The following is a 72089-nucleotide window of genomic DNA, read 5'->3' on the forward strand; positions in this document are numbered from 1 at the left end:
TAGGGCTACCTGTACAAGCTATGCCTTCTTCTCAGTTTCTTCACAAATTGTTCCATTGGAAATGATAGGTTTTGCTATTATCTGTGGTTTCACATATCCACAGAAAGTCTGGGAACATATCTCCTATGGATACAATGGTCGTGCTGTTGTTGCCAAAATAACATGTTAAAAATGAGTTCTGCCTGTCAGCAGACATGAAGCAAAATATTCAAGGGGAAGTCAAGGGCTGCACTCAACAGACTGAGCAAGGGGACCTTCGAATGCAGAGGCTGACTTATGCATGGCTGTACAAATGACTGTCCTTAATTGGAATGAGTACTCTGGCCAAGGATCTGAAGAGTCACTTATTGGACTCTTCTATGCTTTCAATAGATCACATGAGATTGTGATCTTGGCAGCAAATGTTGAGATAAACTACACAAGAGGAGCTGGTCTCACAAGGAACTACTCATATGCAGAAAATAAAACATAGTCTGTCAGCCAGAATCAGAGTTGTCAGACTGGTTATTGGGTGATTAAGTTCTTTTACCCTCATGTTTGAGTGTTAATACATCAAAAATATTTAGGTTAAAAGCCTTTCTCACTATTTCCAGCATATAAGGTTCTACATGACCACACACGGTATCTTAAAAAATAAATTATTGCAACTGGTTGTGCCAGATAAACGCAGATGCTCTCCAGAACAAACAAAGTCCTAATTAGCTACCATAAGTTCCCAAACAAATGGAGAAAATACATTTGTGATACATTTTGCACATTATCAAAATAACCTTTTGGAATTAAGTTTAAGTTAAAGAAAATCTATGAGGGAAGGAAAAATTAATGTTTGCTATGATACCAAACATCACAGATAAGTGCTTGAGGTGAAATTTTCATTTATTATGGAATGGGTAAAATGGTTGACTGTGAAAATTGTTCCAACTTTTCTCTACTGTGCCCTGTTATTTTATATACACAGATTTTTTTTCCTTCTTCCTCATAATCTCAGAGGCTTTTTGATGATGAACATTTCTGATGAAATCAGTGTCCAAAATTTATGGAATGCAAAGGTTTCCTACATCTGTTTCTTTACTGCCGATGTTTATAATTTAGGAAGCTTAGGGCATCTGGCCAGCTCCCCCACATTCCTAGGATTTACTACTCACTGTAATATTACTTCTTGTTGCTGGGACACACTGTGAAAAAAAATTCTCAACTCTGTTTTAATACACACTATTTTTAGAACAGAGCAATAGACATACCTTCTTCTTGGTAGTTTATTTTGCTTACATATCCATTTGGAGGACATTCATTCTGCTTAGGTTTCCACAGTTGCCATGTTTCTTCATTCAACAGTCTGAAGTAGACCAAATATGGCCAGGACTAAAGGATCCCAAATGAAATGCATGCTAATCTCACCAGGGCAGAAATAAGCTTTCTAATTTTCTGGTAATCATTCTGACCCACGTGGACACTGCCTCACAGTGTGAAATCTTTTCCATTGCTTCCCTTAAACCTTTTAATGTATTGCTACTGTAATTTATTTTAAAAGACCACTCACATTAATAGAGCTGGATCTAGTTTTAGTTATTCTTAAAAGCCAACATTGAAATACATAGGGCATAATGGTGAAGCATTGGCACAATTCAAGAGATCCCATTGCAAATTTCCATAGTTGGGCTTTGAGAGCTGTAGAAGATGCCCCTCTCTACATCCCAACTTCAGATATTCATTTGGTGTAGGCATGACAGGCAGCCTTCTTGAGGTGCATCTACAATGCAGAATTAGTGCAGTTTGATACTACTTTAACGTCATTACTCAAAGCATGCAAAGAGAAGTGGCAGGCAAAAGTTACTAATGGACTGTGAACATAACACAAATCAGAATTCTTGCTGTGAGCAATTTCCAGTGGGTCATTCTTTAATATTAAATCATAAGTGACTAGAGATAATTCAGTCCATGTAGGAGAAGAAATCTTATTTGGGAAGTCAATGATCTCATCCCCCCCCCCTCCCATCCAAAAAATCCATGCACTTATAATTCCCCATGCTACTTGGTCAGAGGAAATAAAGGTAATCTGTTTCAGGTCTCTGTTACAACACGTTTTCACCAAAATGTAATCATAATTTCATACATGGAACAGTTGTCGCATTGAAGTTACTGGAACCAACCTCTCATAGACTGCAGCAAATACAAAAAACAGTGCTCGTATTATTTCAAGGGACCTCATCACCACTAAATATCTATGTACCTTTCTTCAGAATTTGAACTCAAGGCAGTTTATAAAAATTAAAAGATATGCACATAAAAATAGATAAAACATACAAGGTAAAGGTAAAGGTTTCCCCTGACGTTAAGTCCAGTCATGACCGACTCTGGGGGTTGGTGCTCATCTCCATTTCTAAGCCAAAGAGCTGGTGTCGTCCATAGACATCTCCAGGTCATGTGGCCAGCATGACTGCATGGACAAAGGGTATTGTAAAAATGGAAATAAAACCACATTCCAAAAGTATTTAAAAAATCAATAGATCAGCAACTGCTAAAAGCTCCTGCAGTCAGTTTTCCATAGACTGATGAGACAGAAAACTTTTTATCTGCTAAAGGAGAGTAAGGAGAAAGACACTATAACTTCCCTAAGAAAGTGGGGTCTGAAGCCAGGGAGCAGGTACTGAAAAGATCCTTTTATATATTTCTGCTAGATGCATTGGGACAGAGAGTTGTGGCAGGGAGAGAAGAACCTCCCGAGATTTCAAAACTTGGGAAAAGAGTAAACGAGAATATATATATTCTCTTATATATTCTCTTATATATTCTCTTATATATTCTCTTATTCTTTTATATAGAGCTTTATAAGTCATAATCACCACTTTGACAAGTGCCCAGCTCATTTCCAAACCCAGCTCCCTTGAAGCACACAACAAGCTCCTCTATGTCATCAAGTAAAGCTTTCCCTACCTCCACCTTAGACACACAGAAAAGGTCCCTAGATATGGTGTAGCCATGGCAAGGGGTGATAGGACTTATGATAAAATAACGGAAGTTTTTCATTTGAGTATATTGTAACTGAAGGGGAACATGGGATCCCATGTTCTACTGGAAATATATGATTGATAAAAGCACATGATATAGATTAGACATGGGCAAACTTTGGCCCTCCCGTTGAAGTCCGAAACATCTGGAGGGCTGAAGTTTGCCCATGCCTGATATAGATGAAACATATAAGAAATCCTCATGTAAGCTCCAATATCTTACAGGACTCTATCATTTAATCAGTAGTGGTATGTCAGTAACAAGAGTGCTCAGTCACTCACTGCATGCTGCCAAACTAACTGCCATCCCTAAAAGTGCAAATAGACATTTAACCCTCCAGCTCAATTTTTCCTGTTGGGAAGGGAAAGGGGAGAAATAAAGCACTATCCTTGGGCAATCTCAGACATCTGTTTGAGGCCTAGGGATTCTATTTGATTTCTGAAGATTTCAGATGGACCCTGTAGATCTGGCAACTTCAATAGTTTTTCTTACACTAACTATGGGGAGCTCTGCCGTCTTGCAGTCATGCTTCCTCTGATACTGCACAGAGAGACAATATGAATATCTTTTTAAAACCCAGTTATGTTTCTTTCCTTCATCAGAAAAGCTCTTACTGTTTTTGCATGTCTCACAGCTCCTAGCCCTCCCTCAGAGACTAACAAGCCACTCTATAAGGTCATTGCGGTTCATGGGTTCATGCAGTACTATTTTCCCAAAACTAGACAGTTGAACTGAGAGCTGCCTCAGGAAAGAACAGTTAAAAATGCAAAAACTATATAGCAAGTGAGTCACTAAGAGTAATTACTAACCAACCATGGTATAACTGGTATTACGTTGTTATGATATTTATTCTGCAGAATTACTTACTTGCTTGTGTACATATTTGGAACACACTGCTTCAGAGTGTGAAATTTGAAATGGTCCAGAATTGTCCACTTGAGTGGCTGAGATAGTGACACCTTTGCTTTTTTGATGGTTCAGCAGTGGCACCTTTACATTCTGACAGTACACAAATGTTGTGCTATGCACAAAAGTATTTTTAAAAGTTCTATACAATTATATTTGGGCTTCATGTATAAAGTGTATATGAAAAAACAAATTAATTTCATGTTTAGACTTGGGCTCCATCTTCAATATATCCCATTATGTATGCATATGTAAGTACTGGTATTCCAAAATTCAAATAAATCCAAAATTCGACTTCTGTTATTCCAAATTTCCACTTCTGGTCCCAATTTCGAATAAAAAAAAATACTCATATTGTGTATATAGTATGCACACAAATGCACTTATATTTGCATTATGATATATGCCATGAATCCTATTGGTGTACTATTTGATATTTTCCATATAGATAGTATACAGATGTGTTTGCAGATTATAAATACTAGGGTGTGCATTTGTACGGAATCACAATCTGTTTTGTTTTGTTTCATTTGTTTCAGCTCATTTTCGCTTTTGTCTCGGCTTCCGAAAACTGGGTGCCTATCTGAACAGGATTTTCATTTCGTGTCTGAAAAAACAAAAGATTTTGGACCATTGGGAGAAAATAATTATAGTTCTCCTAAGGGCCAGTTTTAGAGAGAGACTGAAGGTTTGATTAGAGACAGGAGCCCAAAAAATGTCTTTGCCTTCAAAATATATGTAATCTATAACAAATAATAAGACTATCCTATGGTATTTGTTCTCTATACAGCCCCAAGGAGAGGGAGGACCAAGCCACAGATAGGGAGAAATAAAATAGTTTTTTCCAAGGGTCAGTTATAGGGAGAGAGACAGGTTTGATTTCTAAACAGAGAAGGAAAGCCCAACAATTTATTTCCTTTGAAAAATATTTCTTTAAAAAAACAACAGGGAGAGGAAGAAGGGGGTTTTACACAAAAAATAAAGAAAGAAAGCCCCACTCATGCTCCCCAGCCAAACCCATCCCTAGGTAAAGGTAAAGGTAAAGGTTTCCCCTGACGTTAAGTCTAGTCATGTCTGACTATGGGGGTTGGTGCTCATCTCCATTTCTAAGCCAAAGAGACAGAGTTGTCCGTAGACACCTCCAAGGTCATGTGGCCGGCATGACTGCATGGAGTGCCATTACCTTCCCGCTGGAGCGGTACCTATTGATCTACTCACATTGGCATGTTTTCGAACTGCTAGGTTGGCAGAAGCTGGAGCTAATAGCGGGCGCTCACTCCGCTCCCGGGATTTGAACCTGCGACCATTCAGTCTGCAAATTCAGCAGCTCAGTGCTTTAACACACTTCACCACCAGGGCTCCTTTTAACCCATCCCTACCACTTCAAAAATCCCAGCCCTTCCTTCCAAATAATTTTTTTAATATGCCAAACAGCCAGGCAAAAAATAAAACCAAAATCTTTGCTCAGTGCTGAGTGCCCTCACTGGCAAGGAAGCAGCAAGGCAAGACAATCAGCAAGCCAAGCCAAACAAAGAGAGAGAGAGCAAGCCAGTCAGCCCACCAGCACCCAGCAGCAGCAACAGCAAAGGATGCAACTGCAATGACCGCTTTAGAGGCAGCCCCCTCCCCCCAAATATACCCTCCCTGTCCAGTACACATCACTGTTTCCTTGGCCTCCAATTGACCAATGATACCTCTTTTCACCTCCTCCTTTGACGCATGAAGAAGAAGTTTGCAGGAGTGGATGCCACATGGTCCAAAAAAGAAAGCAAAGCACGGTGTTTGTGCAGCTTTCTCTTTCATGTCATCTTTTGTTTCATCCGAAAATGGCATCTTTCATTTTGTGCATCCGAATGGACGGTACGAAACAAATACACAAGTGAAATAAACAAATATGGCATACAACACTGATAAATACTTCTCTCTCTCTCTCTCTCTCTCTCTCTCTATATATATATATATATATATATATATATAGTATTTATTTATTTATTTCCAACATTTATATCCCGCCCTTTTCACCCGAAGGGACTCAGGGCAGCGTACAAAATTGGCAACAATTCGATGCCTACACATAATTAAAACAGCAATGACAATCCAATTAAAACAATTAAAACAATATAAAAATATAAAACATATGATTAAAATCCATTCATCCAAAATCCTCATGCTGTAGCCGTAAATCAGTCCGGGTCGTCTTTATCATTTAATCTTCGAAAGCCTGGTCACATAGCCATGTTTTCAGGGCTTTTCTAAAACTCAAAAGGGTAGTAGAGTCTCACTTATCCAACATAAACGGGCTGGCAGAATGTTGGATAACCGAATATGTTGGATAATAAGGAGAGATTAAGAAAAAGCCTATTAAACATCAAAATAAGTTATGATTTTACAAATTAAGCACCAAAACATCATGTTATACAACAAATTTGACAGAAAAAGTAGTTCATTACACATTAATGCTATGTAGTAATTACTGTATTTACGAATTTAACACCAAAATATCACAATATATTGAAAACATTGACTACAAAAATGCATTGGATAATCCAGAACATTGGATAAGCGAGTGTTGGATAATTAAGACTCTACTGTATATACTGATGTTAATATTACTGAAATTTTGTGGTGATACTATGTTACAATAACAGTTCCTTACACCAGTTATTCCACTTTTCCTTGGGTCATATGCTAGCAATAAGAGAAGGCACACAAAGTCATTCATATCACGAGGGAAAATCTACAAGCTTTAAGAAGTCTTTCTTCAATGCTTAGTTTCAGCTTGATCCTGAAAACCAGGGTATATTCAGCAGGCAGGCTTGTTATGATCACTTGTAGCTATGTATTATTGTCGTCCAAGGAGAGAGTCTTGGTGGTGGGTCCGTTAGTCCGTTATAGATTTCCAGATGATGTGCCTTCCTCTTGGCACATTTCTCCCTCTATTCATACCTCTTCAAAATCCATAGCACTGTTGGTAACAGCTGACTTCCAGTTAGAACACTCGAGGGCCAGGGCTTCCCAGTTCTTGCTGCTTATTCCATATTTTTAAAGGTTATCTTTAAATCTCTTTTGCTCCTACTGACATTCCATTTTCCATTTTTGAGCTGTACTTACTAGAAGTAGAAATCCTCTTTGCAGATTCAACAGTTTATTGGAACTCTAGCTGGATGCTGCTACATCTCTCCCCTATCTTGACTGGGGTTTTCTGGTGTGAGCAGAATTCTGGGAAATGTAGTTTAGGGCAGGGCCTTTTAAATTCTCTGGTATAGGGCTCCTCGCCTTCTCAAACTACATTTCCCAGAATGTTGTGCTTACTCAGTCTCTTCCCCAGCAAACTCTGCTTTCTCCCTGCTGCTTCCCTCTCTTAATGGTGAGAGGCCATTAACTTAAAAAGGAAAGGCAGCCTTTTGTCTTTGCTTTGCTTCATTGAGCTGAAAATGAAACTGACTTTGGGAGGCTCCCAAGATTTACAAAATTAAAATGAAAAAGTATTGGGTAAGTTTTGAAGTTTAAGTTCATAGCATGGGCCATGCTCATGAGGCGGATATCATGACATAAATAAGAATTTAACTAATTTGATATGACTTACAAAAACGAAAAAATTGCACACCCCTAGTGCTTAGAGCCATCTTCCAACAATGAAGGCAGAAGCTTTCTCCAATAGGCCTCATTGATGCTTTAGCTGTAGTTTTTTCCTTCCTTTTGCCACAATACTACTGCCATCTGTATCACTTTTGCTGCTCTAGGTATTATATTGTATTACACACATGCATGCTAGGTTCTTACAGTCAGCTTTAACCTGAAGATTCCAAATTTTGGTGAGTTGTTTATTTAAAGCAAAATGTTAGTATATAAAATTTCAAAGAAAATATATGTGCTGTGGGAGCATGAGGTAGATTTCTTGATTGACAACCCTGTATAGCTATAATTTAGAAATTCCTAAATTTTCCAGCTTGTGCAACACAGTGGTGTTCAGATGCAGTAATTTCCATTACATCCAGCCAGATTGAGTAGGGCTTCCTAAATCACATTTTAGGTTAATTTTCAAAGATGACAATTAAAACACACACACACAAGCATAGATGTTGGTGAGAAAGTTGTAATAAGCACTAATGTTTGCAATTTGGCAAACGTTTCTTTCTCCTTGGAAAGTGTCTTGTTTTCACATTAGAAACTCAGCTAAAGAATGCCTTTCTAGTTGATCTATAGGATGAATAGATTTTCTTTATTTTGGTCAGCTAGTCTTTCTCTGTCTTAATTTTCTTAATTGTTGATTATGTCCTCTCAAGATTCTGATATTTTCTATCTGTAGAAATTGTAGTAGTAATAGTAGTAGTAGTAACAACTTTATAACTCATCTTTCAATACAATTTGAAACTGTATTATATGGTTGTTGTATGTCTTTCGGGCTGTGTGACCATATTCCAGAAGTATTCTCTCCTGACGTTTCGCCCTCAGAGGCTGATGCCTGCCATAGATGTGGGCGAAACGTCAGGAGAGAATACTTCTGGAACATGGCCACACAGCCCGAAAGACATACAACGGCCATGAAAGCCTTCGACAACACATTGTATTATATGGTCATTGTAGACTAAATTCTACAGTGTAGATGGGGCCTAAGACAACTCTTACAGAGCTTTCCTTAAAAGCCTTTAACTTAAAAACCTATCTGAATGGCCTTTTGAGTTGTGATCTCAGGGATGTTTTACACAGAACATTTTCTAAACATTACATCTCTCAGAATCTCCTGGCAATGCTGGCTGGAAGAATCTGTAGGTTGTAGTTTTGTTCAAAAGTAGGCTTGCCAAGCTCTTCTTCCACATACAAAGTATGTATCTGGCTAGCATTCTTTAAAATCTTGCTTGCATTCTTGAGAACAGATTATATTTTGTTCTGAACAGAATGTTCAGCGCGGCTGCTTTAAGCAGCAATAGCACCGTGGTTTCACCAGCGAACAGCTCCTCTTTGTGAATGTGGTAATGAAACCAAAGGTTGTAATTTGTCATTGTAATTATCATTTCTTTATTCCCTGAGCAACTTAGGGAGACATCTTGATGAGAACCTTGGCTCTGGCCAGTTAAAAACTTGAAATTTGAGTATTTTCTCGGTTACACAATATCTACAATCTCTGTAGTATTTTTCCCCAGTTGAAAATCTACTTTCTTGTTACAGGTAACCAGAACATATAGTTAGCCTTAATTAGGCTGGGGGATCTACAGATAAAGACACTTATTTGAACTGACTAATTAAAAAACAAAGGGCTATTATGGTGCCTTCTATGCTACTGAACTTGCAGTGAGTTGTGTTTGGTGGGTTTTTTTCGTATCAGGAGTGACTTGAGAGAATTGGCTGTCTGCAAGGACATTGCCCAAGGGATGCCCAGATGTTTTGATGTTTTACTATCGTTGTGGGAGGCTTCTCTTATGTCCCCGCATGGAGCTGGAGCTGATAGAAGGAGCTCATCCGCGTTCTCCCAGGGTTGGATTAGAACCGGCAACCTTCAGGTCAGCAACCCAACCTTCAAGTCAGTTGTCCTGCTGCCATAAGGGTTTAACCCACTGCATCAGTGGGGGCTCCTGTTTGATGGTGATAGGGCACAATTATGGTACTGTTTTCCCATTCTTAATCAGTTTCACTGAGGTATGAAAAATATTCCAATATACTCCACAACTGTTCTGATCTGACAGGGACAGTTCAGATTAATCCTTTGTCATTTCACTTTTTCAGTAGCTTCTAAAATGCCCCAGATTCTCTTTCTTCCTCTCACATTCAACTTTTCTCTTCAGCTTATTTCAATTGCTCCAAACTGAATTCACATGCAAAAATAATTTATAATCAGCAGGGAGGAGAGGTGAGATTGGGTAGAATTTTGCCCTTCCCTTTAGACATAGGCAAAAATCAAACTGCTAAGCCTCTCTTAGATGGTCTGCTCTTCTTTGTTAATAACTTTTGCCATCTTGACTACATGGTTATGTTGCTTGGCTATGTGTATCACAGCTTTCATCTGTGAAATGTTAGAGAGTATGTTCCAAAATCCCAACCACCTGCTCAAGAGACAATACACATAGATACTAACTCTATACCTTCAAACCGTTGTAGTGTCCATTAATGTCCTTGTATTTTGACTGTGTTTTTCTGCTTTGCATCCCATTATGGCAGTAATAAGAAGTATGTCCAGGAATTCTGATGATCTGTGATGTTGGGGGGGGGGCTCTTTATGTCAGCGTGATGGTCAGGGTGCGTGCCGGGTGGGTTTCTTCAAACTCCATCAATAATCTTCTCCAGCACCCTGATGAATTGGTTGCAATTGTCTGCCACACCAATTCCTCTGTTCAATGTCAGACTCAAACACATCCGTAGTCTGAAGTCCAAACATTTATTTCAATATCTATAATACATATTTACAAAGCATAGCAAAAGCCATCGCTCTGAGCTGGCATTTCTCTACTGCCTCTTTGCTCCGGCAAGCACAGCTCAACACACACAGAGATAAGAAAGCACATTCCTCAGTCCGAAGGAAGTTCTGACCTCCAAAGCCGGAAACCATGCCGGATAGGTCATAGCAATCACAACAGGCTGTCAGTGAAAACTAGCCTGCTGTTAACTGTTTCATTACTGAAACACACACACACTTGCCTAACAGCAGAAAACACTTGATTTACATTTCATACACATACAACCATAATCCAACACTTTACAGGGCATAAAATGTAGTCCCTGATGAGGGCTAGCCAAAACAGCAGCCACTTTTCTTGGGACTTCATAACACAACTAGTTTTTAGGATTGTAGGTTAAGCCACTGAGCCCCACGCTGCCCATCTGATGACATAGCCTCACTTCCAGCGGGGCTCCAGGGCTCAACAGGGGCAGCAGCATCCTATGACACTGTGCTGACAACACAAGAGCTTCTCTGTGCTCCATTAGGAACAACACAGATAGCACTGGGGGAAGTTGTGCGGTGACACTTGCCCATGTGTGGTGAGGAAGTGTCTCTGCCAGTAGGGTAGAGTGCAGTGCCCCGGGATTGCCCCACTGTCCCATCGATTTTCCACGAAGGCTGGAGAATCGATGCAGTGGACCTCATCAATGTGATGCAGCCCTCTATCCATGAGCCCTCACTTGGGGCCACTGGAGAAAGTTGGCAAGCCTGCAGAAGACCACCATAAGAAAGCCACTTTCCATTGCTAGGGATTTCTATCTTTCTTTAAGCAGGACCCAAGACAGCTTATTGTAAACTAAAACAAAGTACAGTACAGCTAAAAAATTATTACTACAATAGTTTGCAGTCTTTCATATAGTCTCTAGGCCCAAGCCATAAAGAGCTTTAAAGAGCATAAATAATACTTTTGATGGAGTATGTAAGCTGAAGGAGGTTTCTGAGGAGAAGAGAGAGAAAGATTAGTGTTGGCCACTAAACTATCCTCAGTATCCCATAGCATTTGTTTTCTGTGTGCTAGAATATGCTGGACAGAGAGTGCTAATAAAGGAATGGCTGTGAAGGGAGTTATCCTAAGTGGCTCCTTATTGGCTTTGAGTCTTTGGGCAGCACACCACACAATCTAGTATAGATTGCTTTGTGTTCCTCAAATAAGGAACATAAGTGCTCATTTAATTTAATTTCAAGATTTTTTGATTCAAACGTTGATTCTCACAGCAATGACCTCTCTACCGACCAAACCAGACTAGCTTTAATTGTTCAAAGAATCTCTATTACGCTCATATATTATCTTGGGAATCTGGGGTCCAAAGTCAGTCATAAGTGCAATGTGCTTCTTGGTTTAGCATCAACCGAGTACAAAGTATCTGTTTATTCATATCAGAAAAAACCGCAGGCTAACTTTAAACTTGACTGGTTTTGAAACAGCTCTCGGGAGGATGCTATCTCTGTGTTGTTGGTGGTCTGTGAGTGACATAGCAACCAAGGAATAAAGGCCTTTGTAACATTTTATGGAAAACAAATACTTTGGGATACCGAGATTAGTTTAGTGGGCACATAAAGCTAAGGACAACAGGCTAGTTCCTTCCCGTTGCTTTTAAAAAGGATTTTAAGCAAGCCACATTTGTATACCAGCCAGGATTTCATCCTCTTGACTGTTAGGAGGACACAAGAGGAAAACTAAGCTATGTTAAGACAAATTTTATTTTTATCTCTACTTTCTATAAGACTTTTTCCGCTTTTAAATCTAGCATGTCCCTTTCATCCTTAAGGCATATGCTTCTGGACTTCATGTGGATACACAATGTGCTATTGAAAAGAAGGACTTCTGGTTCAAAATACTGTAGAGAATGTTGGAGAGTTAGAAAATAAATAGAGAGGACATGGACAAAGGAAACCACAAATACAGATTTGTGGTTATGAGGGTCATGCTGCATTACCAATCAATCATTCTTTGCACAGTTACTGGGGTATCTTTTGTATTGCTCAAAGATTAGTTTTGACTGTGGGTGCATCTACACCAGGCATGGACAAACAACGGCCCTCCAGGTGTTTTGAACTTCAACTCCCACAATTCTTAAGAGGGTGTAAGCTGGCTGGGATTTCTAAGAATTGAAGCCCAAAACATCTGGAGGGCCAAGGTTTGCCCCTGCCTGCAGTTTGGCAATGGTTTAATTGCCATGACTCAATGTTATGAAATTGCAGGAGTTGTAATTTGGTGAGGCACCAATAGTATTTGGCAAAGAAGACTTTGAAAAAAAAATACACCATAATTCTATAGCATTCAGGCATAACACTTAAAGTGCTGCCAAATTGCAATAATACTCTTTGTCCCCTTGAAAAGAAGTATAATATTGCCATTGATTTTTCCCAACTTCAGTTTTATTGGGATGCACTTGGAAATGAAACTACATAGCAATGCAGCCTTAGTTGCAACTGCCCTTCTTACAAAATATTACCATGGTGTCTCAACTATGAACATTTCTACAGAAAAAAAGGCAAATTTTAATGTGTGTCTAAACTCTGTACCCCTAATATAAACCACTGGAATATTTGCTCTTTACATTAAAATTTATGTGATGCAATGGAAGGCCATCAGATTAGGACTGTGGTCAAAACACAGTTACATTCTTTTACATTTGGATAACATACATTATAATTATGAGCTGAAAGTCCAGTTTGGAACTTCTAGCTGGAAATATGCCACAGGGACAATGCCAATCATATAATGGATATTTTCTTGAAAGCAGTGCATCAATTTAAAAGATATTGTTAGATATTGGATTGATTCATTTTAAACAATCCAAGCAGGAGCACAATCAAAATGTTTGTGCCAATCTAAACTAAAAACGAACCAAAGTTAAACCCATGTTAACGGCACTTCACACATCTCCCTGGAGATGCCATTGCTACATATTTAGAAAGATATGAGTGGTTACGGATTTGAACATGCTCCAAATGGTGAAAACAATACATGTGGCAATGAGAGAACAAATTGAACAATAATTTGGTATTGACTATCAGCAGTCAAAGACCAGCATCAAGCTATGGGAGACCACCAACAAATACCAGGTACCAACTGCTATATTTCAGAGGAATGAATTAGCAAAATCATCTCTGAGTATATCCTGCCTAAGAAATCCTTATGAAATCATGGAGTTGATAGGCAAATTGAAGGCACTTACACACAAACATCTCAGGAAAGAAAACATTGATTTTCATATCATCTTCCATCCTTCCTGGAAGAACTGACTTCTGAAATTCAGAGAAGAAAATTACTTTTACATAACGGAACTGCCAGCATTTTGGGAACACTTCAGTAGTGTAGCAAATGTATTCCAGCTGACTTCCAAGATTAGTTTATAAAATAAACAGGTCAAGATTTTTTCATCTCATGGTATAGTAACACATATTATCAGCTTGGCAGCAATTTTAAAGCTAAAACAAGCAAGTCTGCCAAAAAATAAATGTGAGGAACACACAGAGAGACAGAAGGGAGTTCCTGGGGGTGAAGTAACCAACAGAGAATATTTCTACTGTAAATATCCTTGAGACAGAAAAGTTAGAAACACCATTAAATAAGGCTACTGTACATACATTTTTTGCATTTCCAAGACCAGCCCTGCCATTGATAGATCACATAACTATCTCAGGCAATAGATTTTTGGTGTCCAGTGGCACATATTTCTGGAACTAACAACTTCAAGGAGCAGCTGTAGAAGGCAGAAACTCAGTAATATCTAGATGAAGTTTTTGTTTGGTTTTGTTTTGAGTAGCAGAGGGATATGGCTGGTTCTCAACAATGGCATGTTTCCTAACTTCACTTCACACATAGTTGTTTGTGAAGAAGAAAGACATGAAGGCATTAAACTCAAAGGAAACAGTGTGCTTTCTGTGCAAAATGTCTTCACAAGGAGAATGAAGGGAAGGGCAGACAGCTGGAATTCAGAAGCCATCCAACATGTAATTATTTTTTAATGTTTTTAAATGGGGGTTAGGTTTACCTAGTGATTATAATTATCTTGTGGTCCTACGACTTCATCACATGGAGGCTAAGAAGTGTTTCCTACCCAATTCTTGGCACTGTCAGCATGCTGCCGTCATAGAGTCCGCTGAAGCCCATTACTTCCGGCAGGGCTCCATTGGACTCTCTGGCAGCACAGAGACAAGAAGCCCCGAAGAGTTGGGCATACACCTAACTCCTCATAGAAGAAGCTAGGGAGGATGTGGGAGGAAGCCGGGAACAGCGGGGAAATGTCGTGGGAAGGGATCCCACGATCAACCATGGTATGGGGCGAAGTGGTACGCTGCCCCATGGTCCCCCCCCCACTGACCCCCAGCTTCTCAGCCTCCATGTAATGAGGTCACTAGGCTGGCATCCAGTAGCAACACACAATTCATGCAAGTGTTTTATGTGAACAGTGCAGCTTCCTCATTATTTGCCCAGTGAGACTGTAGCTACAGTGCTGGCAATGGTATAAGAAATTTGTCACCTCTTAGCTGTCTCCAGAAGCCAGACATTTGAGGAATTAGCCACACAGAACCAGAGCTCTTCTCCTCTTATCAATTCCACGGCCACCATGTTCTTCTTTTCACTGCCCCCTTCTTCACCTTCACCAGTAGCTTTTAGTACTGAACTTCTATTGTAATGAATAAGATGATACTTTTTTTCAAAAGAAAAATAGTGTGCACAACCAATAGCATAGGTATTTTTCTGTTCTTTCTGCTAAAGACCTTTTGTTGAGTTGTTATTGTTATGCCTTCAAAGCATAAAAATAACAAACTAAAGCAAACCTACAATGGGGTTATTATTGTCACATAATTTGTTCAGAGGTGTTTGCCTTTGCTTGAGGCAGGGATAATGTTGGTTTATTGTGGATTTTGGAGGTTTAGTATTGTTCTATAATTCGTATTTGTTATTCACTGTTGTCCCAGGCATTGAATGTTTGCTTTTTTGTTGCTGGAATCTGCCCTGAGTCCCCACGGTCAGCGGGCGGAATACAAATAAAGTTTTATATTATTATTATTATTATTATTATTATTATTATTATTATTATTATTATTATTATCTTTCAGGGTTTTGTTTATGCACATTCTTTAATCTGGTTGATAGCTTCATATCAGTGATGGGTGTGCAATGGAGGAGAAGGGTGCGATGGCTGAATATTCTCAGTAGCAGGAACATGCTTCCCCGTTTTGGGTGCCATCTATACCAATTCAGCAACAAACACCTGAAGTATCAAAAAGAAGCACATTATTACCTGTTCTCAGTTTGAATGAAGAAGATGAAGCAATTATTGATATAAAGAACGTAGCAAGTGGTTTTCAAATGTGCTGAAGCTACACTGTCATCTTGGCCAGAGCCTCAGGGCATTGCTTTCATTTTGCACAAAAAGGGTTGCTTTGTGAATTCCCATGATTTTTTTAAACTTGCTGTTCTCTACAGGACCGCAGCGCATTCACACACACCCTCAAATGACACTTATGAGACATTTGTGCCATCACGCTTGCATTTGAGAAGGCACGTGGGGATGCCTAGTATCGTTATTGCCTTTACAGCCTCAAATGTTAGCTCTGTTTCTGGGTATATTTGATCTACTTTTAAGCAGAGGCTGGATGGCCATCTGTCGGGGGTGCTTTGAATGAGATTATCCTGCTTCTTTCAGGGGGTTGGACTCGATGGCCCGTGAGGTCTCTTCCAACTCTACAATTCTATGATTCTATGCTGATTCCAAAAATAGCACCAGTTTCCTTCTATTGAGTCTGGTTTTGAGATATAGAACATTTGCCCTCTAACAGTCCCTGTCCACTTGCCCATAGCAAACCATGATAATCATATTTAAGAAATTAAAGTCGATGTGGTCTATCCAATGCAATTTTTTTGAATCAGCATCCCAAATAACCCTAGGAACAGGCCTAAAAACCAAAAACCAAGACATGGTTATATCATGTATTGCTTTTGGTATGTATACTAGCTGTGCCCGGCCACGTGATGCTGTGGCAAATTGTGGTGGTGTTGGAAATAAAGTACTGAAGAATTGGTGGTAGTTTGTATATGTTAGTTTCTAAAGTATGTGAATATACAATATTTCTGGCTGTTGGTTGTTTTGTCTGTTGGAGGCAAGTCTGAAGGACGCAGTTTTGCAGAATGTTTTGGATGTAATGGGCTTTCAGCTTCAAACCCTGGCTGCTTCCTCCCTGGGGGAATGTTTTGTTGGGAAGGTGTTAGTTGGCCCTGATTTTTTCATGTCTGGAATTCCCCTGTTGTTCAAAGCAGGAAATGGGCGATGGCATTCAGTTGTGTGGAAGGGACCCTAGAATATCGAGGTAGGTAAATCACACTATGAGCTTTGAGCTGGGTCCAGACTGCTGTATAATCCAGTTCAATGGGCATTTTATTGAACTGTTGAAGGGAGTTTAGGCATTTCCCCCACAATATATTATTTCCTTGGTTTGAGAGCACCCCCATTACCGTTTGCTGTGAGGACCCTCCGTTCTTAGTGTTTATTATTATTATTATTATTATTATTATTATTATTATTATTATTCTGGTCACCTCAAGGACCCCCCCATTCGCCTCTTCATTGGCTCCATATTATTATTAATATTAGTATTATTATTATTATTATTATTATTATTATTATTATTATTTTCTGTTCCACCCAAGGACCCCCCCCATTCCCCTCTCCATTGGCTCCATATTATTATTAGTATTATTATTATTCTTATGATTATTTTCTGTTCACCACAAAGATCCCCCATTCCCCTCTGCATTGGCCCATTATTATTATTATTATTATTATTATTATTATTATTATTAGTAGTAGTAGTAGTACTATTATTATTATTATTATTATCATCTCCTCACCCCAAAGACCTCCCCCATTCTCCTTCCCCTCTCCATTGGACCTATATTATTATTATTATTATTGTTGTTATTATTATTATTATTATTATTATTATTATTATTATTATTATTATTATTATTATTATTATTGTCTCCTCACCCCCAAGTCCCCCCATTTCCCCTTCCCTGTCCATTGGCCCCCATTTCCACTCTGTTCAAGGACACTCCTATTATTTTCTCACTCCCAAAGAGACCTTCCAATTTTCCCTCATTGCCTCAGAATTGTTTGGAGGCCTAGTCGAGGCCTAGTCACGTCCTCGGAGCCAGAATTGTTTTGAGGCCTAGTCGAGGCCTACTCGCAACCTCGGAGCCTTTCGTCACGTAGACGGGCAGGGGACCCTTTGCTCTCCCCTCCCCACACAGGGCTGTGAGGCCCGCAGTTTGTTAAGCCACCTTGGTCTCCGAGAGAGTAAACCGCCACTTTTGCCGTCCTCTCTGTGTCTTCGGGCGATGGAGGATGGTGGGGAAGATGGTAGCGGCACGGAAACAGGCAAGCAAACGCAGGAGCATGTTGGAGGGGGTGGGGGAGTGCGTGGCTCACGCACTGCATCCTGCTTCACGCAGGCGCAGATGGGCTTCTCTTGTTTTTTGGGTTTTTCGGGCCATGGTTCCGTCATTGATGTTTGGTTTTGTTGTCGGAACCTAGCGGCAAGGATGGTGGATTGTGTTGCAAAATTTCGTGGTTCTGGGTCATGTTGTTTCGTTGTCTACTTTTAGGTAAAACTTCCAGAAGCTTTATATATATATAGATTGTGGCATTTAATTTTGCCAGTTGTAAGTTGCTCTGAGTCCCCCTTGGGTGAGAGTGAGTGGGATAAAAGTATAGTAAGTAAATAAATAAATGGTTGGCTGTGTTTATCATCATAATTAATGATATTGTTGTTATTATTTGCCATTAGGTTAGGTTCAATTTATGGTGACTGACCTATGCGTGAGAGGCCACCAAAAGCTTGATTGTCTCCTTGCTCAGCTCATGAAAACTCAGGCCTTTTCTACACAGCTGAATAAAATCCAGATTATCTGCTTTGAACTGGATAATAAAGCAGTGAGTCCCACTCATGGGAGAAAAGCAGAATACAAATGAAATAATAATAATAATAATAATAATAATAATAATAATAATAATAATAATAATAAAAAATGTGGATTATGTGCCTTAATATTCTGGATTGAATGGCAGTGTAGAAGGGCCCTCTGGGATGTGACTTCCTTGATTCAAGTGATCCAAAAGCAATGAAGTATTCCGCTTTTTTTAAGACCATCTACTTTTCTAAGCATTTTTGGGTTTTTAATGATATGCTAGCAGTGGGTTAATAGTTTCAGGTAGGTCACACACTAAAGGATGGCACACAAAGAATGGGAGATATTATGAAAACATAAATGCCGGTACAGATGAGACAAAGAAACATTATTGTACGTGGGTTGTATTAATTAGTTTTGAAGGCTGGTGACTGGGTGTTTGGTGGTGGTTTTTGGATGTGAGGCTGTTGGAAACTATAAATTGTATTGTTAAAGGGATTATGTCTTGTGGTCACTGCCTGAAGGCAGTGATGTGCTTCCAGTGCATTTCAATATATATTTATCTTCTCCAGCTCTCATAATTATGGTTGCTTGCATTCCAAGCTGTGAATGGGGATTTCAATTATACATGACCTTGGTGTGCATAAACACTTTGGATCTGTTTTTATACAGTATTTACTGCTTTAGGAGTTCTCACAGTAGACCTTTCCATTTAGTCCAGGTAAATGAGTCAAAAAATAGGAACAGGGTGGGCAGGTGAGCTAAATGTCACTTGTAGGCTCTGTCTAGACTTCCATGTATTTTTTAAAAACCAGTTTAACGCAATTTACAATGTCTGATTCATCAGAACTTTAAAAGAGGAGTACTTGCAGACCTTCACATTCTCTCTACACCTCTTTCCATTTTTGGTCCAGCAGAAAATTGAAGACATCTGAGTAAACTTGATTATATGGAGTGACTTGCCCATTTTTTGTTCGTTGTTCAACAAACAAGATCAATGGCTTATTTAGCTTTGTTTTGAGTTATACAGTGGAACCTCAACTTATGAGCATCTCAACATACGTATGTTTTGACCTACAAGCTGTTACTTGGCCTAGGTATCGATTTAACATCTAAGCACCAGTTTGACGTGTGAGCAGCCCAGATGGACCACTCATGTCAGACAACTAACATTGACACAAAACATACAATAGATCAGTTAAACAATTAATACTATATTTTTATACATGTAATCTTTACATGCACCTACCACCCATGGGATATTTATTCATTAGAGTCTACTGAAATGGTTACATACTTTAGGTAAACACCATTCTTAAACAAAGATATTGAAGAAACCAGGTAAATAAGTAGGTGGGTATAGATTTCTTTATACCCCATTTCTTATAGATGTTAAAAGTAATTCCTCCATCCCATATAAGGCATGCAATACAATCTTTTCCATGTCTGTTTCATTGTATACCCACTGACATCAATAGAACTTAATCCTAAATGTAAGATACAGGTTGAGTATCACTTAGCTAGAGTTTGACATTGTTCACAGGGATGCTTGAGAAGGTGACTTTTGTTTTCTGATGGCTCAGATTACAGACAATTTGGATTAAAATTATTCTGTGTAAAATTAAGGGTGTGTGTGTATAGTGTATATGAAACAAAAGTTGACACATCTCCATTATGCTTCACTACATATTCATCTGCAAATAGAAATATTCAAATAAATACATAAATAAAAATCCAAAATACGTCTAGTCCCAAGTGCTTTGGATAAGGGGTCATAGACTTAAACATAACAGGAAAGTTGAAAAATGCTCGCAATTAATTAGATATCATCTTGTATTAGCGAACATGGTATTTTGCATATAATCACATATGATAACTATTTTGGAGAGTACTACTCACTGCTATAGATTCTTATTTTTAAAAAATCAAGATTTTTGCTGTTCACCCCTCCTCAAAAAAGCTTACACTCTTTAAATGGAAATTGGCATGCAATTAATGAAAATGCCTGTTTTTCAAAAAGATTCCTTTTCATAGGTGGGGCAAATGGGTTTTCCAGGTGGGGCTCTCTACTTGGTGGCCTAAGCATGTCTATACTTCAAATAAAATGTAGTAAAAATAACATGCTAGATTATTATTTGAATTGATGTAATTAATGCTACATGGAGTATTTTCATTTTTCACTCTCACTTTTACATTAATGAGAAATGCTAGTGCCAATAATGGTATAATTATTTCTTTCTATAAAAAATAGGATAAAAATCTCCTAATAAACTTCATGCTTCTTTTACTATATTAAAAGTTTGCATGAATCACAGCCCTCTACAAGCTAACTTTGTGGGGGGAAATTACGTAGCATACCCTTTTACAAATTAAATGCTACTAATATACCATAAATGTTGTAGATTCTTGGCTAGATACACAACATGATTACATTTTAAAAATTATTATCACGCAGTTACTACCGTATCTCACAACTCTATCTCAAAAGTGAGAAATAGAAAAAAAAGTGAAATAGCAAGAAAATTAGTAAAGACTCAGAACATTCTCCATAATAGACATGCAATTATAGTAATAGCAGGAGTAGAATTAAAAACAGTACAGTTCCTTCAGTGGATTAAACGCACCAGAAGAGAAGACTGAGAGGAGACATGATGGCCATGTATAAATATGTGAGGGGAAGTCATAGGGAGGAGGGAGCAAGCTTGTTTCTGCTGCCCTGGAGACTCGGACGCGGAACAATGGCTTCAAACTACAGGAAAGGAGATTCCACCTGAACATTAGGAAGAATTTCCTCACTGTGAGAGCTGTTAGGCAGTGGATCTCTCCCCCCCCCCCCCCCCCCGGGAGTGTGGTGGAGGCTCCTTCTTTGGAGGCTTTTAAGCAGAGGCTGGATGTGTCTGTCCGGGGTGCTTCGAATGTGATTTTCCTGCTTCTTGGCAGGGGGTTGGACTGGATGGCCCACGAGGTCTCTTCCAACTCTATGATTCTATGAAACAGAACATCATTTTGGTCTACAATTCCTATAACCCCCTAGCCAACAGGAACAGTGACCATACTATTTGGGGGATTCTGTGAGCTGTAGTCCTCCCTCTCAGGGCTTTTACCAAGCACCCATTAAATATCAAACAGTTTCAAATAGATTAAATCTACAACATAATTTTGCCAGTGAGCACAAATCTTCATAAGCCATGGGATCAGTCAGATTATTTCATCACTTTCTGCTGCATTTTTAAAAAACCCACTACTTTTGAACTTTCATTTTCAGTTGCTTTTATTTTTCTCTCTTGTGAAGAAATGACAGACAGGGTTCCTATGTTGTTGATTTGATTAACACACAAATATATGATATTCTCTGCCTGGTGTTTCCTTTTCTGGATTTCTATTAATGGGTAGAAAATAGAGATTGCTGTATTTGGCTAGTTGGCTAATTGAAATCAAACTGTTCTAATGAGATGTTGATAGAACTTCCATTTTTTTCTGCAAAAAAATTAAAATGTAGCTATATAGAAGAAATAGACATTTGTCTAAACAAACACATCAACAGACCAAGAGCAATGTATGTCCTACTTGTAAAATGCAAATAACAGCTTTAATGGGTGGAATATTAAATCTGATTCATATTTTGCCTATTTTAATCGTTCCTCCTATTTGTATTTGTAATCTTTATAATGCATTATAGGTCAAATTCCTCTTTTTCTACTGTGTCTTTCTCTCTCTTTGCCACCACAATGCTAAACGCTTCTCTTTATTTTTATTTTTATTTTGAATAGTTTTTATTGAATTTCCAAATAAAATTTACAGTGAGAGTGTGAGAACACATAAGGTCTTTAGAAACATAAGTGCAATGAATAGATAAAAAGAAAAAAGAAAGAAAAAGAGAAGAAAAAATAAAGAATAAAAAATAAAAAGTAAAACTCGTCACTTCTCTTTATTAAAGCTTTCTCTTTTTTCTTTTTCTATCCCATAATATACAATTCTACTCCCTGCCCCCCATGCATTCCTTTCTCACTGGTATTCTTATTGCTCTTTTTATTTTGTTTTCTAGCCAAAGGTTTTACTTTACTTCAAGTGCATGTCTCATTTTTCTTCCTCACTTTACCCCATAATACACTTTCAGCTCTCCAAGGGTGGATCTCAACTGGCCCCGAATCTGGGAGCAATCCAGTGGATTGACCCCAGGTATTGTCCACATAGGGACTTCCCCCACTGCCCAATGGCACTGAATGCAATTCGACACTGCTGGACAGCCACCCTGTCACACATCCTGTCCTCTGTGTCACCGTGGTCTCCAGCTATGACATAGTTCTATGTGCAGTGATATCAGTCAGGTTTACTGGGAACCAAGGGGTGGGGAAGCAGTTGGAGGAATCTCCCCCTCCTCTCTCCATTCCTTTCCAGCATGCCCCATCACTTTCACAGCGATGGCACACAATGACAGAGAGGTAGGACCTGTGTTACAGCAGGAGACCGCTGTGACATGGAGGGCAGCAAGGGAAAGTAGACTGCCATCTTGTGCCCCTAGACAGCCTGAACATAGGAAACATGGGATAGCAGTGGGGATAATGGCAAAGTAATCTGTTTTTGAATCAGTCCAACTGTTCCCACAGGCCCTATGTTAAAGATTATCTGATTTCTGTGCTAGAATTCAGCCCTTTCCCTGAATTTTGGGTAACTTGGGGGCATGGTTGCTTTTAAGTGACAATGCTATTCCAGATCAACTCCATGTGACATTTGACCACCATGGGATTCATCTGCCTATACGCTGACCAAAACCTAAGTTAATAATATAATATAACTTTGTTTTTGTATCCCGCCCCATCTTCCCGGAGGGACTCGGGGCGGCTCACATGGGGACAAAGCCCAGTACACCATAAAATACAGTATCAAATGCATTTAAAACAAGAACATATAAAACAAGCATATAAACAATAAAACATAATGAACAGTAGACAAGGCACTGTTAGGGTATTCGATGGGGTCAGACGATTATATATATATATATATATATATATATATATATATATATATATATGCAGTCATTCCAATCTCTGGAGCTGGGACTCAAACTCTTTGGCAGCCAAGATCTTTTATTTTCTTGATGACCTAATATGTCCCTTCCACACTCCACAATTATAGGGCTTTAATTAAATTGCTCTGGTTCTATCATAAGCATTTAGAATTTAGGGTGGGGGGATTTGGAATTCTGAGTAAGAGAGAGCTTCAGTGCCTCAAACAATGAACCCCAGGATGCTGTAAGATACAATCCTAGTTGTTCAAATGGAATCATAGGGCTATAATTGTGTAATGTGAAAGAGAACAATGTCTTTATACACCAGAGATGACGATAACATAGGCCATGGGCCACCCATTGTCCCCAAAGGCATTTTTGCACTCTCAGGGCACTGATGACAATTCCAATGCATATTGGGGGGGGGGGGGGGGGAGGCTGCAAAAATCTGGAATCCATCCCACAATGACTCCAAAAGTGGTAGAAATTTCCCCCTAGATCTTCTGAGGTACAGTGATATCTTGAGCTAAGAGTTTAATTTGTTCCATGACCGAGCTGTTAACTCAAAAAGCTCTTATCTCAAAGCAAATTTTTTTGATTACTTGTTTTTAAATAAGAAAATGTATTTTATAAATAATAATGATATATAAATGCACATTCACATGGAAATATACAAAAAGATCAACTTTAAAATCATCGAAACACAAAGTTGTGGCAAGGAAGCACACAAAGAAAAACTTGCACATTCACATGGAACAATAAAACAGAAAAATCAACTTTAAAATGGTAGAAGTACAAAATTGTGGCAAGGAAGCACAAAGCACAAAGTGATGATGCTGAAGCATCCTTTTCTTAATTATTTATTATTATTTATTATTATTCATTTCTATCCCGCTCTTTTCACCCCACAGGGGACTCAGAGCGGCATACAACATACATTTAGGCAAAAATTCAATGCCACATTATACAAAGCAATTAAAACATAACAAAAAAATCAATAGAAACAATCAACATATAAATACAATTTAAAACCATTAACATTAAGATATTACAACATAAAAATATAAAAACAGCATCTGGGTACACCTTCCCACTCCCCCTTCATGATCTTAAGGTCTTCTTTGGCTCTCTTGGATGGACTGGGCCCTTGCCAGCATCCTCCTTTTATGCCCCAGCCTCTGGAGGCAGCAGGTGTTTCTGCTGGGCCTTGTTTTAGCCGGGCAGTCAGGGCTTAAGTCTGCAAGGAGCCAGTCACCAGGATCTGAGATCAAAGGCAGCCTGCAGCAGACAAACACTGCCCTTTCCTCCAAGCTCCCTGTTGCTGATGTTCTTTGGCTCTCTTGGGTGCTGCTGTACTCATTCCAGCCTTTCTCCCTCTCTTGCTCTCTCTCCCTCTCTCTTTTCATGAAGACAAACATATCAGCAATAAAAATCACACAAAATCAAATAATCCAAAGTTCCTCAGAGCAAACAAGAGTAACGTGGGCAGCAATCTCCCAAAGCGGACAAAAGCAAAGTAGACAGCAATCTCCGAAAGAGGACAAAAGCACAAGGCACGGAAGCATGAGGCACTGGGGCAGCTCCCTTAAAGCCCTAAAGCCCTGTACTCTCGCACTAGCACTCCCTCTGGTGCTAGCGTTTAACTCAAAATACTGATCGTATGTCAAAGCTATTTTGAGTCAAAACACTTAAATTGGTATGCTCTTAAGTTGAGGTTCCACTGTACTTTCAAATTCTATAGTTTCAGTTCTCAGCTCCTGATTTGTTTTGTTTTGTTTACCTCAAATGATGGCCAAGTCAGATGAAATGCCAAGACTTCACAGTTACCATCTCTAAAGCGAAAGGATAGAGTCTGAAGCAGTGGTTCTCAACCTGGGGTCCCCAGATGTTTTTGTCCTACAACTCCCAGAAATCCCAGAAAAGTTTACCAGCTGTTAGGATTTCTGGGAGTTGAAGGCCAAAACATCTGGGGACCCCAGGCTGAGAACCACTGGTCTGAAGCAGTGGCTTTCAACCTGGGATCCCCAGATGTTTTTGTCCTACAACTCCCAGAAATCCCAGAAAAATTTACCAGCTGTTAGGATTTCTGGGAGTTGAAGACCAAAACATCTGGGCACCCCAGGCTGAGAACCACTGGTCTGAAGGATATAAAGAGAACTCAAATGCTTCTGAAATCAAGGACACATTTTAAAACAACTATGTGAATTAGTCCCATTGGATTCACTGCACTTTAAGACAGCTTCATTTTATCTGGATTGTACCTTAAAGCTCCAAGTGGACTCCTGGGACCTTTCCTTGATGAAGATCAAGGAAACATAGTTTGCTTTAATGTCTCGAGCAGGACACACTGGCCTCCCAACCAAGTGGCTATCAATTTTGTTCTTTCTGTCATAGAGGGAATTCCTCATCCTTCCTCCAAAGGATATAAGGAAGATTCAGGGATATATCCTTTAAGACTAATTTGCTAATGTTTGTTATGCAAATTTGATATCTCAGAGACGGCCTTGGTCGCCTTGGTGGATGACCTCCGCAGGGAGCTGGACAGGGGGAGTGTGACCCTGCTGGTTCTCTTGGACATCTCAGCGGCTTTCGATACCATCGACCATGGTATCCTTCTGGGGAGGCTCGCCGGGATGGGACTCGGTGGCACAGTTCTGCTGTGGCTTCAGTCCTTCCTGGAGGGTCGTTCCCAGATGGTGAAGCTGGGGGATACTTGCTCGGACCCCTGGCCATTGACCTGTGGGGTCCCGCAAGGGTCTATCCTATCCCCCATGCTATTTAACATCTACATGAAACTGCTGGGAGAGGTCATCCGGAGTTTTGGAGGGTGTCGCCATCTCTACGCAGATGACACACAAATCCACTACTCGTTTCCATCTAACTCCAAGGAAGCCCCTAGGATGCTGAACCAGTGCCTGGCCGCTGTGGCGGACTGGATGAGGAGGAACAAGCTGAGAATCAATCCTGACAAGACAGAGGCCCTCCTGGTCAGTCGCTCGTCAGATCGGGGTATTGGGTGGCAACCTGTGCTGGACGGGGTTGCACTCCCCCTGAAATCACAGGTCCGCAGTTTGGGGGTCCTCCTGGATTCAGCGTTGACGCTTGAGGCTCAGGTGTCGGCGGTGGCCGGGAGGGCTTTCGCACAACTCAAACTTGTGCGCCAACTGCGACCATACCTCGTGAAGTCTGACTTGACCACGGTGGTCCATACCCTAGTTACCTCTAGACTGGACTACTGTAATGCGCTCTACGTGGGGCTTCCCTTGAAGACGGCTCGGAAATTACAACTGGTCCAACGCTCGGCTGCCAGATTAATAACGGGGGCGAGTTACAGGGAGAGATCTACTCCCCTGTTTAAGGAGCTCCACTGGCTACCGTTCATTTTCCGATCCCAATTCAAGGTGCAGACCATCATATATAAAGCCCTAAACGGTTTGGGACCCACCTACCTTCGTGACCGTATCTCCTACCACAAACCTGCCCGATCTCTTCGATATCAGGGGAGGCCCTCCTGTCGCCACTGCCTTTATCCCAGACCCGCCTTGTAGGAACAAGGGAGAGGGCCTTTTCCGCTGTGGCCCCCCGTTTGTGGAACTCATTGCCCATTGAAATCAGGCAAGCCCCCACTCTTTTAGACTTTAGGAAAGATCTAAAAACATGGCTCTTCCGATGTGCTTTCGGAGAGTAACTGTTACACACTTTTTTGTTACTCCCCCCATCATCTATCCTCCAGACTGTTTGCTATTTTATGTCTCTGCTCCCTATGGTTTTATTCTTATCTTTTTCTCACCCCAGGTTTTAACTGAGTGTTCATGCGGCCCGCCCTGTTATATTGCTTTTTTGATTTTGTGTTGTACTGTACATGATTATTTTTGTATTGTTGTAATTGTATTATGATATGTTGTTTTTATATTTTGCTATATTGTATTGTTCTGGGCATGGCCCCATGTAAGCCGCCCCGAGTCCCCGTTGGGGAGATGGTGGCGGGATATAAATAAAGTTTTATTATTATTATTATTATTATTGTTTACCTTGTATCTATCTCTCCCCCACCTCTTTATATGTTCTGAGATATTAATGTCAGCCAGAAAGACTGCTGTAATATAAATGTGGAGTTTGTTGTTTTGAAGACTCTTTTCCTTTTCCTTAAGGGAGAAACAATGGCCTCAGGCCAAAGCTGCATTATTCCAGGTGTTACATGCTGCTTCTTCCCCTCCCCAGCCTGACTCCCATCTAGGCTCCTTAATGGTGCTGTCATCTTCCTGTAATTGTTTCACCTCTATAGGATTTCCTGAGAACCTTCTTAATAATAGAGTTGGCAGTTCCCTTGGTATATGCATCAGTAGATTGCATTTGGGTAGCAGCCTAATGGTTGTCTGGACAGCAAGCTGTCTCCAAATAGCAGTTAGCAGCAACCAAGGGAACTCAAGCTGAGTTACTTACAAGTTAACATAGGTCGGTTCTTTTTCTGCATATGATTTAATATGACATATTGGGAATGGAAGCGGAAGTGTGAGGTCGCGGGCAAGAAAAGGCAGATAAGAGGGTGATGTAATGAGTCTGAAAATTGCTAGCATGACAAAGCTTCCTTAATATGTTTAAAGATATTTAATATATCTTAATTGGTGTATTTTTTTAAAATAAAAAATCTCTTATTTGCAGGATTGATTGACAGTTTCATTTTTACGTATTATTAATTTGCTTGTTTAGCTCCTGATCTCAACATTGCTGGTTCTTCTCTACTTTTGTACGGAAGTAGGCTAGAGAAACTTATCTAGTTGTGGCCATATAGGCTTTCCATCAGGTCAGACCTTTTAACTATATCATATATATCCCTCCTCTGCCATCACAGAATTTCCATTTTCTTGAGGCAGTAGCAATAGGGAAGGGGAAAAAGAAACAAAGGAAGAGAAGGGAGAGGGAGAGGAAGAGGAAGGAGAGAGAAGCTGGTATTTTTCGCCTATGATTCTGAGTAAAATGCATGTTAAATGGTTTACATACCCACTATGGACTGGGATAAAAATACTTTACCGTATACTGGAATACAAAAGGCTTTACCTATCCTGCTATTGATTTGAAACCAATTGACATAATGATACAGCTAAGAATAGAATTTGAAGATAGGGAAAAGTATGCCTTCAAACATAAAAACAAAATGTTGATCCTCAATTTGACAACAGCTAATTCAAAGGGATTAGCAGAATCACTGCAGGCAGCATAGTAGAGTGTAAAAACAGCACTGGGAGAGTCAATCTTCCTCATCCTTTGGCAGTTTGTTCCAAGCTTTTTCCGAGAGGTGTTTTCCTCCACACCCTCCCCTTGCTTGATCTGCGTGGCAGAAACAAATATGTAAAAATATATTAAAACAACCTTCCCCAGGCAGATAGGAAGATTAGAATTATAACTGTCTCCCATGAAAAGGACTCAAGGGTGCTTTCAAGAAAATAATATAGGTACTTAAAAGGACAATGCATAAAATAAACTATATATATATATATTTAAATTCATCTGTGAAAGAAAAAAAAAATCAAATTGAAAATGCCCACAGAGCAACTAAGATTGGTTGCCAAAAGTCTGCCTGAGTAAAAAGGTATTTTCCAGCTGGCAGATATAGAGAGCAGAGGCACTTTGGTCTCCCTCGGTAGACTGCAGCTCCCATTATCCAAATGAAGTAAGATCATCTAGAGCAAGAATAGGCAAACTTTGGTGCTCCAGGTGTTTTGGACTTCAACTCCCAGAATTCCTAATAGCCTACCAGCTATTAGGAATTATGGGAGTTGGAGTCCAAAACACAAGGAGAGCCGAAGTTTGCTCGTGCCTGAACAAGAGCATTGCTTCTTAAACTGTGGTTCCCACCCATAAATGGGGTCCCATAAGAGAAAGTGCTGCTTGTGAAAAATTTGGCAACAGTAAAAGGTTTCTGAATACCACCTAGTGGTTGTTTTACACATTTACACAAATCTCTTAGTAACAACTTGCAGTATTTACAATAGACTTTGTAGAAAATGGCTCAGCTATCCATACACCTAAAAATGAAAATCTGTATATGTGTATGTGGCATGGGTGTCCATTTACACAGACAGGCTCCCGTCTCCACAAACAGCTACAACTCCCAGTGCTAATGAGCCACCAATTGCCCTCCCTTCAAAGAACATTGCAAGTTACAGCGAGTGCCATGAACATGTCCAAGAGCCCTGCCAATGTCCTCCACAAAAACCATATTACTCACCACTCAATACAGGGACAATTTCATCCTAGATTTTCTTTTTTTCTTCCACCAAAGACACTTCCCAGTGTTCTTTTCTCTCTCCATGGTGTGGAATTTGCATGACCCCGCCCACTGCCTCCCCCTTAAACCTTTCCTACCCTTTCCTATGGCACACAGCAAACAGAGCAGAATTGATCAGCAACTGAACAACTAAACATACTGGAGGGGTTTGAGGGACTGATGATGGCCGTTGTAGTTCACCCTGCATCAAGACACAGCACTGTGACCCCCACCGACAATGGACCGGGACAAAACTTGGCAAACACAACCCTCATGACCAACCAAACATACTGGAGGGGTTTGGGGGGAACTGGCTTTCATTTTGCGGAGTTGTAGTTCACCTACATCCAGAGACACAGTTTTTTTTTCATCGCGTCAATAACAATACTTCAAGTCGCTTCTGATGTAAGAGAATTGATCGTCTACAGATAAGTTTCCCAGGGATGCCTGTATGTGTTACCATCCTGTGGGAGGCTTCTCTCATGTCCCTGCATGGGAAGCTGGGGCTGACAGATGGGAGCTCACCACCGATCTTCAGGTCAGAAATTCAGCTGGCAGAGGGGTTTATCCCTTGCACCACCGCGGCTCTCAGAAACACTGTGACCCACACTGACAATAGACCAGGACCAAACCTTGCACACAGAACCCCCATGACTAATTGAACCTACTAGAGGGAATTGATGGGTACTGACCTACCATGGTGGAAGCTTTAGTTTATCCTGCAGCCAGAGAGCACACTGAATCCCACCGATGATGCATCTAGAGAGCAAACTTGCCCAACATGACAAACTTTATCCACTAATGGAGTTTCAGGGGGTTAATCTGTCATGATGTGAGTTGTAGTTTACCCACAACCTTATGCATTTTGGACAATTAAAACATTGACTTTTTCAAATAACCTGGGCAACGCTGGGTACCCAAGCTAGTATTACATAAAAAGGGCAATCAGGTTGTTTAGAAAGCCTTGGAAATGCTGATTTGTTACACTATGTACATTTTGTTCCTAGGTTACAAATGTCATTTACTAATTGGTTCTATTATAAAAACATGGAAAAAGTTTATTAAACTGCAAAAATATTGTTTTTGCAAGAGATCCTACAGCACATTTTGCTATAATTTTTCAATGAATATCTCATTGAGTCTCAACCAATTCAACATAGTTTGTGGCAGCCACAAAAAGAAGCTTATAGACTATAACAACTACTTTCAAAATAAGTACCACACAATTAAACAAGAAATGACACTTTCAATGCAGGCACAGAACATTTTTTTCAAATTTTGTTGCATAGTGTTATTAGTAAATGTTTGATTTTTAAACCTATTTTATACACCTATATTTCTAGTTGTGTAAACATTTCTCAGGTGGAAAGGGGTCTTGAGTGGAAAAAATGTAAGACGCCTTGATCTAGAGCCCTGTTCAGTTACCCATTTTGTGTGTAGATTAGACACCCAGAAAGAACTGTATTTTTTTTATTTAAAAAATTTATATGTTAGCAAATCCATTACAACATGTACCCTCGGTTCACTTCTGACACAATAAATAATAACTACAGTAGAGTCTCGCTGGATAAGCGAATATGTTGGATAATAAGGAGGGATTAAGGAAAAGCCTATTAAACATTAAATTCGGTTATGATTTTACAAATTAAGCACCAAAACATCATGTTATACAACAAATTTGACAGAAAAAGTAGTTCAATAGACAGTAATGCTATGTAGTAATTACTGTATTTACGAATTTATCGCCAAAATATCATGATGTATTGAAAACATTGACTACAAAAATGCATTTGATAATCCAGAATGTTGGATAAGCGAGTGTTGGATAAGTGAGACTCTACTGTATGTCCTTTTTACTGTAATGCCCAGTTACCCTGGAAATCAAACATAGAGTAATTTGCCACTTGCCAATGTTTTCCTTTGTTATAGTAAAGATAAAGGTTTCCCTTGACATTAAGTCTAGTCGTGTCTGGGAGTTGGTGCTTATCTCCATTTCTAAGCCGAAGAGCCGGTGTTGTCCATAGACACCTCCAAGGTCATGTGGGCAGCATGACTGCATGAAGTGCCATTACCTTCCCACCAGAGCGGTACCTATTGAGCTACTCACATTTGCATGTTTTTAAACTGCTAGGTTGGCAGAAGCGGGAGTTGACAGCAGGAGCTCATTCTGCACCCCAGATTCAAACCACTGACCTTTCAGTCAGCAAGTTCAGCAGCTCAGTGGTTTAATCCGCCACGCCATCGGGGGCTCCTTCCCTTGTTAAAATCTCTGGATTTTAAAGTGGACTTGGGAATTCAGATCAGGAAATGGAACACAACCACAATACTACATGTCAGATGCAGGATCTTGGCCAAAATGTTTTGTTCATTTCCATGCCTTTTCAGCTGTAGTTCAAATAGTAGATCAATTGCTTCTTCTCAAAAACAAACTGTAACTTCAGTGAGTAACATGGCAGTATTTTTCCCTATTTTCATTCTTTTTTCCTAATCTTAACCTGAGAATACTGCACCGAGATTTTGGCTGAAGACCAGACAGAAAACTTTGTTGTTGTTGAAAAAAGGAAAGGAAACAAGTCAAATGATCTGAACAGATTTTATATACCATAAGCACTTGAGTTAACACTAGCTGTGAAAGAAGTGGCATCAGGAGAAATCTGCAAGCTGTAGGTATGTGTCTGTTTGGGGGCGGAGGGGATATTACCTGACAGTTCTGTCAGTGAAATACCATGCCCCAATATTATGCATTGCACATAAATTAATTTGCCCTGAAGGATGAGAAATTTCAGGTGTGAAATGGATGAGGCAACAGTTGTAAATTAAATGAGACATGGTTTTCTTTTTCTTTTTTCCTCCTTGGGTGCAATGTATTGGCATGCCCACAGCTGCAGGCAGGTTTAGAGCAAATAAAAATAAAGTTTTTCACATGCCCATTGATGAAGACAGCAGATGGAACACTAGAGTATATTAAATATTTCTCAGCAATGATTAGACATTGGATTACACTCTAATACTTTGAGGGGATTTTTTCCCCTGAAGATTATTTTATGTGCAGCATGTCGTATGCACATGCACATGGTTATATGCAAGGCAAGGGAATTGGCACTCTGGTGCCCTTCAGTGGACTACATTGCCTATTATCCAGGAATTTACATGGCTGTGAACTACAACCCCCATAATCAACAGTTAGCACTCTAGATCTGATGAGAGTTCTCCAGCATAACTCAAATGCATCCTATCACTAAATGTGGATTACATGATTTCTAGAACGGAGTGCATATGCATTTTTAAAAATATGTGTATTCCTCATTAAATGTGCATTTGAAAGAGGAAAGTCACTTTCTATGTAAGAATGTGGACACAGAAAATGGCTCTACCCAAAGATTGAGAGTTATTCATATGTATGTATGTATGTATGTGTGTACCTTCATGGCGACCCTATGCATTTCTTAGGCAAAAGGTACTCAGAAGTGGTTATGTCAATTCCTTCCTCTGAAATATAGCCTACATCACCTGGTATTAATTGGCAATCTCCCATCCAAGTACTAACCAGAAGTTATCCTGCTTAACTTCCAAGATCAGACAGGATCTAAACTTAGAATTCATATATTTGCTGTGTTCACATTTTAGTCATAACTTTGCCTGCCTAAACTGTTCACATAAACTTGGAATGCCTAAACTTCGTAAACAGCACTTTTTAATAATCATCTAAAGTTTTAAGTTACTTTAATGCTAAAATTTGGAGGCTGAAGAAACCTTTCATTTTCTGAGAAGGGACAACATTCAACTTTGGGAAAGGCAGTAGAGTCTCGCTTACCCAACATAAACGGGCCGGCAGAATGTTGGATAAGCGAAAATGTTGGTTAATAAGGAGGGATTAAGGAAAAGCCTATTAAACATCAAATTATGTTATGATTTCACAAATTAAGCACCAAAACATCATGTTTTACAACAAATTGACAGAAAAGGCAGTTCAATACATGGTAATGTTATGTAGTCATTACTGTATTTATAAATTTAGCACCAAACATCGCAATGTAGTGAAAACATTGACTACCAAAACACTGACTACTAAAAAAATGACTACAAATAAAGATAGAATTGCATAAAATGAACTTACAGTAACAACATGTCAGAAGTTAAATCTGTAAGAAGTTCAGTCCTGTGAAGATTTTAAAAAATCTGTGATCCTTTTCTGCCTAGAGAAACAGCTGTAGATCCGGGCAGGAGGCAGACTGTGTTGGATAATACAGAACGTTGGATGAGCGAAGGTTGGATAAGTGAGACTTTACTGTATCTTCATTTCACACACCCCATAGCTGCACCCATGTTTGAATCCCATCCTACTGATGCTGTGGCACAAGCATCCAGCAACATGCTCAGAAGAGACGGAGGTAAATATAGAAGAGCCAATTAAACATTGGCAAGTCACTAAATATAGTGTGTTTGTGTCTGTAATGGTGTTAAATAAATCAAAATTTCACAATGAAAATCAACTAAAATATCACAAATACAAATAAAAAACTCCTCACATTTTTTAAAAATCCAAAAAATCAGAAGAAACAATTATAGCACTATAAGCCTAGAACAATCTTCCGCTTTTAGCTCTCTATACAAATGCTTTGTTTTATGAAGCAATGGCAGTGGCAGCTGATAATAGTCATGTCAGTGGGGTGGTGAATATGGCAGGGAATTGAATCTGAATTTTAAAGAACCTGTTTAGGATGCTGAACTCTCACTTTAAGTTCAACACCTTCATTCGGGTATAAATCCTTGACTATTTGCATCAAAGATAAATAAAGATAAGTTTTTTCCTCACTGAAAGAGAAAACAAATATTTCTACAACATATTCTCCCTGAAATTGAATGTCCCAAAGTGTTGCAGGGGCATTATTTTATAGGGAAAACTTGCAGGATTTTTTGTGCAAAGTCCAGTTCTCGGCCCATAAAAAGGGCTTTCCACATATAAAATCTTGCCTCTATCTGTGCAAACCAACCCATATGTTTATCACTGCATAATAATTTCTCAATTGCAGATTATAAGAGAAAAATGCTCTTAATTATTGCCAGTCTATTATCACCCCCAGCATGGTTCCCCAAGTATCAGAAACTGTTTTGGCCTTTGAATAATTACATGAATAACAATTGCAAATACCCTTTCTGTTTCTATTTTTCATGTTCAGACTAGACCCCAGGAAAAAGTTGCCATTCCATTATTGTGGAAGCCACCATCTGCATAGATTAATGCTAGACACATTTTGACAAAACTGAAGAGAACAGAGTCAGCAAACTGGAGTATCTTTTCTGTTGTGTTTGTTGTCCTATGAGTTGTGGGAGCTGTGATATGTTTTGTCTCTATGGAAAGGGTGGGGCAGTCCTTAATAAAATCTTACCTAGAATCATAGGATCATAGAATAATAGAGTTGGAAGAGATCACATGGGCCATCAAGTCCAACCCGTGTCATGCAGGAAATGCATAATCAAAGCACTCCTGACAGATGGCCATCCAGCCTCTGTTTAAAAGCCTCCCAACACTGCGAGGCAGAGAGTTCCACTGTTGAACAGCTCTTACAATCAGGAAGTTCTTCCTAATATTCAGGTGAAATCTCTTTTACCATAATTTGCATCCATTGCTCCAAGTCCTAGTGACAATGCAAACAGAGACTTCTCCGTTTTGCCTATATCTGATTAGGAAACTGTCAGAAGGCAGCCCAGGCAAAGGGAGGAAATGATATTTTGCATATTTTCCTTTAGGAAACCAGTGTGTGCTGGCACAAAAGCTAAAACTTCAGGTTCAGCAACACCAGTGCTTAATTTGCAAAATAATGCAGTTGAGTTTATTCATAGTGTCATGTGTAGTAGATTTTGTGTTCCAGGCTTCTGGTTGATCTTTGAAGGAAAAACTAAGAAGAAAAATATGTTCAACCTTTTTTCTGCCATTCTTTTTCCAATTGAGCCCCTTTTTTGTACTCCTCCACCATAGATTTCCAGACACACACAAACAAGAAGAGGGAATAGCACCAGAGTAAAGGGAGATATTAGAAGGCTTCAGACAAAGATGGCAGAAGAATTACCAGGACAATGTCTGTGGAGTGAAACTCAGCAAATAATAATAATAATAATAATAATAATAATAATAATAATAATAATAATAATAATAATAATAATAGTATTATGTATTTCTTACCTGCCTCTCATCATGGCTTGAGGCAGGTTACAAAAATTAAAATCCATAAGAGCAGCAAAAACATTACAAATACATACTCAAAAATGTACCCCCATAAAAGTTACTCATCAAAACGTATCTCTACAAAATACATACTAAAACACACAAAACAGGGATCAAACAAAGGACACTAAAAATTCATGTTTAAAGACTGTTTGGGGCAGGCCTGCCAGAAGTGATAGGTCTTCATGTGGTTTCTAAATTCCAACAGCTCATTTAGCTCTCGGAGTTCTTCCTACATTGTGGGATGGCCAATGAAAAGGTTCTCTGAATGGTAGTTGCCAGTCGGGTTCTGGCTCATTGGAGCAGATGCCCTGCAGAAGACCAAAGTGTATGGGGAGGATTGTATGGGAGAAGGCAATTCTTTATGTAATCTGGACCCAAACCATGGAGGGCTTTAAAGGTCAAAACCAACACCTTGTACTTTGCCTGGAAACTAATTGGCAGCTAGTTGAGTGACTATAGGATAGGTGTGATATGCTCACTTCTAAATGTTCCTGTAACCAATCTGGCTGCTGCAGTTTGAACCAGCTGGAGTTTACGAACTTGATAGAAGGGTAACACAATGTAAAGCACATTGCAGAAGTCCAACCTTGAGGTTACCAGTGCATGAGGTTACCATCTTCAGTTCTTCCAAATCTAGGAAGGGGTGAAGCTGACGTATCAGCTGAAGCTGCATCTACCTGGACTGACATTTGGAGAGAGAAATCCAGGAGTACTCTCAAGCGGAGAGCACAGCTTTTCAGGGGGAGTGTAACCCCATCCAGAACTGGTTGACACACCTCCATCCCCAGATGAGGACCCTTGACAGTAAGCACCTCTGTTTCATCTAGATTCAGTTTCAATTTGTTTTTCCTCATCCAGTCGATTACGTGCTCCAGGCATTTATTCATTCAGAGGAGACACATCCTTAGCTGAAGCTGTTTTTGAAGGCATGTAGAAATATATTTGGGTGCCATCAGCATACTGATAACACCCTGCCCCATGTTTATGGGTGATCTCTTCCAGTGGCGTCATGTAAATATTAAAAAGCATTGGGAATAGAATGGTACCTAGTGGGACACCACATAACAGCTCCTTTTTGGAGAAGCAGCTGTCCCCAAGCACCACCATCTGCTTGAAAGGTATGACGAGAACCATTGCAGCACAGTGCCTCCCAGCTCTTCCAGGCGTTCCAGAAGGATACCATGGTCGAAGATATTGAAGGCTGCTGAGAGATCTAGAAGCATCAACAGAGGCACACTCCACCTGTCAATGTTGCGACTGAGATCATACACTAAGGCAACCATCACAGTCTCAACTCCGTATTCTGTTCTGAAGCAGGTTTGAAATGGGTCAAGGAAGTGTGTGTTATCCAAGACTGCCTGAAGTTGGAGGGCACCCACCTTCTCAATCACATTGCCCCAAAAAGGGAAAACACTGATCTGTAAGTATTAAGGTCCAGGGATCCAGGGAGGTCTTTTTTCAGCAGTGGTCTAACTACTGCTTCTTTTAAGCAGCATTTAAAGTTTCCCTCCCTGAAAGATGCATTAATAATTTGTTGTATTTGAGATCGAATCTCTTGCCTGGATGACCAGCCAAGATGGACAGGGATCAAGAAGGCAGGTTCTCTTCCTTATTTGCCCCAGCAGTTTGTTCACAACAACAGTACTCACCAATTGAAACTGATCCAGTGTAATCCCACTTATAGAGTTGCTGGATATCTTGTTATTGGCCTCTGCTCCAATAACCGCATCTAAGTCAGCTCTTATGCGAGAGATTTTACCTGCAAAATGGTTGTTAAAAGCATCACAGTGAACTACAGAAAGTTCTAGCAAAGGGTTCAGAGGGGACGACACCTGGGTTAAGCCTCTCACCACTCTGAACAGCTCAGCTGGGTGAAAATTTGCAGATGCAATGTATGCAGAGAAGAAAGCTTTCTTCGCTGGAAGTATTACCACTTTATAGGAGCAAAGGTGCCCTCTATACTATGTCTTGTTGCATAAAAGTTGACTTTTCCTCTATCTGTGATCAAGGGAACCTGTTTTGTCATCGGTCAGAGAGGACTTTGGGAGTAAGCGTGTCAATAGCTCTGGTTAGATTTTGATTCCATTTATTGACCAGGGATTCAACAGGATCATCAGTGATGCCAGCTATAGAACCTTCTAAGGAATCTCAGAGGATTGATTAGCCATTTTAATAGGTCCTCCACCCCTGCAAGGATAGGTTGTAGCTGTGATACTAGGCCTGAACAAAAAGTGATCTGTCCATGATAACTTGGAGGTATTGATCACCTCCGCTCACAGATCCATATGTTCTGAGCTACCAATATTGAGCTAATTTGGTAGCAGAGCTATTCACACAACTGATGGTTGAACATTCATGATGGAGAATACTACTACATACTACTAGAAATGCTAAAATGTTTGATTACTTTTTAAAATGGACTTTATCATTCATAATTCTGACCACCCAACTGGTCATATTTGTGACTGCTTGTGCAGTCTAGCTCCTTGTTGGAATATTTACTGCCAATACATTACTATTGTGCCATTGAAAATTAAAAAAAATGTTGTCTAGTACTGCCCTATCCCTGATCATCATCATCATCATCATCATCATCATCATCATCACAATACCGAGTTGACTATCCTGTCTGCTGCCCATCTTCACTCAGCATAGAAAAACATATGGCTGTCATGTACATTGTACACAGTTATTTTGGGCAGGTAAACAGAAGTAGACACAACATCAGACCCCCTCTCTTTCTTCCCTATCTCACTGTTACCACTTTTCTAAATTTCATTCCTGAGTGAAGAAAAACATCATCTCCTCTCTGAACTCTCTATCTTAATTCAGACTAACTAAGCCAGTCCAAATGTGTGTCCTATACTGCTCTTTTGAGCAGCCAGGCCTGGCTAGGAAGCTAGTATGACTCCTATTCTCCTCTCTGCCTTGTTTCCGAATCTTCTGCTCCTCATTAGTTTCAAAACCAGTCACAATGGAGGGTAAACTAGGAAGCCACACACACAACTCTTCCTCTGCTCTCATTTACTGCTTAATTTGAGTCAGATCAATCCAAACTAATGACTAATACGTAAAAACTCAATTATGATATTTTGGAGAAAAAGGGAATTATAGCCTTCTTAAAAACAAACTCTATTCTGCCTTGGTCAGACCACACCTGGAATACTGTGTCCAATTTTGGGCACCACAGTTGAAGGGAGATGTTGACAAGCTGGAAAGCGTCCAGAGGAGGGCGACTAAAATGATCAAGGGTCTGGAGAACAAGCCCTATGAGGAGCGGCTTAAAGAGCTGGGCATGTTTAGCCTGCAGAAGAGAAGGCTGAGAGGAGACATGATAGCCATGTACAAATACGTGAAGGGAAGTCATAGGGAGGAGGGAGCAAGATTGTTTTCTGCTGCCCTGCAGACTAGGACACGGAACAATGGCTTCAAACTACAGGAAAGGAGATTCCACCTGAACATCAGGAAGAACTTCCTCACTGTGAGGGCTGTTCGACAGTGGAACTCTCTCCCCGGGGCCGTGGTGGAGGCTCCTTCTTTGGAGGCTTTTAAGCAGAGGCTGGATGGCCATCTGTCAGGGGTGCTTTGAATGCGATTTCCTGCTTCTTAGCAGGGGGTTGGACTGGATGGCCCATGTGGTCTCTTCCAACTCTACTATTCTATGATTCTATGAAAAAAAAGAACACCATTCCAAATAATTGCTTCAAAGGGTATCTAGTTACCAAAGTAACTCATGGCACATTTCACACAACCTGCTTAATATTGTGGTAAGCCTTAGTGATTATGTCCCAACTGTGGCAGATGTTGCAACAGGAAAATTGCCACTTTGGTTCTTCACCCGATTAAGCCACAGCAAACAATTTGCCAGAATATGATTTTCCAGAGCTTTTGGGGGGTTCTCCTTGTGAGTGGCAAGACAATAGAGAAGTACCCTTCACTTATGCAGAATGTTGTGTGAAAACAACCCCATCCTGTGTGATAGATGCAGGAAGCACTGAATAGCATATATAACAACACTGCTATTTCCTGTGCTGAAGTAGGTAAAAACATGATTTATAAGTTTTAGTAGTTTATAAATGCAATGTAGTCAAAATAAATGCAGTGGCCACAGGGGTAGTGATCAATGGGTCACACTGGAGTGTTTATGGATGCTTTTAAAATTTCTGTTCCCTAAGGTCACTATCCATTACAATATATCTAATATTTCTTCTACTTTTGAAATATAGTTGTGATTTTTAAAAAATAGTGGAATATTCTCAACAATGAGAATGGGATATAATTATAGGTAAGAGTAGAGTTAAGATAGTTGGTCTGTGGTTTGAGGTTTCTGCTGTTTTGTATCAGTTCTGAACAAGACCTCCTAGTTGTCTTCCTCAGACCTTTGGATATTACACTATGTGGATAATCCCTTTCAATAAATTTTTTTGATAATGTATAATAACGCTTCTTCCTGCTGAGAACAATTTCATTTTAACCTGTGGAGTTGACCATAGGGGAGATTATATCTTATCCAGGGTGAGAGAAGAACTCTTTGTATTGAATAGCTTCATCTCCTGGCTTCCTGCCTGGGGGCATCCTTTGTTCAGAGTCGTTAGCTGTCCTTGGTTCCCATGTCTGGAACTCCTCTGTTTTCAGAGTGTTGCTTCTCATTTACTGTTCTGATTTTTGAGTTTTTTAATACTGGTAGCCAGATTTTGTTCATTTTCATGGTTTCCTCCTTTCTGTTGAAGTTGTCCACATGCTTGTGAATTTCAATGGCTTCTCTGTGTAGTCTGACATGATAGTTGTTGGAGTGGTCAAGCATTTCTGTGTTCTCAAATAATATACTGAGTCCAGGTTGGTTCATCAAGTGCTCAGCTATGGCTGATTTCTCTGGTTGAGTTAGTCTGCAGTGCCTTTCATGTTCTTTGACTCGTGTTTGGATGCTACATTTGGTGGTCCCTATGTAAACTTGTCCACAGCTGCATGGTATACGGTAGACTCCTGCAGAGGTGGGGGATTCCTCTTGTTCTTTGCTGACCGTAGCATTTGTTGGATTTTTTTGTGGGTCTGTAGATAGTTTGTAGGTTGTAGGTTGTGCTGCTTCATCAGTTTGCCAATGCGGTCAGTGGTTCCCTTGATGTATGGTAAGAACACCTTTCCTTTGTCTTTCCTCTCCTGGCTTGCTCTTGGCCTTACAGCTCTTCTGATGTCCATGGTGGAGTATCCATTGGCCTGTAGAGCCCAGTTTAGGTGGTTTAGTTCACCTCGGAGGTGAGGTTCGCAGATTCTTTGTGCACGGTCTGTCAGGGCTTTGATTGTGCTTCTTTTTTGACTTGGGTGATGGTTGGAGTTTTTATGAAGGTATCTATCTGTGTGTGTAGGTTTTCTGTAAACTGTGTGGCCCAATTGTTGATTGGGTTTGCGGATGACCAGAACATCTAGAAATGGCAGTTTTCCTTCCTTTTCTTTTTCCATGGTGAATTGGATGTTAGGGTGGATGCTGTTGAGGTGGTCCAGGAACTTGCTGACAGTCAGTGGACACTCATGGGGATTTTGTTAACCAGATAAAATTCATGAATAAACCAGGTTTTTTTTAAAAAAAAAACCCTGTAAAAATTGGGGGGGGGGAGTGAACCCCTAACCCCTCCCCTCCCCTCTTGGCTGCAGCTCTGACTCTGGGATTCTGACAGTTTCCTTTCTATTTCCAGCACTATCAGAATAGATGAACAATAACTTTTTTGTTTTCAGCAAAACAGTGGCAGGACCTCATCTCTATAATGATGCCATCTGCAAACATAAGTAGAGAAGAAAAAGGAATAAAATGTGTTTAATTAATCCTGAAACTGCAGCAAAGTTGTTGAAGTTGTGTATCAGTTTTTTATCCTAACAATTTGACTTCTTTATCTGCCTTGTGGGGCTAGGTTAGTTTGTCTTTTTCCCTTCTTATCTTACATACTCCCTTTGCAATATTACTGATAAATCTGACCACTGGTTCTGCTCTGTGTCAAAGTTAGATATCTTCTTTTTGGAAGGAGTTCACCTAGAAAAAGAAGCCAGCCCAACAGTTTCACAAGCTGCCAGTTATATGATTCTGGAAACATGCTGTAGATTGTACTATTTCTGTAAATTGTACTAAAAATAGTTAGATGCACATATTCACTAAGCAGTTTTAATATAAGAGCAACTCTCTGAACAAGTTTATCAGAATTAAACATACATATATTCCAATGAACATGACTTTCGCTCTCCCATTATGAAAGCAAGGGTCACATAAATGCTTGGCATTGCTAGCTTATGCTCTTTATATTGATTGATGCATATGTATAGTGTCATTGTCATTTGTAAGACAATGACTTATTTGCAAGACAGTGTCATTGTCATTTGTAAGACATTTGCTTTTTACTGAAACACATTTGAGTAAGTTTGCTGGAATGGTAGCAGGACTTTGTAGAACAGATAAACTTGTGCTAGGGATCAAGAGGAATTTGTGTGACTTGCCCTAAGGGTTTCCATATCTGAGCAGGGATTCATTGGTTTTTATAACTTCTATCTTTATAAAAGTTTTGAAAAGGTTATTTGTCCGTTTTTAAAATTATTTATTATATTGTTTAATGAGGCTACTTTTAGCATTCTTTTAGAGTTGTATGGGAAATGCTAATAGTAGCTCTGGGAATATTAGAAAAGTCTCTTTAATACTCTGCAGTTTTGAAACTGAGGACTGCATTTGCACTGCAGTAGGATTGTAAATGTTTTTTTTATACTGTAGCCAATATACAATACTTTTCTTCATGAAGATACAGAGATTCTATGATCTATTTTAAATGTGCATAGATGCATGATATATTGGCAACCATTTAGTAATACATATTATAAATAGGTAAGATTTTACCCCAGCCTACAGTAGGATTGACATAAAGTTTTGTGGTAGGGTCTGCTTCAATGCCAGTTTGTTTCCTCATGCAATAAAGAATCTATTCAATATCTCTAATATCTAATATACGTAGGGATTCATTGCTATTTGCTTATTATGAGCAATGGAGCATATATTTTTTCTAAGTATTGGTTCTTCTTAATCACCACAGAGATACAAGGCAGGGTTGACACACTCAGCATTGACATTTCCTGTTTCACGTTCAGTCTGTTAATGCTGCAGAGTAGGCATATTCCAAATGAAAAATGAAATGTTGTTCTCGAAAACAGAATGACACTTGGGAGTCTAGTAATAATCACACTTCTAACAAGCTCAGTGGAAGCTCTGTTGACAGTTGGACAATCCTCTGCCAAAATTGCTACTTCCCGCTGATAGCACTGCTGTTGCCGCAAATTGGTCTGGGGAAAAATAAGTGTCTCTGTAATTTGGGGTTTGAAAATAGATCTCAATGGGCTATTGTGTTAAGCGGTGTATATCTAGTGCAAAGGCTGGAGCACTTTAATACTTTTGGACATTCTCCTTTCCTAACCTCCCGCTTAATGTTGCATAGTTGTTATCCTACATTTTCATGTTTGGCCAAAGTAATAGTTTCTACAGCTCTGCTCTTTAAAGGTGCGTGTGAGTTCATCTCCAGTTTGCCCATGAGAGTAAATACTTGAAATTGTAATGCATTGAGATTTATAGCTGGCATGATTCTCTGCATATGTTGTTCTTCTCTCAGATAAGCAGCAGTCCATGCCTGTGGCCATTGCCCCTTGCCCTTTTATTGCTTGTTGCCCCAACCCTATTCCTCTGATCTATTGTGGATGCCTGGATTCATTAGATTTCTCGGTTTTGTGGAGCCTACTTTGATTGTTTTCATGATCTATCATCCAGAGCCTAGTACGAAAGGCATACATCTCAAATTGAAGGATCTTGAGCTTACACCTCTGAAATTTATGGCCCAGTTTCTACTTTCCTCTCTATAGCCTGTGTCATGAGAGGGCTGGCTCAGGAGTTTTATTCCTTGAGACAGAACATATAATTGTGGTACCACCATAAAAAAAACAAAAGCAAATAGAAGTAGCGGTTGAATTTTTGTTCAACACTGGCAAGTGGAAAATGTCTTTCAGGATAGCATATGTGATGCACATGTCTCTGTCATAGAAAAGATGTGTATTCCCAAATGGCAGCAGGGTTTCTTGGTGGGGTGGGAATTGTGTGTGGGAGGGGCTCCTATTTCAGCCACTTCACCAACAACTATTGCTTGACACAGTTGCCTCACTTTGCTTAATGGTATGACTTGTCCTTGGAGCAATCCTCCTGTTTTGTTATCCTTAAAGAATTGGATGTCAGAAATTCTTCACAATCCAATTCCAGCTGTAAATCCACCAGTAGAGCTTGTTCTAACAGATAAATCTCTGTGTGTGTATGTATGAGCAATGGCCATAAATGGCTCATGAGGAATGTGTGGATCCTGATCTTTGAAAAATCATAATTTCCCACCCCAAGTAAGCAGGTGGCTCAAACATCCATGGGCCAGTGAAGCAGTTCTGACTTTTTCTCTAAAATTTAAAGGAAATATCCTAAGTGGACCCCAGTGGTGCAGTGGATTAAACCGCTGAGCTGCTGAACTTGTTGACTGAAAAGTTGGCAGTTTGAATCCGGGGAGTGGGAGTGAGCTCCCACTGTCAGTCCTAGCTTCTGCCTAGCATGCAAATGTGAGTAGATCAATAGGTACTATTTTGGCAGGAAGATAACGGCACTCTCTAATGGAGATGAGCACTAACCCCCAGAGACTGACATAACTAGATTTACCTTTACTATCCTAAGTAGCAAATCTAGGGATGGAATTCTTCAATAATTTTCTTCTTGAAGGAAACAATAAGTAATTTTAGCTATTTTCTTCCTGCTGTGAGAAAGGTTTTGAAAACTCACATGGTTTTCACTGCTTATTTACAGTTCAGAATTTATTATATAGAACATTCCTGTATGTGTATTTTCTATGGATGAAACAGCATTTTCTATGCAAAAGAAATTTTTTGTGCAAATCAGAGACATGAAAATTGATACCAGAGTAAGTCCTGAACTGCAAAAATTTTATCAGTTTAGGATTCTTCTCATTGGAATTTCTTTATACTCGAAATATATGTTTTTGAACCTCCCCCTTTTATATTTGAATATGCTTTCCATACTTCACCAACCCTAATCACAAAAATAAGTTCAGCACCTTGGATAGCTCCTTGGTAGTTTGCATGTAAAAGTAGAATGGTGTGGCTGGTGGGAACGAGAGAGGGGGCCTTCTCTGTGATCGCTCCCCCCCACACACACATCTGGAACTCCCCCCCTAAAGAACTAAAAATGGCCCCCTCTCTCCTCCCCTTTAAAAGGCTCCTGATAACTCATCTTTGCACTTTAGAGTACAAAGAGGAGGAGGACTTGATATATACCCTCAATATATACCCTCGCCAAAGTGTCTAATACCTACCTTTGTCTATTAGCTTATACCACCTTAGCTTTAAAAATTATTTTTAGATGAACTTTCTAAGGGTTTTTAATAACTTATGCTGTAGTGTGGGTTGTACTATACTACATTTATTTATGCTGTTAAAATTTTTATTGAGTCTGTTTTGATTTGGTATATGTTGTTCTTAATTTTGGCATTGAATACAGTAGAGACTCACTTATCCAACAACCGCTTATCCAACGTTCTGGATTATCCAACTCAGTTTGCCTCCCACCCTGATCCACAGCTGTTTCTCTAGACAGCAAGAATTGAACTTTTTATAGATTTAATTTCCGACAACGTTGCTACTGTGAGTTCATTTTATGTAATTCTATCTTTATTTGTAGTCAATTTGTTAGTAGCCAGTGTTTTTTTGTCAATGTTTTCAATACATTGCGATGTTTTGGTGCTAAATCCGTAAATACAGTAATTACTACATAACGTTACCATGTTTTGGACTGCTTTTTCTGTCGATTAGTTGTAAAACATGATGTTTTTGGTTCTTAATTTGTAAAATCATAATGTAATTTGACCTTTAATAGGCTTTTCCTTAATTCCTCCTTATTATCCAACATTTTCACTTATCCAACATTCGGCCGGCTCGTTTATGTTGGATAAGTGAGACACTACTGTATTTGCCATTGTCTTTTTATTTTAAGCTACCCTGAGTTCTGCTGGGAGAGATCATCCAGAGTTTTGGGGTTTGGTGCCATCTGTACACAGAAGACGGCCTGACCTTGAACCGGTGCCTGTCAGCTGTGATGGACTGGATGAGGTTGAACAGGTTGAAATTGAATCTAGACAAGACAGAAGTACTCCTGGTCAGCCATAGGGCTGATCAGGGTGTTGGGTTGCAACCTGTGCTGGATGAGGTCACACTTCCCCTGAAGGCACAGGTTCACAGTCTGGGGTCCTCCTGGACTCAGCGCTGACCCTGGAGGCCCAGGTGTCGGCAGTGGCCGGGAGGACCTTTGAACAGTTAAAACCCATGTGCCAGCTGCGCCTATACCTTGAGAAGCCCAATTTGGCCATGGTAGTACACATCTTAGTCACATCCAGGCTAGATTACTGTAACGCACTCTGTGTGGGGCTCTCCCAGAAGAGCATTCGGAAACTTCACCTGGTTCAAAGGTCAGCTGCTAGACTGCTCACTGGAGTGGGATATAGAGAAAGAACTATTCCGCTCCTGAAGCAGCTACACTGGCTTCCGGTTTGTTTCTGGGCGCAATTCAAGGTGCTGGCTTTAGCCTACAAAGCGCTGTAGGGTTCGGACCCAGCCTACTTGAGGGACCGTATCTCCTTCTACCAACCCACTCGAGCCCTGAGATCCTCAGGAGAGGTCCTTCTCTCAGTCCCACCACCATCACAGGCGCGTTTGGTGGGAACGAGAGAAAGGGCCTTTTTGGTGGTGGTCCCACAGCTCTGGAACTCCCTTCCTAATGAGGTATGATGGATATCTTTAATATGGTGCTTGTTGTAAGTTTTTAAAAATTGTTTTATTTGATATCTCAACTGGATTTTAATCGGGATATGATGTTTTAATTGATTATGTACTGCTGTTTAGTGTATTTGTATGAATTTTATATGCTGTACGCCTCTTTGAATCCCACCCATGGGAGAAAAGTGGGATAGAAATGAAATAATAATAATAATAATAATAATAATAATAATAATAATAATAGAAGGAGGTGGACCAGACATCATTCTATGAATCAGACATTACATAATTGATTCAAAGTTCCCTACCCAGAAACAGATGATGAGGAAGTAGAACATGCTGGAGAGGAAGAGAGCTTCTTAGATACAACTTAGTTGGCTGTCCTTGACAAATGTATGTGGGATGTCTCTGAGAAGGAGGAGGAGGACAGTTCACAAATACAGTAGAGGTGTGTATTAATACCATTTTGCGATACCTGGTTTTGGGGGATTTGGGCAACCCGGCAACCAGACCACCTGGAAATGAGATTTGGGGGGGGGGGGGGCATCTGAAGTTCAGCTGTTCAACAGGGAGAAATGTAAGATACTGCACAAAGGCAAAAAAAATGAAACGTAAAGATATAGGATGGGTATGAGTCGACAACAGTCCATGTAAAAAAGATCTGGAGTCTTAGTGGACAACATCAGCCAATAATGTAATGCTGCAGCTTAAAAAGCCAATGGGATTTTGGGCTGCATCAAAAGAAGTATAGTGTCTACTATCAAGGAAAGTAATGGTGCCCCTCTATTCTGCTCTGATCAGTCCTCACTTGGAATATTGTGTCCAATTCTGGGCATCACAACTCAAGAGAGATGTTGACAAGGTCAAAAGCATCCAGAGGATGGTGACTGAAATGATCAAAGGTCTTGAGACCGTGCCCTACGAGGAGTGGCTTAAAGAGCTTGGTCTGTTTAGCCTGAAGAAGAGAAGGTTGAGAGGATACATTATAGCCATATATAAATATGTGAAATAATGTCATAAGGAAGAGGGAGCAGACTTATTTTCTACTGCTTTGGAGACTAGAACTCTGAGCAATGGTTCCAAATTTGAGGAAAGAAGATTCCAATTGAACATTAGGACAAACTTCCTGACTGTAAGGGCTGTTCAACAGTGGAACTCACTGCTTTGGAGGTGCAGTGCTCCTTCTTTGGAGGTTTTGTCAGGGGTACTTTGTGCTTTTCCTGCATGATTCTTCTAAGTGGTCAAAGTCTTGGAATGTTTTCTTGGGCATGCAGCTTTCTGTGGGAGTAGCAGCTTTCCAGTGCTTCTGCTTTGGCTTGTGTGAATCCCATACACTGGAAACATTTGACAGGAACCAGATTAGAGTTGTAAATTTCCTTTGAGATGAAGCACCTGTGTGTCTTCCCCAGCTTGGTCTTTGGCTGTATCCTGGTTTCATGTCTGATGTATTAAAGGAGAGACCTCTGGATTACCCTGCTAAATTTTTGGCCAAAAACCTAGAGGGACTGCTTATGCATGATTTATATTATGTGGGATTCAAAGAGCTCATAGCCTTAACACAAAACCCTCTTCTCCCTGCTGACTGAACTGGTAGCAGAGTAATCCCTAAGGTGCCTTGTTTGTTTTTCAGAAAACTCTTCTCATGTTCTGAAATAGCTCTAGCTTGTTGATTTTCCAGAGACAGTTCCAGGCATATTGATTTACACAAGTTGGCAGGGGGCTGGAGTGAGAAGAATGCTTTGGGAGGGGGGTGGCGGCTTACGTGTTTGACTCTATAAATCAAAGCTATTTTTTAAGTTGTTAAAAAGTCCAGGCCTCAGAGGTATTGAGTTTTTACATCCTGTTTTGTGCCGCCAGATTTATCATCAGTTGCTTAATGGAAAAAGGACAACAATAGTACAATCAGTGTGGAATTGTATTTACACTGAAATTCTACCTCTCCCCAGAAGTTAATCCTGATGACTTCAATGGGATTCACACTCCTTAAATTAAATCTGCAGTCTCCCATCCAAATGATAACCAGAACTTAGCTTCCAAGTTCAGACAGGAGCCTGTGCCTTTGGATATTTAGGTTCCTTAAATTGGGAATTCGGATAGTTAAAAAACCTAACTAACCAAAGCCTCAGGCTCCTGTCTGATCTTGGATGCTAAGTTCTGTTTGAAGAATAATGACATTCACAACCATTTGAAAATCATAACCTTTTGTAAAATATGATCTTCCAGAGAAGAGCAAAAAAACTCATTTGAGTAAAATCTCTTCAGTGGTATATAACCACATGTACTAAGCAAGGCAATTTATTTTTCAATTGTTAGACTGATAACCTGGTTGTCTCTGATCTGTTAGGAACAGAGATTGTGCCAATGCACAAAAACAGCAGTTTCAGTAGTGTTATTAACTTCCAATGCCCTAAAAAATCTACTCTCCTGTAAAATATCTTGTTTCTATATCATGCCCTCAAAAGACAAAAATAAACTAGACTTCATTAAATGTAACATATCTGGTTTACTCACAACCTTCATGTATTCAGCATAGAGGTACATAACTTGTCAGTTACAAGATAGATTTGAAGTAGTTTCTCTGTGCACATAACACAGGGCATCATTCTTATCATTAACAGCAACATGAGTTTGCTCTTAACAGTCCATAGTCTCATGGCATCTCTGGAGTCTGTGCTCTAATGGAGCCTGAGCTCTAAAATGGAGTTTGAGATCTCAGAGCAGACCCAGATCTGATCATGTGGTCTGCAGCCACTCCCATAATGTCAAAAAACATAGAGTAAAGAGAAAGCTGCATACCAAAACATACATATACAATACAGCAAGCAAACAGAATCATATACAAAACAAATTATTGGTGGAGGCTTGAAGAAGGTTGCTATTTCTAACACAGACTAATATTAGAATAGTTGCAAAACGAAAAGTATTCCCTGAGCATTCTAATTTGCTGTCTTAATTAAAATAGATCTCCACGTATTAATCTCCTAAACTTTAAATGATTTTATTCCAGTTAAGCTAATTAAAATATGAGGATCTTGCAAAGAAATGTAGGCAGAGGAGGAGCTTACTATATGCAGTAGCTGACAGGCAATTTCCACCTTCTGCTAAAATTTCAGATGTAGTTCTAATAGATGTTCAAGTTGCTGGAATTGTATGTCTTTGTTACCTTTCATGCTGTGTCCAAAATCAGAGCTGAATATGTTGGTGAATGACAAATTCCCTCAGTCTTAGGTGATCAAGCAGAATGCTGAAAGTTGCAATCCAACAATATTATCTGGTCAGGAAAAAGAGTGGGACAAGGAGAGAAATATATTACTATATATTTTGATACTTTTATGTAACTCCTGAAGGTGGCCATTTAATATACATAGGCAATAACACACTGGGATTTTTCCAAAATAAAAACAACGATCTACAGAGCAATTGAAAACATTTCTATCTTTTTTCCTTATGGATTCTCTGGATAAGTGGCCTTTTTCTTCCTCACTTTACTGCCCACATTTTAACTTGTGATGGGCAACTTCAGGCCCCCAACTCTTTCTTCTCTGTATTCCTTGAATCAGACTTAAATGGGTCACAGATTATGCCTTAAAAGAAAGAATGTCTTCCAAAAGACAAAAAGGAAAACATGCGTTGTTTGCCTTGTTCTGGAAGATGTATTGTTCCCCTCATCCTAAAAGACTGAGCAAATGCATATTTAGAGAAAAAAATATAAGCATCTCTACTGTATCATAGCAAGGGTATTTCCAGAAGGAGAAGATATTTAGCACAATCTGTTTGGATTAACAGTATACTCATATTGTAACATTGATGATGATCAAATGTCTGCCACCACAACTGATCCAGAAGATTAGTTTGGGAAGTCCAAGGACAAATTGTTCTCTTCTGTGAAAGAAGGAAACATCTGGAAATTTGAAACCACAAATTCCCAGCATCTGCTTTGGGGAGGGGAGGCAATTTTTTCACTCCATCTGATGGCCCAGCTATCTCCCTATATGCCATCTTGTGCTGCAAATGAGGATAATTTTCTTGTTAAGGGGTCATGCACTTGGAGGAGTATCTCACAAAGAAAAAGGTGGGGAAAATAATCAAACAAACAAACAAATTGTATTCTGACTTCATTCGCAGTGCTGCTGGAACATATAACATTCATTTTTAAAACAAATGCATTTCATTTTGACTTTAATGTGGTTTACTCTATTTAACCCAAGTTTCATTGAAAAAAATCAAGATTTTTAGAAATGTGTCCTTGTTTCTATTAGTCTGAGTCAGTGAGTCATTTGATCAACCCTACATCCTCTCCTCCCTCCCCATTCCTGCTCTTCAGAAATTATTTCAAAACTGATGTGGAAAGGAGCATACTGATTCAGCACACCAAGGGCACAACAATAATGCTGTCCCTGACCACTGAGTGTGGTGGGTGCATATACAAGTGCTAGCTCCACGAGATTTGGAGTATTTCTCTCTCTTCCCTTCCCATTATTTTAATCTGACCTGCTGGAAAATTGAAGGGGGTAGGAAACAGATTACAGTTACTGCTTCATCAATTTCATTCGTGTTTCTGTACCATTTTGTTTATTATTGCATGAAATGGTACACCTCTCTCTGGTTCGGAAAAACTAGTGAAACAAATGAAAAGTGGAAACAGTAACTGTAATCTGATTTTTGTGCCTGCCAGGACTGCGGACCATGGGAGGCACAGGCGCTTCTCTCTTCTCCCCCCTTAACTGTGTAAAGCAAAGGGGAAAAAAACCTTACTGTAACTCCATTGGTGTGTGTAGACACAGTGCATCTTCAGGAAATAGCGTGTGCATGCATTTTGGGCCTGCTCGCCATTCTCCTTGGAAAAAGACTGTGTCTGATGAGCAGACCTCCCAGCAGGCACTGAAGCAGAGAGCCGAAATAGTGCCTCTTACTCAGCGCTCTGCTTCAGACCCTGAAGATGTCCTTACCATTTGGTCTGAAGTGGAGCGCCAAGTAAGATGCTCTATTACGGCGCTCCACTTCAGGGCCTGCTGGCAGGCCTACTCACCAGATGCAGTCTTTTTCCAAGGATAATGTGTCTGGTGAGCAGGCCAAAAATGAGCGCATGCACCAGACCCTAAAGATGTGCTGTGTCCACACATGCCAATGCAGTTACAGTAAGGTTTTTTTCCCCCTTTGCACTACACAGTTAAGCGGGGCAAAGAGAGAAGCACTCATGCCTCCTAGGGTCTGCAGCCCTGGCAGGTACAAAAATATTTGTTTTGCTTCTGACCTTTTCAGAAACACCATTTGTATAGGCATCAATTTTCAGAAGCATCACCCAAAAACGAAAATGGGGTTATATGAATGGAACATACAGAAGCGGATAGCAATTCCATACAAATGCACAACGCTAGTAGGAAGACGTGAATGGTGGACTTAGGAATTGGAAGGTCACCCATGATGACCCCATTTCAAACAATGAGCTCTTAGACAGGGAGGCTACTTCAAGACTCACAGATTTAATGGGGGGCATTGTGGCCAATTTTCCTGATCATACATTATGTTTCCTTCCTTCTTTTTAACTTTTCTTAAGCTGATTGGTTATCTGTTTGGCCATATGTAGGGATGTTCATCTCAACTGTGCCCCTGCCCTCTTTCAGACTTGGTCTCCAACCTCCTAAATGCATAATCACTAATCTATAACTTAACGTCCGAGTCCCTAGTGGGAGCCAATAGCAGCAGGGCTGCAGTTATTTCTATCTCTGCATCCCCGCTAATCATAATGCTGCAGAGGAGTGAGGAATATAGTAGCAAATGAATGTTTCATGCCTGTTCCTTCCCACTTTCCTATACTTTCAATGTATGGAGGCTCCCTGTAGTGAATCAGAGAATAGCCCATTACATAAATCATGTGGAAATTGATAGGACGCTTCCTTTTCTCCCGAAATATGGTGTGGTTCTGCATACGCATTAGGCATTCATTATCGCATACTAATGTGATGCTCAGGGGAGGATAATGAATGGTTGAGCTTATTTATATTGCTGCTGTAGTTTGGGCTTTTGACATCGAAACCCACTGAATGATGCTCTCTCAGATTCTAAACCTTGCCCCAAAAAAACCCCTTTGAGATAGATTTTCCTTAGGGTTGCCATAAGTCAGAAACAACGTGAAGGTATCTTGCAATAATAGCAAAAAAGCAAAGCAAAACCCCTACCTGTAATTATCCTGTCTAAAAAATCTAGTTGGAAATGATCTAGTATCATAGTTAATTCTCCCTTGTTATTTTTAAGACAGCAATGTTTTTTATCACTGGGAAAACAGTGAGTAGAGCCAAATTGATTCCTTCTGTCTCAAATATGCACATACCCACTTCAAACAATGTGACAGAAAGTGGTTTTAGCATTTGTAAGCGGAAACATAAAAACTATTTGACTCTCACACAATGGGATAATATTTTGTGAGACTCCCCTTATCTTTTAATTTAAGTAATAGTGTAAATTGCATGATATAGCAAAGAATTGTATCTGTACAACTCATAAAACAGTAGAGAATTTTTGTTTTTCTTTCTAAAATAAAGGCTTGGGTTATTTCTTTCTATGGGACCTCTTTGTGAAATGTGCCAGGCATTATGTTTTGTTTTTAATATACATTATATAAAAGTCTAGACATTTACTCACTAGACATTAAAGATTTACTTCCTTAAAGATTTATGATCCAAACATCCAAACAAGAAAACCCAAGTGTTCTCATTATTCTAATTTAAGCAGTTCATAAATAGTATTTGCTTCTGGCTTGGATGTGAATCTCTAAGCTTGTGTTTATTCAATTAGATTGTAGACGAATCGTGTTAGCTCTAGACTGCCCAAAAGGTGTGAAAAACCTGAAAGTCAGCAGGAAGGTGAAGTTTTAAGTAGCTTGGCATGATATTGTTTAAGCCTTTGCTGAGCCCTCAGTTTTTAGATGGAAAGATGTTATAGCAAATACATAAAAGTTCCTAACCTGCAAAATTAAACATCCTTTAAGAATATATCGAAAGATCATGATAATGAAAAAAAAATTCACCTGGAAAGAACTCAATTACAGCTACAAAAATCATAACACACACACACACGCACACATATAAGAATTCCAAATGATTAAATCAAATAACATTTATGCAATATTGAACCAACAAATGAAAGAAACAACAGAGTGTCTGAAATGCAAATAAAGAAAACAGGATATTAAAGCACATAAAAAGAACTGAAGAAAGCAAAAAAAAAAAAAAGCAATGTGTCTTATTTCAAAGAGTTTCATCAGGTGCTTCCACAAAGTGCTATTATTATCTACTTCATGGCAGCATCTTCCCTTGTCCAAATTGTGCTTTTGGAAATTATTAAATTTGCTTCCAATTGACATTATTTTTCAATGTTTCATGGATTTCTTTATTTGAATTTGTAATAAATATATAAATGATTTTTTTAAAACCTGCAGTTGAGATCAGTGCTCAGTTATAGCAATCAAATTAAAACACAATGTCAAGTTACAAATATGTCATAACATGTTTCCAAAAAAATAAACTAGAGAAGAAGATATCCGAGAAATGACAATCAATAGCTCCATAGTCATTACAAAGTAGGGACATGAGAGAAGCCTCTTACAGGATGGTAAAACATCAAACATCCGGGTGTCCTCTGGGCAACATCCTTGCAGACGGTCAATTCTCTCACACCAGTAGCAACTTGTAGGTTCTAAAGTTGCTCCTGACACAAAAACAAATAGCTAAGTAAACTCTTGTGTGCTAAATTATAATACTAAATTCTGTTAAATTCTGGACAATTACAATCTCCCTGTCATCTCTTGAAACACTTATTAGGTGTCTCTTAGGATATTGCCAGTTCTATAAACCTGAAAATATCCCTATTCTTCATACCAGCTCTCAGCACAAATATGCCTGTAAAGTAATGGACTGAGATTTGGGTCACTTTCTTTCCCTCTTGTAGTATGTCACACCCAGAAGATGGATTAGCCCCCTACCATTTACTGTGTGAAGTATGAGTTCACACAGGAAGACAATGGGATCCGATCCCAGAGGGAAGGTTGTACTTCGACTTCAGAAAGGTCAGAAATGAGGTGTCAAATTCTCCTTCGGCTCTGACATTCCTAGACTGCCACAGGCACGTCGATATGTTTGCCACCTCTGCTGCCTGTTTGTAAGATGAGAATAACCATCTCTGCTCTGATAAGAAGCCTCTCTCATCAGAGAGGGGAAATGAGATAAAGCGGATGAAGCATCCGGGGGCACTAAAGCACTTTACGGGTGGGGGAGTGAAGAAAGCAGAGGCACATTGCACACGTAAAAGGCTTTTAAAATATTAACAGCTTGAACCTGAAGCAAACCTAAGGGCTTGAAAGCTTAAGTGCTTACATTCACTTATAACAGGGGGAGAGGGTTACTAATTTAAAATGGCAAAACTAAGGAACATGCTAAATTATGAAGAGAGAAAGAAGGAATATCACCCTAGGTCTGATATAACTTGTACCTTCAGGGATCCAAATAAAAGTCTTGGTTTAGTTTTTGATGGGAAAATGCTATAGGATGGGAAGAGTTAACAGACTAGCATCCCACCTCCAATGCTATGGGTTCAGCCCCAATCAAAGGACCATTGAGTTTCTTTAGGCCTGGACCTACTATTAGGCATATGGTCACTGCTGGCGGAAAATGTTTAGAAGTCACAAAGAAACAGGTGAGGATAGAGTAGAAAAGAAATAGGCTTTGTGCTAAGCAGGCTGCCTTGTAGCTCCTGAACTATTGCTAAATTTCAAGTGTAGTGTAGTTTGCTGTTTCATCACCAATGTTGAAGAAAGATAACAGCAGCCAATCCAGAAGACTTTTCAATATGGATGATGCCGTGGGCATCAAAAATGACATCAGCTAATCCTGGCATGCTTTTTAGACAAGAAAGAGTGCACATTTATTACTATGCACCTTAAAGTGTAACCTAGATTAAATTTGTAACTGGATCCTTAGGTAATTAATGGGACACAATATACATCATGTGACTATAATTGTGTGTTAGGATACTGCTTTTTAAAATGCGGGTTCTGAAGCCAAACAGGGTCCCCTTATTTCAATGGTGGGCTGGCTCATGAAAAAGTCGGCAACAGTAAAATGTCTCTGACTGTTACCTAGAGACTTTTTTAGACATTACATGACAACAATGTGTAGTGTTTAGAGTGGACTCTGCAGAAAATGTTTCAATTGTACTTCAAAAAAGAGAAAATCATAGAATCATAGAGCTGGAAGAGACTACATGGGCCATCTAGTCTAACCCCCTGCCATGCAGGAAAAGCACAATCAAAGTACCCCGGACCGATGGCCTTCCAGCCTCTGTTTGACAGCCTCCAAAGGAGGAGCTTCCACCAAACTCTGATGCAGTGAGTTCCACTGTTGAACAGCTCTAACATTCAGGAAGTTCCTCCTAATGTTCAGGTGGAATCTCCTTTCCTCTAATTAGAACCCATTGCTCAAAGTCCAAGTCTCCAGAACACCAAAAAACAAGTCTGCTCCCTCTTCCTTTTGACATCCTTTCTCATATGGCTATCATGTCTCCTCTCAGCCTTCTCTTCTGCAAGCTAAACACACCCAGGTTTTAAGCCATTTCTCCTAGAGCATGGTTCCCAGATTTTTCGATGATTTTAGTTGCCCTCTTCTGGACACCTTCCAACTTGTCAATATCTCTTTTAAATTGAAGTGCCCAGAATTGGACACAGTATTCCAGGTGAGGTCTAACCAAAGCAGAATAGAGAGGCACCATGACTTCCCTCAATGTAAACACTATATTCATTTTGATGCAGCCCAATGATGCAGCCGGGGGGGGGGGGGAAGCAATTTTCCTCCTCCCCCCTTCTCCTAGTGTGTCACTCCTAAGCACAAGGAGAGGGCCAGCAGAAGGGAAATGCGGGTAAGTTATTTTACTTTTTTGATGCTTTTTAAAGAGGTTTGGGGAGAGAGTTGTTGTCCTCACAGTTTTCTGGGCACATTTAGCCCAGAAAATCATGGGACAGCTTTCTGGACTGCAGTCCAGACAGTGGAAGTAGTGGGTTTATCCCGCGCCTTCCTGGAAGGTTCAGAATAAACCCACTATCAAATTGATTTGCCACAAACCAGAGTTTTCCTGGTTTGTGGTGAATTAATTCATGGTTTCCAGAAACGTCATCCGGAGAGCCCCCTTTTTGATGTGGGAAGTCCCACATTAAAGTGGTTGTCTGGATGGGCCCTGAGTATCTTTCAAAGTATCTTCAGTTGAGAAAGTATACTCATAATTATCATTGTACATATCCAGTAGGATTTATCCCTTTTCTTCCAGATGGCATCCTAGAGGAGGAAAAGTTCCCTTCTTTGAAGCTGGCATTTCCATTAAAAGGAAGTTCTGTCCATGGTGGCAATGGACTAAATCCAGTTATTACTTCCAGTTAGGGCTATTAAGGGAATGTACAGTTATGTAAATGTTGATGTATGTAGTTCCCATTGTTTCAAGAGGTCTACTATGTAGGGCTGTATCCTCTCACCCTACCTATTCAACTTGTATGCGAAACGCATCATGTGATGTGCAGGGCTTGATGAATTCAAGGTTAGAGTTAACATTTCTGGAAGAAACATTAGCAATCTTAGATACACAGATGATACCACTCTAATGGCAGAAAGCGAGGAGGAGCTGAAGAGCCTTATAACAAAGTGAAAGAAGAAAGTGCAAAAAGTGGGTTGCAGTTAAACACCAAGAAAACCAAGATTATGGCAACCAGAGTGATTGATAACTGGCAAATAGAGGTAGAAAACATGGAGGCAGTGACAGACTTTATATTTCTAGGCATGAAGATCACTGCAGATGCAGACTGCAGCCAGGAAATTAGAAGATATTTACTTCTTGGGAGGAGAGCAATGACCAATCTTGATAAAATAGTGAAGAGTAGAGACATCACACTGGCAACGAAGATCCACATAGTTAAAGCAATGGTATTCCCCGTAGTAACCTATGGATGAGAGAGCTGGACCATAAGGAAAACTGAGCGAAGGAAGATGGTGAACTGTGGTGTTGGTCTCTCTTGGACCACAAGAAGATCCAACCAGTCCATACTCCAGGAAATTATGCCCAGCTGCTCACTGGAGGGAAGGATATTAGACGCAAAGATGAAATACTTTGGCCACATTATGAGAAGACAGGAAAGCTTGGAGAAGATCATGATGCTGGGGAAATGGAAGGGAAAAGGAAAAGGGGCCGACCAAGGGCAAGATGGATGGACGGTATCCTTGAAGTGACTGGCTTGACCTTGAAGGAGCTGGGGGTGGCAACGGCCAACAGGGAGCTCTAGCCTGCACTGGTCCATGAGGTCACGAAGAGTTGAAAGCAACTGAACTAATAAATAACAATACTGTGCTTGGGATCACCAGCTGGACTTTGAACAATACTAATTTGTTGTCCCCTCTCCCTCATACTAATTATGACTTTATTTGGCTTTGGATAACCCTGCAAGTGTAACACATAAAGATGAATCTATTATCTAAGTTTGGGACCAATCTGAGAATTTTTTTTATCAACTGATAACATCCAAAAGGCTGTAATAATGCCTGCTGAATTTGAGAGTATTATTGAAAGTACACTTTAGGTTAAGAATGAGAATACCTCCGCCCATGGGAGGTATGTGGACCCCCTTGCTCCCAGGAATCCTTCAAGGCTTCTAAGCTCTCACTTAACAAAAAGAATAGTGCATTTTAGGTGGTTTTTCGCCTGAGAATGACCCAAAATGCATCAAACACAGACATATGCATCAATTTACCTCCCTGCACCCTATCCTGTTGCCTATTCTGACTACCCAGAAGTGGATGTCTCCAGCAAGAGTAATCTATTCTTGGCATAAAATTCAACAAATAAAATTTAGCAATATGGTGAAAGAATTCTGCAAATCAGGAATATTTCTCTCATGTTTTTTTTTAAATCGCAATTGCCATTTCATCACATCAGAGAAAAGCAGGTACAGCTGAGGAAAAAATAATGCTTTTGAAGTCAACTTATTTTCTACCTATTAATTCATTGTGAAGTGGACAAAAAAGTTTGGGCAGGGAAATTGAAGGTCTTTATTAACAATATTGGTTGGGCAAAGATGACCTCTAGTGGTCATCATAGCTGTGCCACTAGTAGTGAGATTTTAGCTCTCAAACTTAAATCTGCTTATAGGAAAATAGAGTCCAAGATCTAGGTCTTAAGCCAGTGGCTCTCATGCATTCCCCATTGTTCTTGTTGGCACATACCCAAGTGGTCAACAACAACAACAGCAACAACAACAACAACAGCAACAACAACAACATTCTTTTAAGCTAAAGGTGGTTTTTCTACCTCTGAAAGACTACAGGCATCTAAATGCAAGCCCAAAGTATTATAAGTGGATATTATACCACTTCTGTTTTTGATTCTGTTTTAATAAACTTTGTTTGCTGGAAACCTCCTAGAGAGCTTAATGATTGATTGGGGCATAAAACTAAACCCCAGAAGTAGCATTTCCAAATTCTACTATGCACAAATAGAATAACTACAGTACCACCAACTGTTGGGTTGGGAGACTATATTCCACATCTTGGATGACTCTTTTTAAAATCTAGAATAATACCCAGAGTTGACTCACTGCGCTTCTGATATCATTGGAGAGCACAGAAAACTAGATTCTATCTGATCAAACATTTAGTCAGCACTTTCAAAAGGTTATTAGAATGGCCAAACTGAATATGGGATGGGGCTCCTGTAGATTTAATGAGATCCTTGAGCAGGAAGAGATACTGCAAAGTTCTGTCAAGCAAGGATTATGGCCAGTCTCCCCCTTCATCAGTACCTCAACCCATCTTTTAGCTGCTATTCCCCACCAGAAAATAGTTGTTTACTATCCGGTGAAAAACAGAGAGTAAGGTGAATCATACAAGTTTGTTCCTGTAGATCAGCGGTTCTCAACCTGTGAATCCCCAGATGTTTTGGCCTTCAACTCCCAGAAATCCTAACAGCTGGTAAACTGGCTGGGATTTCTGGGAGTTGTAGGTCAAAACACCTGGGGACCCACAGGTTGAGAACCACTGCTGTAGATGCACACACAATATCTTTTGATGCATAAGACATGCTTGGTCAAAGACTACCTATATTATCCTTCTTTATACAATTACTACAGCCATGGTTTAATAGGAATTGGCATTTTGCAATTTGTTGGCTAAGTTCTTTGGCTACAGGGCAATGGCTGGAAAATGACAGTGCAGCAATGGATTGCCAGCAGATAAAAGCTCACATTCTCTGATTAATCATTTGTAGGACATTGAAAGGAGGGTTCCTGCCTTTCTGAACAAGCTGTGGCACACAGAGAGATGTCTCCCATGCATTTATAGGGGCATGATTTTCTATCCCTGCATATGCCTGCATGCATGCATACATATGTCTGCATGTGCTCACTAATCTGCTTTTGATCTGTATTACTCTAATACAGCTCAAAATAGCTTCTGTCACAGCATGAGCTTTTGACCCACTTAATGTCAGAAAAAGCAACATGCAAGGAAGGAGCACAGAGAGAGAAAATACATTTATTCTCATTTAATCTTAGGTAGAAATCCACACCTATTCAGAAACATCCACAGTTTATGTGAAAGCAGATAGAACTATGATTAAGCTACTTTTTTCATTTTCAGAAGTACAGGGATGTCATGTTATTTGAGCAGCCAGGCCTCTGATTGAATAAATCCCTTCACTGTTCAGAGGTAATCTGGTCTCTCTCACTCAAAGCAGGATATTGCAGCGATGTCAAAAATAAATATAGGCATTCAGCAAGTGCTATTCTGTCTTGTCAAATGGATCTGTCATGTCAAATGACATCATTCCATGAACTGTGATAAATTTTATCAGTTGAACTGTAAAAGAAAAAAGTAGATCCTTGAAAAAATTACTTTGGGGGCTACATCTTTCCAGAATCTGATACCAGCATAGCAAAGGCCACACTTCTAGAAACTAATTAGTTATGTAACTAGAATTCATAGTGCTACATAGTACATAATGGTCATAAAGGATTCTGGCAAAATCACATGCCCAGCTTGTCAGGAGACAGTGAGATCTATCTAGAATTGTTTCTATGCTACTATGTCTCATTTAAGTTTTAAGGATATTTGCAATTCATCTTTGTGCAACATGACAGATACAAATTCAAAATCAAGCCACTGGAGGGCACTTGTATTCTATCATTTGCTCCTTTCTTCCTTTTCTCAAATACTCAAGTCTCCTTATTGTGCTAATTATTGTGTGACATTAAAACAATGAAAGTGTCACCCAACATTTTAAACAAAATTTATATAAGCTTTTTAGCCCCTGGGTCTGTTTGACAGGCAAAGATGTCGAAGAAAAGGTGGGAAGCAATCTTAGAGTTATCTATTAGGGGTGTGCGATTCAGCTCAACATGGTATGACTATAAGTGCCCGGATTTTGGCGCCTCCCAATACATTTTTGGGAGCCTTCTGAATTCTGGTGGGCAAAATTCCATTTTTTGATCTGGCAGCTGAAAGATCCAGGAAGATCTAGCCCATTAGTGGCAATAGGGGAGCTTCTTAGACTCCCCTTGCCTTCATTTTTTCTTCTCATGTCCTTCAGCTAGACATGGGTTTAACTACTTCTTCACATGGGGCTAAAATTAGTGATATGCGCCTTTTTAGCCCAGGTCAAGCCTATTGGCTCCCATCAAATGATACCAGTGCAGCTCATGGGTGAAGGGGGATGGAGCTAGCCATGCAGCTGCCACAGCAACACAGGAGACTTCCTGTGTTGCCATTGGAATCCATGGGGGAGGGGGGGGAGCTGCCATGCTCCATGCTTCCCCCCATGGGATCAGCTGTAAAAGGAGCTCCCCCCCCCCCAGTTCTCAAACAACTCCGGTGGCTGTGTGACAAGGTAGTAAGACATCAGACTTAAGAAACCACCCTTTCTAGGATCCTTTCCTCTTATATTCTTTAATAAGACCTGGGTTTAAGGCATCAGACTTAAGAATCCACACTTTCTGGCATAGTTTCTCCTCAACATCCTTTCAATGAAGCTGAGTTAAGGCACCCTTTTAAATCACTTATTTCAGTGGGAGCCACACCACCTAATGAGCATTAGCTAGCCATTCTTTTAAAAAAGATATAAATTACCTCCTCATTTTATGGCAGCTTTAGAAATGGCACACATTTGAAGCTTGTGTTATGTGAAAGGCACCATCGGTAGCAGTTTCTTAAGTGTGTAGATAGTAAACACTTATTGATTGCCATTTGAGTCAAAAAGCAAAGCAAGTGAAGCAGAGCTGCGAACAGAATTAAGGTCACCAGTGGACTGGAGCATGATCTGTCTCCCTCAGAAGCCTGCTTGCAACAGAAAAATAGAGGCCCAAATTGGTTTAAAGACTTCATGGCTTTCTTCTGTTTTGATTGGTTCAACAGGCTACCTCTCCATGTTCCTACGTGTAGCTGAATGAAACTGAAAGTAGCCATGGTCTGCAGCCACATGGTCTTTTGTGGCCGAAAAAAATGTCAGCAGTGCCCGTACCATTACGTCTGGCCAAAAGAACCAAAAGAGCCAGAACAGCTGGAGCCTGTTTTTAAAAACAGATCCATGCACAGCTCTAGTATCTATCCTGCATCTTGAATTGAGATGTTTTGGGGGGAAAGGGTTGGCAAATTATCAAATCAGGTTACAAGAAAGAGGAAAGACATGAAGTGTTGATATTCCATTTTGGAACTACACTTCCCTGTAGGATATCTTGATAGGATTTCTGATCCTCTGTGATCTTTGCTAAATACTCTTTAGCAAAGAGTAATTCTATCAAAACAGCAAAGCAAAAGAATTTGAAGGCTATCCTCAAATTAACACCAATTCGTTCTTTTGATTCCATAATCTCACACAACTTGACATAAGCATTTGAAGCACCTGTTATACATATATTACATTCCATATATATCTGATTCAAATAGAGGGATTTTTTCCTGAGCAGATGATCTCCAACTGTACTTCAGAAGAATTCACACTACCTCTACAGTTAACATACTGGAGTTTGAGTTCAATGCATCTAAAGAGCATTACGATGAAGAAGACTGCTTGATTTCTTCATGGAACAATAACAGTTGTCCTTATCATGATGGAGATCTGTCCATGACTTTGTTTATGAATAGACAATTTCACATGCAATGCCAATCGCTTGTAGTTGTGTTCCAGATGGGGTTTGAAAACCTTTAATTGTAGACATAGCACATGGAAACTAAGTCTTTCAGGTTTAAGCAATGTTTATCCACCAAATACCTAGCTGCCAAGGACATTCTACATGCATCAGTCACAGCTGCTTACTGTTCACTGATGATCTCATCAGATGGGGTACTTTTTGGCAGAATGAACTGGTTCCTCTATAGTTTTCCAACAAAGCCCGCCAGCTCCCATCCCATAATGTAGAACTACTTCCAGCAGGGCTCCATCATAAAACTATAGAGAAATTGGCGCATGCTGCTGTGGCAGCAACACAGGAGGCTTTCCATGTTCAATTGGGGTCAACTGGGGAAGCCGGGCAGTGGATGCTTTCCTCTGTGGGATGAGGTGGGGGAAAGCCAGGCGATGTCGGACATGGGGTGACAGGTTTCCCATGCATTTCCAGTGGGCCATCTGATGAAGTCCTGAATTTCTGTATGCTTTATATTTCTTTTAGACCTTACTTCTAGTGTTTGGACTTAATACTGACAGATCTGCCATTTAGAATTTCATAAGAATTTCATAAGAAAATCATAAGACTGGCCTAAATTTTTATCCTGCAGGCAGGGATTAATTCCATAAATCAGACCTTCTCCATGAATGCAGTGAATGAAGTTACAAAATCATTATTAAAAACTTTAATTTAAACACCAAAAGCAAAATCAAGTCTGTGTCAGTTTTAGAGAGCAACCCAAAACCAAAGCACCACCATCTCTTTTTAAAGAAGTCCCTGTTCAATTTTCTTTCCTTTTTATTTTCCTTTTTTCAATTATTTTTATTAATATAAAATTAGTCTACAATAGAATAAAATAGAGATAGATGGGGTAGATAGGGTGAATGGGAAGGGTTGGTAAAAAGACTACCATCTAAAGTGAGATAAGGGGTTTAGGGATGCATAATATTGGATAGGGTGGGATAAAATGGGGAGAGAAATGAAAAGGGAATTTGTTTCTCTAAAAAAAGTTTTTCTCCCGTTCTTCCTAGTGTCCCAGTGTGCACAGTCTTTCAATATCTCTATCTTTCAGTCATATTATCATTTTCCTTTTTTCTCATTTCATATATTCTTTATACAGTCTGTTTTTTCACTCTGCTTTGTTGCTTGGTTAATAATTGTGTCAATTCATCCATGTTCATTATGTCAGCTATTTTCAATATCCATTCATCTATTGTTGGCACTTCTTTAATTCTGCAGTTCCTCGCATAGTTTATTCTAGCAGCAGTAACAAAATATGTAAACAGTTTGTCCTTGTTTTTATCTAAATCCATATCTGTCATGTCTAGTAGTATTCTAGAAAGTATTCTGATTTCATTTGAATTTTTATCTCCAGGATTTTCTTCATGTATTCTTTTATATTTCTCCAGTAATGCTTAGCAACTTTACAAGTTCACCACATGTGGTAAAATGTGCCCACATGTGTTTCACATTTCCAACATTTATCTTGTGAGTTTTTGTAACATTTTGAGAGCTTTTGGGGTGTTATATACCACTGGTACATCATTTTGTACCAGTTTTCCTTCAGATCATATGCATATGTGTATTTTAATGTATTATTCCATATTTTTCCCAATCCTCCAACTTAATTGTGTGTCCCAGATTTGTTGCCCATTTAATCATACAGTCCTTTATTTGTTCCATTTCTGTAGACTATTTTAATAAGATCTTAAATATTTTAGAGATAACTTTCTTTTCTATCATTATTATATTATCCCAAATTGATTCTTTTTCTGAGAATCCTACTTTCTTGTTTTTATTGAAATATTATTTTAATTGTCTGTGCTGGAACAAGGATAAGTTCTTATATGTTTAATTAATGTCTTCTTGAGATTTTACTATATAATTGCCATTTTGTTTCATCAGGGCTTTCTTATATATTGGCCATTTGTCCCATTCCTCTTCTTCATAATATCTCCAGCTATGGAGAGGCCCATAGCTGAGTTTTTGAATAGAACCTTTTTTCTTTTTCTTTTCTTTTCTTTTTGTGTTGTAATCGTTTGAGCATTGGACTATGACTCTTAGAGACCAGTGTTGAAATCTTTTCTTCACCATGAAAACATACTCTGTCAGATTCAGAGGAAGGCAGAAACAAACCCCCACTAAACAAATCTTGCCAAAAATACCCCTTGTGATAGATAGATCTGGGAACAACTTGAAGGCACATAACATAACAACTTGAAGGCACATAACAATGCCTGTTTTATGTCTTTATTTCATGTCTTCCAGTAATGGTTCTTGGAAGGGGACCTCTACTGGATCCACTTCATATAACTTTCCATGTTGTTTTCATCTTTTTAAAAATGGATGACCCTTTATGATCTGTTGTCAAATTTACTAACTAAACACAAGAAATATTAAACTTTTCAATCCAAAAAACATTTCAAAGATATTTTGGACCATACAACGTTGTTCTTGATGCACACATGCTATCAAATTTTCCAAAGTTCCTCAGCCTTTAGAGTTACCAAATTGTTCAACAGTTTTAAAATGTATTGATCTGAAGGAAACCAAATTTAGAGAGAAAGCTCTGTTTAACTTCCCATAAAGGAGTGACATCATTTATTCACCTCATTCATTCATGAGACAGTTGAATAAATGAATGATGAGGTGGAAAGCTCTTTAATGAACCAAATGAACTATCAGCGTCATACATACTAAGTGAGTGAGAGGTGTGTAAATCATGAAGCAATCACTTGTTTAAATGTTGAGAGAGTCACAGCAGAAGCTACTTTCAATCTGTAATGAAACAAATAACATCAAAGTAGCCCCTCTGGACTCACATTACCAGTCAGCAAAAGCTTCTATTTTCTTCTGGGCAGCATGAGAAAGCAATTCCCTTTGGGGATGAATGATGCATCCTTCAGTGCCTCTTGATTTTGGCTGGCTTTCACAAGTCATTTATCGAAATAAGATTCCATTAATGAAAAGTAAAAGAATGGCATTTTTTCATATGTCTTTGTATTCAAACAGACAAAGGAAAATATTTCCACAGGACTAAAAAAAATGTCAGGTTATCTATATATATAAAAGGGTAATGAAATTTCGGCCTAGGACAAAACAACACAACTACACATCCCAGAAACACTAAACTTGGCAGCACAACCCCTCATCCATGCCTCTACGTTCATACAACAAAAAAGAAAAGAAAAATAAAGTCCTAATTAGAGGGAGAGGAATAATTGTTTTTATCCAATTGCTGCCAGTTAGAAGGCTAAGCTCTGCCCGCTTGGTCTCCTAGCAACCCACTCAGCCCAGGGGACAGGCAGAGTTAGGCCTCACTTAGGCCTCTTCCACACTGCCTATAAAATACAGATTATCTGATTTTAACTGGATTATATGGCAGTGTAGACTCAAGGCCCTTCCACACAGCTATATAACCCATTTATAATGGACTTAATGTCAGGGGAAAACCTTTATCCTTTACCTTAACTCCCACCAATTCCTCAATACTTTATTTCCCATACCACCATACTTCGCCACAGCAACGCATGGCCGGGCACAGCTAGTGTTTTATATATGTCTTGTGCCCAGAATGCATCCCAGACCAACAATCCTATTTTTACTGGGCATGGTGGCACAAGTGTGACAGGAAAGCTGTTACACATTTTGGGAGTTTCAGATATATATATATATACATACACACACACACACACACACACACACACACAAAATAATAAAGTTATTTATTATTCCACTGCACAGTTTTAAAAGCAAAAGATCTATGGGAGACATATTAATTTATTAAAGGATTTCACATATAATACCCTCAAAGGAAATTGTAAAACATGTACAGTATATCTACAAGGCTTAATGTATAGGGAATATCCTGATGGAAAATCAAGAATTAGGGAGCCATAGAGAGGCAGTCTATTTGCTATAACCCAATAACATACATATTTAAGGCAGTGAGAATAAAAAAAGAGTCTTTGAAGTGTTCCAAAGAGTTATTTCTAAACTGGGAAAATGGGCTTTAAAACAATAAAAGAAAAATAAGAGAAAACAAGTACATTTCACCACATTCTATACAAATACCACAAATGCCCCCCCTAATTTGAATACAATATATCCCTTCCTCCTTTCTGCTCTAAATATCATAAATCAACTTTGCAGGTCTATACCTAGCCCTAATAATAATAATAATAATAATAATAATAATAATAATAATAATAATAATAATAATAATAATATCTTTATTTATATACCACTCTATCTCCCTGAAGGGACTCAGGGCTGTTTCCAACATAGATAAAGCATTCAATTACCAACACAAAACATACAACACAACCATAATAAAACATTAACAAAAATTACTATTAACACAACATACATGTAGAATTAAATAATCTCTAGGCTAAACCTCCACATTCTAAATGGTGCTCTGGAAGGTGATCATCCAATGGAATTCAACTATCTCTCTGGCTCCAAAATGAGTGCTATTGATTAGATCTCTAGGGATCTTACCAATGCCCTAGAAGTCATGCCTAAATTTGGCAGTGACCACTTCCCATTCATCTTCCAATTTAACATCTACACACAAGAAACACATGCAGTGGGCTGCTATCAATCTCTCTATATGGACACAGCTGCTGGATGTGACCGCTCTAATCCAGATATAGAAAATCTTGCACTGTGGCCACCTGTAACAGCAAAAGAGATCAAGAACCTTGTTGTCCAATTACGACTAGGAAAGGCCGCAGGAGAAGATCTAATTCCATCAGAGGTCATCAAGAACAATTTGGATTTCTGAACCCTTACTCTAACCTCATTTTTCACATGTATCAACAACTATGGCCAAATCCCCAAGGACTGGGGGCTTCCAATCATCCCCATTTATAAAAAGAAAGGAAAAATGGATGATCCTGAAAATTACAGACCAATTAACCTCCTCAATACAATCAGCAAATTATATACAAGCCATCTACAATAGTCTTGTGCAGTTGTATGAAATCGCTACCCATTTCTGTTTTTTCCATTCATATGGCCCGTTTCCATTTCCAGCCAAAAACGGGCGGCTATACAAATGAGCTTTTCCACCCAAGGTCCAAAAAAAAGAAGATCTTCAGATCTTGGACAGCAAAGCGCCAAGGCCTGCCAGGATCTTTAGGCCCTGCCAGTCAGGGCCTACATCCAAGCAGCCCTGGTGCCTGGTGCTTGGCTATAGGCCCTGCTTGCTGGGCCTACAAGCATTGAGCACTCAATGCTTGACTATAGGCCCTGCGAGTTGGGCATACAGTTGAGCGCCGAGTGCTCAATGCTTGTAGGTCCAGCAGGTAGGATCTACAGCCAAGCTCCGGGTGCTGGGCCCACTCGGATGTGGCTTTGGCTGGCAGGGCCTACAAGCTTCAAGCACTTGGCAGTAGGCCCTGTGAGCCGAGCCTACGAGCATCCAGTGCTTGGCTGTAGGCCCTGCCAGCCAGGGTCCTTGTTGTGTTTGTGCAAACCTCCATTTAGCCTTTTTGTCAGGACCCTGGCTGCAGAGCACCAATAACCTTACACAGAGGCCAGTCTCTATCTAATATCTTTATTAAAGAAATATATAAAATCAATAAAAACAAGTGAAGAATATAGTTCAGAAGCAGACCTTTCAGATAAGGTCAAATATAGTCCAGAAATGTATTGTCCAATATAAGATATTAGAGTTCAAAGTTTTAATCCACTTGACCGAAACACACACTTTGCCAAGCAATAGTGTGGGGAAATAACAGAGTCTTTAAAGTCCAATGAAGCTTGACAACAAGGCTGGAAATAAACTTGATTCTTGACTAGATCCGTGACTAGAGGCAAGACGAACATGAAGCATGAAACAGAGTCCGTGGTAAAACCGTGAGACAAGGCAAGGCTTGAAGCTTGATCCGGGAAGCAAGGAACTGGGATTACGAAGTCCACACACGATCTCTCTCCTCAAGCTGATCAATTGACTCCGCAAAGAATCCCTCGCGCCAAACACCTATATTGGGTCTCGTTTTCCCGCCAACAGAACTCTTTCCCTAGAGAACGAGAAGCGAAACCCAACTCTGTCCAGATGCATGACTCCTTAGAATTTCCCAAGGGAAGCAGACCTAATCAGCCATTTGTTTGGCAGCAATTCTCAGGCTTCTCCGATTAGCCTCCCTGACTCCCCTATCTTTAGAATAATTTTCCCTCCTGGAAAATGGGGGGGGAGTTCTGCCCAAGGCCTGTTTGGCTGAATTCTTGAGGACAAACATCAACATCCTGCAGGTGAAGAGACTCCGGCTCTTGCTGAACCGGCGAAAATCCCATGTTTTCCTCTTCGTCTGCCACAATAGTACTAGGAACAGGACTACAAGGCCCATGAGTCATCACACTTTTGGCGGTTCCCTGCGGTCATGGCTAAAGTATTGTTTACAAAACATTTAGTGGATAATGTTTAACCTATACTTTTTAATATCTACATTCACAGACTTTGATCCAGTGTCATTTGTAAACCATGTTTCAGAATCCATATATTTTAGACTTACTGTGGGTATGTTTCAAATATGAAGCAGATTACAATTGTTGTAAATCTTGGACTTTATGCTTTTAGTGTTTTGAACTTCTGATTTTATTGTTTTAAAAAGCTCTGATTTTAATGTTTTATCATTTCAAACTCCTGGCCTGAGACTGTAATAAAATTCATTCATACTTTTCCATTTCTTCTTTTTTCATTGTTTTTATGCACTGTAATTGTGCAGTTGCAGCAAAAGTAAATTTTAAAAGCTTGAGATCCATGCATGCCCTAGGTAAGGTGTACACATACAGGGTTGGGAAGACAGTGCAAAAAAGTGATTGCGGGACCATGCCAAAGCAACATCCTTGCATGGTTTTAGAGAGATATCATAGTTAAAGGGATGTTAAGTTGCACTAATTCTACAGTGTAGATGCACTCTCTTTCCCAGTCAGCTGGATCACCTCATATTTATTTATGGTACTTTTATCCCACCTTTCTCAACCCCGGAGGGGACTCAAGGTGGCTTCACAACATGGCAACAATTCAATTCATTTAAAAACAAAGTACAAAACAACCATTTAAATAAAATAAAATATTAAAATATAATTAAAACAGCTTAAAGCATTTAACTCCATACAACCAAGTAAATCACATGATCCATAGGTGTAGATAAGTTCAGATAGGTAAGCTGGGCCAGAACTGTTTAGGGCTTTATAGGCTAAAACCAGCACTTTGAATTTTTCTCAGTAGAAAACTGGAAGTCAGTGGAGCTGGAGCAATAGGGGGGTTTTATGCTCCCTGTACGCAGCTCTGGTGCCACCAGTTGGACCAGTTGCAGCTTCCGAACAGTCTTCAAAGGCAACCCCACATAGAGTGCATTGCAGTAATCTATTCGGGATGTAACCAGAGTGTGGATTACTGTGGCCAAGTCAGACTTCCCAAGGTATGGGTGCAACTGGCACACAAATTTAAATTGTGCAAAAGCTCCCCTGGCCACTAACGAAAACTGGGGTTCCAGGCTCAATGGTGAATCTAGGATCACTTCCAAGCTGTTAATCTGTGACTTCAGGGGGAGTGTAACCCTGTCCAACAGAGGCTGTAACCCTATGCCCTGTTCGGCCCTGCAACTGACCAGGAGTACCTCTGTCTTGTCTGAATTCAATTTCAGTTTGTTCAACCTCATCCAGACCGTCACAGTGGCCAAGCACCAGTTCAGGACCTGGATAGCCTCCTTAGTATCAGGTGGAAAGGAGTGATAGAGTTGAACATCATCTATGTACAGATGACATCGAACTCCAGAATTCTGGATGATCTCTCCCAATGGCTTCATGTAGATGTTAAACAACATGGGAGACAATATTGAACCCTGCAGGACCCCACAGGACAAAGGCTTTGTGGGGCCAAGCAGGTATCACCCAACACCACCTTCTGGGAGCAATCCTCAAGGAAGGGCCGGAGCCACTGAAGAACAGTACCTCCAAAGCCCATTCCCACAAGGCATCCCAGAAAGATACTGTGGTCTACGGTATCGAAGGCCACTGAGAGGTCCAGCAGAACCAATAGGGACACACACACTCTCTCCAGTTCCCAGCATAGATCATCCACTAAGGTGACCAAGGCTGTTTCAGTTCCATGTCCCGGCCTAAAGTCAGACTGTGCCGAGTCTAGATAATCAGTATCTAGCAAGAATGTTTGGAGTTGTGAGGCCACCACACTTTTCATGACCAAAAAGGGGATATTGGAAACTGGCCGATAGTTGAGGAATTGAGTGGGATCCAGTGATGGTTTTTTCAACAGCAGTTTTATAACAGCTTGTTTTAAGATGGCTGGAATGCTCCCTTCCTGTAAGGAGGCATTAACCGCAACCTTCGCCCACGCTGCCAAATCCCCTCTGGGCAGGGGTCTAGAATGTATGTGGTTGCCCTCGCCTCTCCAAGCACCTTATCCACATCCTCGAGCTGCACCAATTGAAAAGAATCCATCAAAACCAGACATTCTCAGGGACTGCTGTTAATATCGTGTCAAAGCCGGAACAGATCAGAGCAACTTTTTCCGCAAAGAACTGAGCAAACGCTTCGCAGTGGGCTGTTGAGTTGTCAAGGATCCCATCTTTGGAAATGGGATTTAACAAACCGCTAACAACAGGGAACGGCTCTGCCAGACGTTTCCTTGCGGACACAATATTAGCTGCAAAGAAAGATTTTTTGCGGCTTCTATTGCTGCGACGTATGACCTTCAGTAGGTGCACAGCCATGTTCAGTCTGATTTGCTACACTCTAAACATCACACACAGACCAGTTCCCTCTTTTTTCACTTCATCACTACCAGCTCCTTGTTGAACTAAGGAACTGGTTTAGTTCAGCTATTTGAGAGGGGACGTTCTGGAGCAATTGTGTCTATTGCCCTAGTCATCTCCCTATTCCAGAGAGAGACCAGAGCATCAACAGGATCACCTACCGAGGTGGCAGGAAATTCCCCAAGGGCCATCAAGAAACCATCTGGATCCATAAGCCTCATGGGGCAGACCATTTTAATAGGTCCTCCACCCCTGCAGAGGTTAGGGGCACAGTAAGCCTAAACCTGATCAGGTGATGGTCAGTCCATGGCAATGCATAGGTTTGGTGCAAGGAGTGAAAGGTATGTACAATACCATTCTTTGTGAAAGAAGTATAGGGATTGATACTAAGACAAGTTTAAGCATTGTGTTATTCTGAAAAAATTCTGTGTGCATTTTTGCCAATCTAGAATCTCTACATGATTGGAGGACTTGACCATAAATTCATAGAATCATAGAGTTGGA

The 72089-nt window shown here is 39.9% G+C and overlaps 1 long non-coding RNA gene across 1 annotated transcript; it reads left to right on the forward strand.

Annotated features, from left to right (window-relative positions):
• Window positions 1–22610: 22610 nt before the first annotated feature.
• On the forward strand, window positions 22611–35632 carry LOC134299243 (uncharacterized). Its single transcript, XR_010006426.1, has 3 exons — window positions 22611–22717; window positions 33752–33942; window positions 34732–35632. It is a non-coding gene; the product is annotated as an uncharacterized LOC134299243 (long non-coding RNA).
• Window positions 35633–72089: the final 36457 nt, after the last annotated feature.

Source organism: Anolis carolinensis, chromosome 5, assembly GCF_035594765.1.
Source record: "Anolis carolinensis isolate JA03-04 chromosome 5, rAnoCar3.1.pri, whole genome shotgun sequence".
NCBI lineage: Eukaryota > Metazoa > Chordata > Lepidosauria > Squamata > Dactyloidae > Anolis > Anolis carolinensis.